This window comes from Bufo gargarizans, chromosome 3 (assembly GCF_014858855.1).
Source record: "Bufo gargarizans isolate SCDJY-AF-19 chromosome 3, ASM1485885v1, whole genome shotgun sequence".
In the NCBI taxonomy this organism is placed as follows: Eukaryota; Metazoa; Chordata; class Amphibia; order Anura; family Bufonidae; genus Bufo; species Bufo gargarizans.
The window spans coordinates 62,342,088-62,414,176 of record NC_058082.1 but is presented as its reverse complement, the minus strand read 5'-3'; the positions used below and the strand labels follow the sequence as shown (position 1 = coordinate 62,414,176).

At 45.2% G+C, this 72,089-nt stretch overlaps 1 protein-coding gene across 1 annotated transcript; it reads left to right on the top strand.

Annotated features, from left to right (window-relative positions):
• Positions 1–32,667: 32,667 nt before the first annotated feature.
• CDK4 (cyclin dependent kinase 4) lies at positions 32,668–71,522 on the top strand. The gene is made up of 8 exons (XM_044286981.1): positions 32,668–32,799; positions 36,670–36,923; positions 52,620–52,755; positions 56,746–56,913; positions 63,605–63,714; positions 64,547–64,597; positions 65,575–65,710; positions 69,327–71,522. The coding sequence occupies exons 2-8, from the start codon at positions 36,706–36,708 to the stop codon at positions 69,465–69,467; spliced, it is 960 nt and encodes a 319-aa protein (XP_044142916.1). The 5' UTR covers positions 32,668–32,799; positions 36,670–36,705; the 3' UTR covers positions 69,468–71,522.
• Positions 71,523–72,089: the final 567 nt, after the last annotated feature.

The window sequence follows — 72,089 nt, the reverse complement described above, 5'->3', positions numbered from 1 at the left end:
ATCTTTTCTGTTTACGCCGCTTTTCAATGCTGGGTCAGAGGTGTCCTTTTTTAAACCTTGGTTTGCCAAGAAAATGTTTAGGTTTGCAGATATGATTGATTATAGGACGCTGCAATTACTGTCTTTAGATGAACTTCGAAGTTCTAGATCACTTACGGAAGTCACTAGGTATCAATACTTGCAAATCCAACATTTGTTTACTACGTTGTTCCACTCAAGACAAGTATCTATCCCCACGTCTTTTGAGAAGATGTGTAAGCTCTCAGAGTCTACTAAGGGTCTTATATCCGAAATATATGTGCTTCTCTCCTCCCCGGCCTCTCTTGCATCAATCCGTCATTCGTATATGTCTAAATGGGAGTCCCTCCTGCACCGTTCCATTTCAGTAGAGGATTGGAGGATAATCTGGCAGAGGGCTGCGATGACATCTACTTGTGCCATTTATAGAGAGAACACTTATAAAATAATGATGTTCTGGTATCACACTCCACAGTTGTTACATAAGTTTAACCATGACATTTCGGATTGCTGTTGGAGATGCAACACGGAGGAGGGTTCACACATTCACATCTTCTGGGAATGCCAGATTCTAGCCCCATTCTGGACTATGGTACAGGAAATCCTGTATAGTCTGTTTGAGGTGAGGTTCCCCTTAGATCCTTATATATATCTGCTGAATATCCCACACATACCTCTGAAGAAACACCTATTAAAGTTAATGTTATACGTCTTGACTGCAGCTAGGCGTTTGTTAGCAAGATTTTGGAAAAGGACGGATTGCCCAACACGAACTGACCTCATACATAGTGTATTGGAAGTTAGACGCTTCGAGCACATGTCGGCTACACTGCTTGCCTCGGTAGATAAATTTGACCAAGTCTGGAAGCAATGGGACATGGTGTTTGATGTCTCAACTGACTGAGCTTTCACCTTACTCCCTTCATCCTAATCCTAATGTGTCTTGTCTTGTCATTCCCCATTGTACGTCTATATCTTTATTACATTACATTTTGTATAACTTTGCATAGTTAATGCGAATACAGTCGCTTTGTTACTATAATAGCCTATAGACACTTCTTATAGTACATACTCATTCATGACTATGGTATATGTATTTTTTCAGTCTTATTCAATGTAAAGGTATGTCATTTTTCTACTCAATTACCATTGATTCTTTTTCTGTACCATAAGTAATGTACTCTGAAGTCATGTTCTTTCATGTGTACGTGTTTATTTTTGGAAAAAATGTCAATAAAAAGACAATTGATAAAAAAAAAAAAAGTAGGAATTGGCCATAATAATGTAAATCAACTGTGTATAAATTATAGTGTAAGTTTAGTATAGTACTAGAGGAATGGTCAGAAATCTGGCAACTAAAATTTAATGTTGATAGGTGCAAGATAATGCACCTGGGGCAAAAAAATCCAAGAGCAGAATATACAATCCGTGATACAGTCCTAACCTCCGTATCTGAGGAAAGGGATTTAGGGGGTAATTATTTGAGAAGACTTAAAGGTAGGCAGACAATGTCATAGAGCAGCAGGAAATGCTAGCAGAATGCTTGGGTGTATAGGGAGAGGCATTACCAGTAGAAAGAGGGAGGCGCTCATGCCGCTCTACAGAGCACTAGTGAGACCTCATTTGGAGTATTGTGCGCAGTACTGGAGACCATATCTCCAGAAGGATATTGACACTTTGGAGAGAGTTCAGAGAAGAGCTACTAAACTGGTACATGGATTGCAGGATAAAACTAACCAGGAATGATTAAAGGACCTTAACATGTATAGCTTGGAAGAAAGACGAGACAGAGGGGATATGATAGAAACTTTTAAATACATAAAGGGAATCAACAAGGTAATAGAGGAGAGAATACTTAAAAGAAGAAAAACTGCTACAAGAGGACATCGTTTTAAATTAGAGGGGCAAAGGTTTAAAAGTAATATCAGGAAGTATTACTTTACTGAGAGAGTAGTGGATGCATGGAAAAGCCTTCCTGCAGAAGTTGTAGTTTAAGCATGCATGGGATAGGCATAAGGCCATCCTTCATATAAGATAGGGCCTGGGGCTATTCATAGTATTCAGTATATTGGGCAGACTAGATGGGCCAAATTGTTCTTATCTGCCGACACATTCTATGTTTCTATGTTTCTAAGTATAGTAGTTTAGACCAAATGTATTAATAGTAGAAAATGGTGATGTGAAATACACCAGTCAAAAAGGCCGCTGTGTTTGTTGATGGTCTGGTTGAAAGTATGCTTTGTTTCCTTCCCTATACAGTAATAAATGTAGATCTCATCAGGGCAGAAATGGGCAGCACGGTGGCTCAGTTATTAGCACTGGTGCTTTGCAGCACTTGGGGTCCTAGGTTCAAATCTGACCAAGGACAACATCTGCTGGTGTTTGTATGTTCTCCCCGTGTTTGCGTGGGTTTCCTCCAGGTTCTCCGGTTTCCTCCTACACTTCAAAGACATACTGATAGGGAACTTAGATTGTGAGCCCTATTGGGGTGAGCTTGATGCTAATGTCTGTGAAGCGCTGCGGAATATAGTAGTGCTATATAAGTACATAAAATAAATAAATATTCTACTAAGTAAATGCCATTCATTTGTATACTAACATATACCTAGTAAATGTTTTTCAGTTACAATTCTACCAACATCCAAACTTCCGGTGAGGTCAACCTGCCCTTCTAGTAAGAGTGAAGAGAAAACGTGGAGTAAAGAGAGCACTTCCCGATATATCCACCTCTGAAGGTGACAGAAGAGACAACCACAAAAGACAAAAATGTGATGAGATATAAATTACAAAAAGAAGACTGTATCCTACATCCAATCAGAGCTGTTCCCCATGAGAAGCTCCACATTACCCTTAGCCACAAAATCATCATTACATGGATTACCTACCCCAGTTCAGCCACCTTATACCAAAGCCACAGAGTAAATACAGCTACAACGAACTCCATCTTAAATAACTTATTCAAACATATGACAAGACGTCTACCAACATCAGACATGAATCTTCCAGATGTAATCTCACAATCAGTAAACTTACAGGTATTTTCCGGTAATAATAATTTTTTATGATATGCCTGCAGCCTGCCCCCTGAAACACAACATTCATACATACCTGCTTTATGCTGCTTTGGTCCTCCGTGCTGCCTCCGCTGGCTCCATCTTCTGGTCCCCTCGTACCATAGTTAATTATGAATCTTCCATTTCAGGAAGTAGGTTGTGGGCACTTGATAAAAATAATTATTACTGGAAAACCCAATAGCTTTCCAGGACTACTGGATGTCACTGGCACCAACACTCCAAGATCTGCAATGCCTTAGTCCCAGCAACTTAACACCAGCTATACCAAGAATTGAAAAATGCATCATCTCCTCCATGTTCCTTGTTGACCACACCACTTACAAGCCTCGGCGCTATCTAAGATCTAGATCTATGACATCATCACTGATATGTTAGACAATAAAAGTTAGCATTTTTCTGCTTATTGCCTGTGAGTTAGTTGGTGCATCTCATTTTTCCATTGACATAGCCACATGAGGGCATTTCTTAAGGGACATATGTATTTTTTTGTGACACCATTTTGGGGTACATAGAACTTCTATTAGAGGTTTGGGGATAACAATAGAAAAAACTATTTGGTCACTGTCTTTTGTACCTTTAAGGAGTATTCCCATCTGAGACAATGAGGGCATATCGCTAGGATATGCCCCCATTGTCTGATAGGTGTGGGTCCCAGAGTTGGGACTGAGAATGGAGCGGGGAAGGTGGAGGCCAGTGGACCCTGGGTTGGGGTCTGGCCACTGCCAAACACTCCCCCCATAGAAGTGAATAGGAGCGCACCGCGCTTGCGCAGCCACCGCTCCAATTCTTTTCTATGAGGCCGATGGAAATAGCCGAGCCAGCGCTCGACTATTTCTGTCAGCCCCATAGAAATTAATGGAGGGCAGCTACGCATGCGCAGTGCGCCCTCCACAACTTTCGGGGCTCCGCTCTTGGTGTCCCATCTCTGGGACCCGTACCTATCAGACAATGTGGGCATATCCTAGTGATATGCCCTCATTGTCTGAGATGGGAAAACCCCTTTAAATGTAAGATTTTCATCATGCGGCATAACTATTATGTGACTTATTCCATGGGTCAGTATGATTAAAGCAATACCAAATATGTATAAATTAGTTTTTTAACTACTGTTGGCTTTCACACAATAATAGCATGTCTCATGCCGTCGCATTCCAAGAGCCATAACTTATTCATGTCGATGTAGCTATACTTGGGCTTGTTTTTACGCAGAAAGAGATGTTGTTTTCATTGGTACCATCTTGGTGTAAATGAGATGTATTGATTACAATGTATTATCTTTTTGAGTAAGGGGAATTGTCACCGCCAGTTCTGTGAGAAGGTCTGACAGACGTTCTTCTCTACCTCTTGTATGACGTTCTTTGTTTTGGTTTCACTTTGTCATCTCCTTTCCTTCTGCCAGGTGTCACTTATTTAGACTAATCGTCTTCCTTTATATTCCCTCCCATACTGCCTCACTTTGCGGTTTATACTACTTCCTGGATGAAGTGTTCACTGCTGGAGGCTGCTGCTGTTTGCTCAGATAAGTCTTTTCCTTTATTGTGTTTCCTTGCTGGCTTGATTCTAGGTGACCCTGACTCCGTCCGTATTAAGTGCAGGGAGCCAGGGGTCGTGTCCCCTCACTATTATAGGGTGTCCAGGTGTCACACAGTCTTAGGTACGTGGGCATGCAATCGTCTACCATTGAGACCCTTGCATGTGCATAGCAGTCAGGGAGAGCTCTTAGGGTTTTAAAGGGCTCATTAGTTTGGGTTCAAGCCATTCGGTCGTTTATTTACTAGTTCCAGCTATCTGCAAATTCATCCATGACAGGAATGGAGGAAAAAGCTTTGTTTTCAAGTTGTTCACCGGCAGGTATAAATACTAGTGTTGAGCAAATCGGGATCAGACTGCTGTATCCAAACCCGATTAGTTTGAAAACGTCATTAACAATTAAGCCTCCATACTACAGTAAAATGTATGGGCTCCTGCTGTGCTCCCTCAATGTCAACATCAGGTTTGTCATTGTCACAGCCAATCACTGGCCGCAGCGGTGACCAGCTACCCTTACGCGATGACAAATGGTCACATGATGCAAGGAGAGACAACCACCACTGTGGCCAGTGATTGGCTGCAGCGATGACAAACCCGATGTTGACATTGAGTAAGCACAGCAGTGCATGGCAGGCCTGGAGGAGAAAGAATGGGGAACCAGAGCCAGGAAGCAGGTAAGTAAGCTTCCTCTTACAGGTCTGGCTGAGTGAGTGGTTCTGTATTCGCATATGTTTTTCTTCATTTGGATTTTATAAAAATGATAAAAAATAAAATAAAATGCTTTATATTGTTACAAAAAACTTTAGTAAAAACCATAGCAGGAATGGCACAAGGGAAGATCCTCCCTACTAGGTCAAAACATAGCAAATTGGCATCAGGTATTACCATACAGAGCAACTTTACTAGAGGCTGAAACCACCAAGGCTTGTAACTATTCATCTCGGTGGACTATGTTGGAGTGAAGTTGCGTGCAATGACCATACCTCCCAGCAACTTAACTCCAACCATACCAAGATTGGCAAAAATACATCATCTCCACCACGTTCCTTGTTAATCATGTGCAGTACCCCAGACCTGGAGTATTATAAAATATACCCCAGTATATTGTTGTTCATTATGTATTTTACTGTTAGCTTCTGGCCATAGTTGCCAGGCAAGGAAGGATGGCAAAGGTTGTCAGGAATAGGGGTTTACCACCATGTTCCTCCCCAATTGGTAGGAATGGGCTGCTCCGACTCCCTGAGAAAGACAGATAGGAGAGGAAGCAATTTGCAAAGCTCCTGCTCCTGTTACCTTTTCTCCAGAGAGTACTATTCCTTGAGGATACAGACAGAGTGAACTGCTCCTCAACATCTACAGACTCTGCAATAGGGTGGGGGACTACATCAAAGTCACCTGTCACCAAACAACCACTGGGCCACAGTATCACCTAATTGCTTAATTACCACCCACTAACCTGCCTCCATGTCCTTGCTGGTGCAAGAGAGGAGCTGCACTAAAAGATTGCTGCTACTGTATGCATTTCAAGTTCTATGTTACGCTTCGTAAAAAAGACTGTTACGTTTAATTCTGGCCTCATTCTTCAGTGCTATAACTTTCACTGTGACAGACCCCAAGGAGAGATGGCCTGATGTAGGACTCTGTGACACTACAACACTATATCAGGGCTACTACCACTTCTATTCTCTACAGTGGCTCCTCAGGGGGTTACTGTACAGGTCACTCACAAGCCTCAGTTATATATATATATATAACTGGATACATATTATCATCCCTGATATGTTGAATTAAGATTTTTGTTTTCCTGCTTATTACATGTGAGTTATTCAGTGCATTTCACTTTAGATTCTGTTTTGTATACAATAAAAATAAAATACTGGTACATATATTTAATTTTTTTAACACATGTAACAGAAAGACTGATTTATGAAGTCCTGCTATTTGAGATAGGTAATTTTTTCTGTTGGTGATCCACTGAATTTGACCATCTTCCTCCTCCTTTTCGAAAGCAAGAAATATGTCACCATCCTATTCAGGTCCCTTCTGCACACTGGCCCACAGTCTGGTCTACACATGAACCTGGATAGAAGTTAGACTTGAAATTTCCATTGTAAATAAGACATACCGTAATTATTGAATCAAGTGACTTCAGGCCTAAAAAGATGAAAGGTAAGCTCTATTCCAAATTACCTGGTTGAAAGGTAAGACACTGTGAAGCTGAAAACTTAAAGACTTAAAGGGGTTTTCTGACATTTTAATACTGATCCTTTGGATAGGTCATCAGTATCCGATCAGTGGTGGTCCAACACCTCAGACCTCTGACGATCAGCTGTTTGAGAAGGCAGCGGCGGTCACAGTAGGCCTTCTCCAACTTTTCTTAGGCTAGTGACAACACGTTCATTCGTCACGTGGCCTAGGCCATAGAAGTGAATGGGGCTCAGCGTGATACCAAGAACAGCCACTATACAATATACGGCGCTGTACTTGGTAAGGCCTTGTTCCCACATCAGTTATTTGATCAGTTATTTCTAAACCAGGAGTAGAGGCTACACAGAGATAAGGTGTAATGAAAAGATCTGTTCTGTGTTTTTCACCCACACCTGGTTTTGGCTCACAAAAACTGATGAGATTTACTTACCAAATTACTGACGTGTGAACAAGGCCTAAGCTTAGAGAAGGCAGTGACGCTCACAGGAGCACCGGTGCGTTCTCAAAACAGCTGATCTGTGGGGGATAGGTCATCAGTATTAAAATGTCAGAAAACCCTTTTAACTGAGTTGAGTGCCCTGACGATTGCTGGAGTCCCAAAATTCCAAAGTGATATCAGGTTTTAGAATCCTTTTAGATTTTTTCTGTGACTTTGGCCCCCTCACCAACAGTAGCAGCACCAGAGAGACATAATGATTAGGACAACAGAGGTACAACTTCTACCCTGTGCGCCAAAACTGAACTATTGCAATGTAATTGTGGCTCATGTAGCAGCTGCAACTCCAACTCCAGAGCTGTTCATTTTACAAGCCCATGTGATAATCAGTATCTTCTACTACCCCCCCCCCCCCCCCCCCCCCCCCCAGGAGTGTTGTGCTTTGTACCATATGCCACATTTTCAGTCTTTTCTGTATGTGCCAAATATTGTAAATATCACCATAAATCCTAAAATAAGAGAGAATAACTTTGATCTTTGGTATTTCTTCCATTTGAATTGTATTCATGCTAACAAAACTGCTACATGTTAATGGTCTGCACAGGAGAAGATACCAAAATGATGCCCCTGTCTCTGGTAGTCCCTTAGAGGTCGAGTTAAAAGTCAGAGCAAGAGCAACCTGCTGCTCCATACGGGGGAACAGGATCCCCATTCTCAGGATCAGTGTGAATCCCACTGAATCCCACTGAACCCCCATCAATCAGACACTTAGAGGTTATCCCATGACTAATGTAAAAAATTTAAATAATACATCCTATAGTAAATGACAATCTCTTTCTAACAAAGCTAGACCCAGCCCTGCACCTCACATGGATCCAGAGATCTCCTCATTCATTGCTCTGCTAGATTTATATCAAGCTGACAGCTCAAGGGGAGTGTCTTTTCTGCTGCAGCTAAGGGGCGTGTCCATGCTCTACCTATCACAGCTCAGGGGGCGTGTCCATGCTCTACCTATCACAGCTCAGGAGGCAGTTGAAGGATGAAACTTAGCATGTGCTGAAATCTCAGTGAGCAGGACAAAGAAAAAAGAAAAAACAAACAGCAGGTGGCGCTGTACAGATACATTTTATTGAATAACTCAGTGGCTATGCAAAAAATTTTATTACATGCAATTACAAAAGGATTCAGATCCAGCTGCCGGTTTGAAAACTGTGGAATATTTTTCATGGGACAACCCCTTTAAGTTAAAACATAGCAAAACCCCTTTGAGAAGGAAAGTGTCATGGTCTCTCCTGTGACAGTGGTCAGAAGATCTAGGAGACTGGCTGCACCTGATGTGATCTGACAGCCTCTCTGGTTTTAATTTTCTGTGTTGTTGCTGGGTTTGACCATACCTCTGGTCTCAGGTGTAGCTTAAGTGGTAATTCCTACTCCTCTATTTAGTCTGGCCTCACTCATCAGGCTATGTGGTTTATAGCTCCTTTTGGTTGTGAAGAGCTGGTGTCTGGTTCTCCTCTGAGTTCCTGCTCGTCTGCATTTTGTGGCGTTAAGTGTCTTTTCTTATTTCTTGTTCGTGGTTTTCCCCTACCTTTTGGTATTAGGCCTGAGGGAGTCTCCTGTTTCTTTAGCTGGGAAGGAACAGGTTATCTCGTGTCCTGACACTATTTCCAGGGTCCTTTAGTGTCAGATAGGGCTCTAGGTTCCAGCGTATGAACATTCCTACCATCTAGGTCTGTTCATACTGTGACACAGTGAGAGGTTTGGTCTGGTAAAACAGGTATTTTCCTCCCAGCATGTGCTGCTGGGCTGATTTACAGCCAGGTGAGGTCAAATACCGGACCGGATTTTAAATGCCGGTCCAGGTTTTGGCAGCACCTGGCTGTCCTTAAATAGGCAGCTGGGCTCAGAAGCCATGTCTCTGTATTGGGATCTGAGAGCCTTGTGTCTGGATGAAGGCTTGCTACCTGTTTGGCGTAAAAACAGGTTGGTGCTGCTATGGTCAACGACTATTTGAGGCAGAATTGCCACATGGTGTGAATTACCACCAACACCGCAAGGTGACTTTTTGTTTGAATATGAATGCTTGTTTTGTCACTTGCCTAAAGTGTGAATAAAACACTGAACTGTTTGATCCAAAGAACTTGTTGTTGCCTCTATACTGCGTCCGCTAATCCTGTCTACCAGAGTGAGTCCCCACAATACTTATAGTAGTCAGGGCTCAGCTCGGGTTAGGGACTCACTAGTCTTTTCCCTAGTTTCCAGGCCTAGTACCTTTTCCCTTCCCTCTTGTGGTCGGTGTGGAGTTTTCCTCCCACACCGCGCTGTGACAGCAAGATAATCTACAGCTACAGTATTTTGTCCTTTGAAGACCACAGAAAACATGTTGGAAATGAACTAAGAGAGGTATGCACAAAGCCTAACCCTTACTACTGAAGTAATGGCTTTTACCAGTTTGAGCTTATTGAGGCCGTATGCACCTGTTGTTTTTGCTATGTTTTTTTGTAAAGTTCATAGCTAAACTATAGAGCTTAATAGTTTTACAAAAAATCAGCAGCAAAAACCATAGAAAGAGTGGCACATTTGAAGATCTACCCTACGATATCTAAATACAACTAAATGACAATTGGCATTTAGTGATGTCCCGAACTATTCGCCGGCGAATAGTTCCCGGCGAACATAGCTTGTTCGCGTTCGCCGCTGCGGGCGAACATATGCGATGTTCGGTCCGCCCCCTATACATCATCATTGAGTAAACTTTGACCCTCTACCTCACAGTCAGCAGACACATTCCAGCCAGACACATTCCAGTCAGAAGCAGACCCTCCCTCCCAGATCCTCCCACCTCCAGGACAGCATCCATTTTAGATTAATTTGGAATCTGCTTTCAGAGAGAGGAGGGAGAGTGTAGCTGCTGCTGATTCAATAGGGAAAGCGTTAGCTAGGGCATTGTTCTGTGTCCACAGACTCATCTGGTGTAAGGACAGCATCCAGACAGCACCCCAAAAAGCCTTTTTTAGGGCTGGTACATCAGTGTGCTTTTTTTTTTTTCTTTCATATATATATATTGCAGTTGCCTGGCTGCCTGTGTGTGAAAGGCTGCAGGCTCAGTCATAGACAGCACTGTGTGCACAGTGCACACCATTCATACAGGGTGTTACAGAAAATACCTTGCAGATAAAAAAAAATTCTATTTAATATTTTTCTGTGATCTAATCACATTTGCAAGCCCGTGTGTGTCAGGCGCCCACACATACTGTATTGTGTCCACTGGCTTGTGGCTGGTTCGGCCAGCACTCATACCATTACAGGGTGTCATTCGCCCAAATACCTTTCAGAAAAAAAAATTATATTTCAAATTTAACTGTGATCTAATCACATTAGCAAGCCCGTGTGTGTCAGGCGCCCACACATTCTGTATTGTGTCCACTGGCTAGTGGCTGGTTCGGCCTGCACTCATACCGTTACAGGGTGTCATTCGCCCAAATACCTTTCAGGAAAAAAAATTCTATTTAAAATTTAACTGTGATCTAATCACATTTGCAAGCCCGTGTGTGTCAGGCACCCACACATACTGTATTGTGTCCACTGGCTAGTGGCTGGTTCGGCCTGCACTCATAGCATTACAGGGTGTCATTCAGTCAAATACCTTGCAGAAAAAAAAATTCTATTTAAAATTTAACTGTGATCTAATCACATTTGCAAGCCCGTGTGTGTCAGGCCCCCACACATACTGTATTGTGTCCACTGGCTAGTGGCTGGTTCGGCCTGCACCCATACCGTTACAGGGTGTCATTCGCCCAAATACCTTTCAGAAAAAAAAATATATTTAAAATGTAACTGTGATCTAATCACATTTGCAAGCCCATGTGTGTCAGGCCCCCACACATACTGTATTGTGTCCACTGGCTAGTGGCTGGCTAGGCCTTCACTTATACCATTACAGGGTGTCATTCGCCCAAATACCTTTCAGAAAAAAAAAATCTATTTAAAATTTAACTGTGATCTAATCACAATTGCAAGCCCGTGTGTGTCAGGCCCCCACACATACTGTATTGTGTCCACTGGCTAGTGGCTAGGCCTGTAATCATACCGTTACAGGGTGTCATTCACCCAAATACCTTTCAGGAAAAAAAAAAACTATTTTAAATTTAACTGTGATATAATCACATTTGCAAGCCTGTGTGTGTCAGCCAGGCCCACACAGACTGTACTGTGCCCACTGCCCACCACTTATATAGAGTGGCACAGTACCTTGCACGCATAGTAACACTTATCTAATAAAAAATGACAGGCAGAGGCAGGCCACGCCGCAGAGGCCGTCGTGTTCGTGGTGCTGTGATTCCCACTGGCCCTGGAATAATGCCCAGTGTTCAGAGGCCACGTACCCTGAACCCAAAAAATTCTGAGAAAATAGTTGACTGGCTTACACAGGACACCCAATCTTCAACAGCTTCCGCTAAGAACCTTGACGCACCATCCTCCTCCAGCTCAGCTTTGGTCACCACTCTCCCGCCAGCCGCCACCACAGCCACCACAGCCGCTTCACTTGATGCCTCAGAGGAGTTATTTACACATCAGTTGGATGAAATTAGTGATGCACAACCATTATTGCCAGGGGATGTAGATAACAGGGATATGTCTCAGTCAGGCAGCATTACACACATGGACGTACAGTGTGATGATGATGATGATGATGTTGTACCCGCTGCTGCTTCCTTTGCTGAGGTGTCAGATACAAGTGAAGCGGTTGATGATGACGATCTGTCCGTGGATGCCACGTGGGTGCCTGCTCGAAGAGAAGAAGAAGAGGGGGAAATTTCAGAAGGGGAGACAGAGAGAAGGAGGAGACGAGTTGGAAGCAGGGGGAGGTCATCGCAAGGAGCTAGTGGCACAGTTAGACAGCATGTATCGGCACCTGGGGTCAGCCAGACAGCACGCCAATCAATGCATGCTGTTGCCACCACCAGAATGCCGTCATTGCAAAGCTCAGCAGTGTGGCATTTTTTTTGTGTGTCTGCCTCTGACAACAGCGATGCCATTTGCAACCTGTGCCAAAAGAAACTAAGTCGTGGGAAATCCAACACCCATCTAGGTACAACTGCTTTGCGAAGGCACATGATCGCACATCACAAACGCCTATGGGATCAACACATGATGACGAGTAGAAGCAGCACACAAGCTCAAAGCCACCATCCTCCTCCTGGTCCAGCATCTTCAGCCACGTCAACCACTGCTGTCCTCCTTGCCCCCTCTCAACCACCCGCCACTCCGCCTCTCACCTTGAGCAGTTCCATCTCATCTGCCCACAGTCAGGTGTCTGTTAAGGAAATGTTTGAGCGTAAGAAGCCAATGTCACAGAGTCACCCCCTTGCCCGGCGTCTGACAGCTGGCTTGACGGAACTCTTAGCCCTCCAGCTTTTACCATACCAGCTGGTGGAGTCTGAGGCCTTCAAAAAATGTGTTGTTATTGGGACACCACAGTGGAAGGTACCCGGGCGCATTTTTGTTTTCTAATAAGGCAATCCCAAACCTCTACTCGGTGATTGAAAAGGAAGTCATGGCATCTCTGGCATACAGTGTTGGGGCAAGGGTCCATCTGACCACTGATACCTGGTCTGCAAAGCACGGTCAGGGCAGGTATATCACCTACACTGCGCATCGGGTCAACCTGCTGACGGCTGCCAAGCATGGAATGCGTGGCTCTGCAGCGGAGTTGGTGACACCGCCACGACTTGCAGACAGGCCTACTGCCACCTCCTCTACTCCTCCTACTCCATCCTCTTCCATAACCTCCTCGGCTGAGTCCTCTTCTGCTGCGGCATCTGGCTGCACATTAACTGAACCCCCCCAGCTCCCCAGGGGCTATTCCACATCCCGGATACGACAGTGTCACGCTGTCTTGGGGTTGACTTGCCTGAAAGCAGAGAGCCACACCAGACCAGCACTCCTGTCCGCCCTGAACGCACAGGTGGATCAGTGGCTGACCCCGCACCAACTGGAGATCGGCAAAGTGGTGTGTGACAATGGAAGCAATTTGTTGGCGGCATTGAATTTGGGCAAGTTGTCACATGTGCCGTGCATGGCACATGTGTTGAATCTCATCGTACAACGCTTTGTGTCTAAGTACCCAGGCTTACAGGACGTCCTCAAGCAGGCCAGGAAGGTGTGTGGCCATTTCAGGTGTTCCTACACGGCCATGGCGCACTTTGCAGACATTCAGCGCCGAAACAACATGCCAGTGAGGCGCTTGATTTGCGACAGCCCGACACGTTGGAATTCAGCACTCCTAATGTTCGACCGCCTGCTCCAACAAGAAAAAGCCGTCAACAAGTATTTGTATGACCGGGGTGCTAGGACAGCCTCTGCGGAGCTGGGAATTTTTTTGCCACGTTACTGGACGCTCATGCGCAATGCCTGTAGGCTCATGCGTCCTTTTGAGGAGGTGACAAACCTAGTCAGTCGCACCAAAGGCACCATCAGCGACCTCATCCCATTTGTTTTCTTCCTGGAGCGTGCCCTGCGAAGAGTGCTGGATCAGGCTGTAGATGAGGGGGAAGAGGAAGAGTTGTGGTCACCATCACCACCAGAAACAGCCTTGTCATCATCGCTTGCCGGACCTGCGGCAACGCTGCAAGAGGAGTATGAGGAAGAGGAGTCAGAGGAGGAATGTGGCTTTGAGGAGGAGGAAGACCAACCACAGCAGGCATCCCAGGGTGCACATTGTTGTCACCTATCTGGGACCCGTGGTCTTGTACGTGGCTGGGGGGGGAAGAACAGATCGTCAATGACATCAGTGAGGAGGAGGAACGGGAAATGAGTAGCTCGGCATCCAATCTTGTGCAAATGGGGTCTTTCATGCTGTCATGTCTGTTGAGGGACCCTCGTATAAAAAGGATGAAGGAGAACGACCTGTACTAGGTGGCCACGCTACTAGACCCCCGGTATAAGCAGAAAGTGGCGGAAATGTTACCAAATTACCGGAAGTCAGAAAGGATGCAGCAGTTCAAAACCAAACTAAAAAATATGCTTTACACAGCTTATAAGGGGGATGTCACAGCACAACGGGAATCTAACTGGGGAAGAGGTCAAAGTAATCCTCCTCCTACCACGACCACGGTAGCAAGGACAGGACGCTTTACAGATGTGTTGTTGATGGAGGACATGCAGAGCTTTTTCAGTCCTACACATCGCCACAGCCCTTCGGGATCCAGCCTTAGAGAACGACTCGACCGACAGGTGGCAGACTACCTCGCCTTAACGTCAGATATCGACACTCTGAGGAGCGATGAACCCCTTGACTACTGGGTGTGCAGGCTTGACCTGTGGCCTGAGGTATCCCAGTCTGCGATAGAACTTCTGGCCTGCCCCGCCTCAAGTGTCCTGTCAGAAAGGACCTTCAGTGCAGCAGGAGGCATTGTAACTGACAAAAGAAGTCGCCTCGGTCAAAAAAGTGTTGATTACCTCACCTTCATTAAGATGAATGAGGGATGGATCCCGAAGGGACTGACAGTAGGGGATACATTTAACTAACAAAAGGCCTGATGACATGCCTTGGCCTCAAAATGGTCCCCTACGCTGCTGTATTTAATGTCTGCATACCGGATAACTTTCGTGAATTCTCTGCCACCAACTAGGGTTCAAGCCGCAATGTTTTAGTCACCTTTCTGCCTTGAAAACATCAATTTTTCTGGTCGCTGCTACAACAGCGGCTGCAACAATAACATTGTTTTTCAGGCATGTGTACATGCCTAATTTTTCTGGCCTCTGGTGCTGCACTGTGGCTGCAAAAAAAAAAAAAAAAAGGCTCATACAAGTGTCAATTCCCCTTTCGTGATCGTTACCTTGTTGTGGTGAAGGGGCTTGAGTATCACAATGAAGCGATCATCACCTCTATGAGTGTGTTGGCAATGTTGCCACACCCCAGATGATAAGGCCATTGCTTCATTATGATCAGACCAAAAGCGACCGGGACGGCTGGATGTTTTTTCATAGAAAAAACTTAAAAAATTTTATTTATCTTTTTTTAAGTTGTATGGGTTGGTTTTTAATACATAAAATAAAAAAATCATAATAAAGTCTCTTAATAGTTTATTAGAAATAATGTAGACAATTTAAAAAATCCCCAACAATTCCAATACAAATCAAGTACAAAGCTCAGAATTAAATTATTCCAGGATGTCGCAATGGTTCGTTAATTCGACAATGGTTAATCAATTCGACACACGCCCCCAGATAGGGGACGTAACAGGGATTAAACTGATAGGAATAGTACTAGTTAAGACACCACTCATATAGGGTGTCACAGCAGTGCCCCAACTTGGGAGTAAGAGGACCGACCAAGCTGCTGTTTCCATCTCCCGGTTCCTAAAATCAATTCAGTTTGGTGTATCAGAGTTTGGTCTGTCACTGTGAAGGCAGTCGAAGATACCCGGCCTAAATTTTTTTTCACAAAAGGCAATCCCACCCTAATATGGGACGTAACAGGGATTAAACTGATGAGAATAGTACTACAGAAAATACCACTCATATCGGGTGTGACAGTAAATTGCACGGCGCAGACGCAGTGACCGTGGCGTGGATTCAAACAAAGGGGAGGGAGCCAGCAATTTTTTAACCATCTCCCCGTTCGAAAAATCTATTTAATAAATGGACCCCAGATTGGGGACGTCTTGTAACAGGGATTAAACTGATGAGAAGAGAGAACTACAGGAAATACCACTCATATCGGGTGGGACAGTAAATTGCACAGCACAGACGCAGTGACCGTGGATTCAAACATTCAAATTTAACCATCTCCCCATTCGAAAAATCAATTCAATTCACCTTTCCGGGACCCTTGGTGTTGTACGTGGCTGGGTGGAGGAAGAAACCTTCAATGACATCAACGGGACATGGCTAGCTTGGTATCCAACCTTGTGCAAATGGGAAGTTTGCGGTTGGGCAAATGGACTGTTTGCGGTGGTCTGCGGTGCATTAAAAGGGGAGTTTGGTCTGTCAATGTCTGTGAAGCGGGCGTAACCCTTACACTACCTGATCGATACAACCTCATACCTGATCGTATACACACACTGGATGTTTTAAACCACGTTGTTAAAGAAAAAATGGATTGTTAGGTGATTTATGCCCTTTATGGATTAAAATCCAACTCTGCGTCAACTATGTAATTTTCCATGGGAGTTTTGCCATGGATCCCCCTCCGGCATGCCACAGTCCAGGTGTTAGTCCCCTTGAAACAACTTTTCCATCACTATTGTGGCCAGAAAGAGTCCCTGTGGGTTTTAAAACTCACCTGCCCATTGAAGTCAATGGCGGGTCGCCCGTTCGCGAACATTTGCGAAAACTCGCTTTCGCTGTTCGCGAACGGAAAATTTTATGTTCGCGGCATCTCTATTGGCATTAACATTAATCGCCTCCGGACCGCCTAACGCAGGATCGCGGTCCGGAGGCGGCTCTCCCAGGCACAGCGACGCATATACGCGTCATCTCGCGAGACGCAAGATTTCCTGTGAACGCGCGCACACAGGCGCGCGCGTTCACAGGAACTGCAGGTAAGCGAGCTGATCTACAGCCTGCCAGCATATATCCATGCTGGGTGAGATAAATATCTCGGCAAAAGACAACTTTTCCCATTTTTTTTATACAAAGTTGGCATTTGACCAAGATATTTATCTCACCCAGCATGGGTATATGTAAAATGACACCCCAAAACACATTCCCCAACTTCTCCTGAGTACGGCGATACCAGATGTGTGACACTTTTTTGCAACCAAGGTGGGCAAAGGGGCACATATTCCAAAGTGCACCTTTAGGATTTCACAGGCCATTTTTTACACATTTTGATTTCAAACTACTTCTCACACATTAGGGCCCCTAAAATGCCAGGGCAGTATAACTACCCCACAAGTGACCCCATTTTGGAAAGAAGACACCCCAAGGTATTTCGGGCATAGTGAGTTCATGGAAGTTTTTATTTTTTGTCACAAGTTAGTGGAATATGAGACTTTGTAAGGGAAAAAAAAATCATCATTTTCCGCTAACTTGTGACAAAAAATAAAAAGTTCTATGAACTCACTATGCCCATCAGCGAATACCTTAGGGTGTCTACTTTCCGAAATCGGGTCATTTGTGGGGTTTTTCTACTGTCTGGGCATTGTAGAACCTCAGGAAACATGAAAGGTGCTCATTTTTGTACCATAGTTTGTAAACGCTCTAACTTTTACCCAAACCATTTTTTTTTTTTTACCCAAACATTTTTTTTTTTATCAAAGACATGTAGAACAATAAATTTAGAGACAAATTTATATAGATGTTGTTTTTTTTTTTTTTAATTTACAACTGAAAGTGAAAAATGTCATTTTTTTCCAGAAATTTTGTTAAATTTCGATTAATAACAAAAAAAGTAAAAATGTCAGCAGCAATGAAATACCACCAAATGAAAGCTCTATTAGTGAGAAGAAAAGGAGGTAAAATTCATTTGGGTGGTAAGTTGTATGACCGAGCAATAAACGGTGAAAGTAGTGTAGTGCAGAAGTGTAAAAGTGGTCTGGTCATTAAGAGTGTTTAAGCTAGGGGGGCTGAGGTGGTTAAAGGGCTTTACTGATACTTAAATATTGATAGCCTATACTTATGACAGGTCATCAATCTCAGATCGGTGGGAAGCCCAGCACTCAATACTCCCACCAATCAGCAGTTTTTGACAGCTTGCGGCACTGGAAACTGTACAGTAAGTGGAGCCGGAAGCAGAAGGTTTCATTATACACTGTGGCGGTGTACTGGAGTGTATGGGAGCTGAGGTATGCCAGCTCCAGAAATTACACTAAGGATGGAGTCATCTGTCCACTGTATATTTTCGGCCACCAGAGGATGCCAGGCCTTCACTGATCTGATACTGATATTTAAAAAAAAAAAAATTTAAGTGTTACAATTTACTATATGTATCTTGAGTGTGTAAGTGGCGGCTGAGAACCCCAAAGAAAAAATACTCATGGTTTTACTGCAAATTTCCTTCGTTTTGCAATGAGTTTTGTGGCAGCGTGGCTTGGGCAGCTGAACCAGTTTGAGATCATAGGGCAGATGAATTATAAGTATTCATGCCACTTTTGTGGCATAAAAATGTTGTAAATGATGGTGTGCACTGTATTTGTGGTATCACTTGCCACTTTTTTAACTTCTTGCCACCTTTCAAAAGTGTCTACAAAAGGGACTTGGAAGGCCATAGGGCCAGATTTACTATAATAAAGTTCAAAACTACATCAGCTCATAGCCGCAAACAATCGGCTGCACGCTGTCAAACTATTGAAGGGTTAACACATTTTGCAGCACAGCCTGCTGAGCCCAAGTCCAGCCACTTCCTCACGTCAAGAGACAAACTGTTCTGCAGTTTTCTCCGTCTATCAGTAACTAGAAATGTGTCCATGGGAACTGATGAAAAACATAAAAATGATAAAATGAGAAGTGCTTCCCTCTCTGCCTCGACACTGTGACAGTAGAGTCTGTCCATATGTGAGCCACTACCGAACCTTATAGAATAGAACACCAGCTCCCCAAAACATGCGCACCGATCCCACTCTGACCATGAGGAAAACGCTGAAATATTCATTAAAGAGTAACTAAACTTTTATACAACTTACTTTTAAACTCTTCTAAATAGCCCCCAAATAATTTTGTGAATAGACTTTTTTAATGAATTATGTTGTAATTAATAAAGTATCTATTTTTTTCTCCCTGGCTGTGACGCTCTCCGCTGCGATTGGGAGAAGGAGACGTCCATTGAGAAACAGGGCCGTCTCCTCCCTGTACCGATAATATTAATTTACATACCAGGCGGGAAAAGTAAAAGGGGGACACAGCAGGCGAACATAGCGGCGCACAAAGAAACTAGTAATCGATCTTACATCCCTTCACTATGCCCGACACAACCCACTACTTATTTGATAATCTCTGGACCCATGAAAGGTCCTCTTTAAGGATGTGTATCTCGAAAAAATAATAATAATGACACTGCAAAGTAAATGTCCTAATTATCATCTTCTTCATGCAGTATGCTGTACCATAATGTTCGGGTACGGCCACACGGTCAGGTTTCCTGACGCAGTTTAGGAAGATAAAATCTGAAGTTTGGTTTAGAAAAAACTGCGTCAGAAAAAGCTACAATGAATCCAAAGAAATATCTGCGTGAGATATTTATATGGATTTGCTGTAGATGTCACCCACTGCATTACAAAGTGCGAAATCCACAGAATAAATTTACAACGAAGATCGATTTTGATGCAGATTTTCTGCTCGGCGCGTGGATGCGAATTGTTTACATCTCATACGCTTTGCTGCTACTGTAAGGCTAAATGTACACCATCATGACTGCACCATAGGTCATGTACATTGTATTCTATGAACATTTCAAATTCTCATGTACAAGATGCAGATTTTTTTATGTGGATTTTTGACCCGTAGGATACCAGCGCCGTACATTTACTAAGTCTGTAATCACAGTGCTGTACAGCTACGGAGCCCGATCAGCTGCAGGGGTCTGGCAGTCACTGATAGCTGGACCCTGCTGTATGTGCCAGCATCGGTGAAAACAAAGATGGCGGCGCATTAACCCTCACACTGCTGCAGTCAGCGCTGACCGAGGCATGTGGCGGTATCCTGATGGGTCCTGTTGTGGAAATTCTATTATTCAGACATTTTATCTTAGGATGTGTGTGTGTGTTTTATAGATTGTCATCATGTCTCTCAGTGGTAATGGTAGATTATTGTATACATGTGTTTGTCAGCTGGCTGGTATACAGAGTCTGCACAGCCACATTGATTGCCCCTCCCTGTCCTTTGATATGTCATCACTTCCTGTATCCTTGTCTTGGGCCAGCCCTTTTACACCTTTTGTTTAGTCAATAAAGGACGGACTGGGCAAGGAGGAGAAGGAGATGCTCAGGAGAATTCAATTAAGATGGTAGCATTTGGGTGGTTCTCTGGCTGCAGCTAAGGGAAGATGGAGTTACCTTTTTCCTTGCACAACTTTGATGCGAGCTGAGCTGATTGCAACTATTAATATTTTACCACAACAGTCCCGTGTGTCCAGAGTGGGACAAAAAATAAAGTAAAAAAAATAAAGTTTTACACAATAAAAAATTTAAAGTTTCAAGTGAAAAAAAAATCTGAATTGGTGCTTAAAACAATGGTTTTGGAAATTTTGTTGAAAATTGCTTCTAAAATTCGAAGCCTTCTAACGTCCTACAAAAACAAAATGACATTTACAAAATGATGCCAACATAAAGTAGACATATGTAAAAAAAACATTTTTGCTAAATTTGGTATTTTTTTATAAATAAAGGTGAAATATATTGACTCAAATGTATGACTGTTATGAAGTACAATGGTTCACAGGAAAACTCAGAATGGCTTGGATAAGTGAAAGTGTTCCAAAGTTATTACCACATAAAGTGACGCATGTCAGATTTGCAAAAATCGGCCTGGTATTTAAGGTGAAAAGTGGCTCGGTACTGAAGGGGTTAAAATCAAATGTATTTATTTATTTATCTTATTTATTTAATTTTTCTGGATCTAATTTTTACCATTTACTTCAATGGAGAGAGTAAAATCCACATGCGGAAAATCCGTACCAAATCCGCATGCAAATCTGAATGGAAATCCGCACCAATTGATGCAGATTGTCCGCACAGATTTCCCTGCGAACACCTGTGGATTTCAGTGTGGCTTCTCCACGCATAAATCCTGAACTTGTGCATTTACCCTAAAACTGCCCACAATTTTAAGGTGGTAAATATGCAGCATATATGCTCTGTGAGGAGGTACCCAAAGGCTGGAAACACACATGTAGTTTTTGTGTCAGTTTCTGATCCGGTTTTTCAGGGAGTAGATCCAAAAAAGGGAAAGTTATAAAAAAAGGGAAAGTTATAAAATAAAGATGGATACTTCTTGTCTCCTTTGTATCCCCTACTTTGTTTAGCTCAAAACATTGCATCTCAAACTGCCCCAAAAACTGATTTCAACCTTAAAGGGGTTGTACGCTGTAATGATATTGATGACCTATCCTCGGGATAGGATCGGTGGGGGTCTGACTTCCCGCACATCTGCCAACCAGCTGTTTGAAGGGGTCACGGACTCACGGTGCTCATGGGAGAGCTGCATCCTCTTCAATGTTGTCTAGATTATAGCGGTGCTGCAGTGTAATTACAATTGCTGCCCCAGTCAAGTGAATGCAATGCTGTAGTTGCACTTAACTGCCGCTTTAAGGGAAATGGTGCAACTGTCATGGCTGGGGATGGGGGAAACCCTCAGCCGTGCGGTACCTGTAGATGTTTGGTTGCTGCTTGGCCAGGACCACAGGATCAGGGAGCAGGTCACCTCCTAAAGCCTTCCTAATCTGACCCTAACTCCTAGCGGCATGAGCCGACCTTAAAGGTAGGAAGACTCATGCTCTGGAACCTCGGGTCCCTCTAACCCTCCGCAGGTCCCTAGGCTAGGAGCTGGGTAGACTACCTGTTCCTCCTGGCATGGAAGAACAGGAGCCTAGAATGGCCAAGCTGTAAATAAGGGGAAACCAATACAACTTATGGCAGTGGCAGGTACGTGGAAACTACAACCTCACCTACCTGCCACAGACACACAGCCTGGAACCCATGTAAAAGTGCTGTTATCCACAACCAACACATATGACAACAGCACACACCATACATCACACAGGAAACCAGGAAACCATAAGGTGCAATAAACAAGCAACCGCATACACATAAACATCACATCAGACAAGGTAACAATTTATGACCAGAAGGGTGGCCCCCACTGGCAGTTGGTAAATAACCAGGAGGATGTCTTCAGCAAGCATGGCTAAAGCACCCTCTCTGACTACTGCCTTCCACTGAGGCTTTATAGGGCCAAGTAGCCACACCCAACAGTCAGACACACCTAGTGCACACACACACTAGGAAGGAAGTTAACCCTTCCAACACCAGGGAAGGGAAAACATCAACTTAAAGGGGAAGTGCACACAATAACCCCCGTGCACACCAGACAAGGGAAGTGCACACAAACACACGTTGCCAAGGGCAACCGCACGCATACCTGTTGTCCGCGGCAATCGCACTTGAGGCAAACAACTAAGTGCCCCCAGCTGCGGTTGACACAACACCAAACCGCGGGCAACTGCATGCGGCTCCCAAGGAGTCGTGACCAAGGGTCGTGACAGCAACCTCTTCAAACAGCTTGTCAGTGGGGTACCAGGATTTAGACCCCCAACATTTTGATATTGATGACCTATCCTGAGATTATCAATATCCTTACAGTGCGCAACCCCTTTAAAAAATGGAGACCCCATCTTGTAGAGCTGGAGAAGCTGAGCAGATTGATATATAATTTTGTAAGGAAAGAATCAATATGACTTCTATTCTTTCTATGAAACCTGTGTACTATGCTTAGGAGTCCAGTGGGTGGTCCTACTTGATTGACGGGCCGCCCTCTGGTCTCCTGAGAATAGAAAGAGAAGAGATGTAAATGAAAAAATATTAGTTCTACTGATTCTTTTCCCACAAAAACATATCAGTCTGTACAGCTCCTCCTGCTCCATGCCGCCCTCAGACTACACACTATATTCAATGTGACAGACTGCTTTAGCAGCGTATTACGTCATTGCTAAAAAAAATGGGTTTATAGCCGCCCCCGACTGCCGGATGATCTGAAGCTCAGCAAAGCTAGCGTGCCATTGGCCTAAGATTGCAGCATTGCAATGCTACATCGCAACATACTGAATGTGAACGAGGTTGTGTTGCAACCTGCAAGTTGTTGAAACCGCATGTGATGTTTCTTGCTATGCTGCCCTAGTCTAGCAGATAAATATTTAACCTCTATAAAGATATACTGCATAGAATTGTATAAACTGACCTGTGGTGTGGATTGCACTGCCTAGGGCTGTGATGTCTAATCTACGGCACTCCAGCTGTGGTAAAACTACAACTCCCAAGATGCACACTTGCTTGGCTGTTCTCAGAACTCCACAGAAAAGAATGGTGCATGTTGGGAGTTGTAATCTCACCAAAGCTGGAGTTCTGGAGGTTAGCCATCACTGGGCCCTAGGGTGAAATCTGCAGCAAATCTGCATCAACATTTCTTTAAAATATGCCCCATGTAGATAAACCTTTAGGGCTCATGCAAATGGCCATCCCATCCGCATTTTTTGAGGATCAGATGTGGACCCATTCATCTCAATGGGATAAATATAACATAAAAAAATAGAACGTCCTATTCTTGTCAGTTTTGCAGGCAAGGGTAGGACATTTGTGAAAGAGTAAAGAAAAAAAGAAAAAAGGGCGGCAGGCGGGTTAACGTGTTTTGATTGAGGTGGCTGCCACTTTGCACTAGTATTGTACTGGCCTAGTAGTAGTCTGGGTGGTGGGTGTCTCACCTCACAGCAGTAACTCTGCTATTATTTACTAGAGGATAATTGTTGGTTGTTCTCTGGGGATTCCTTCTTAGGAGCAGGAGCTCAGCAGTGTGGTTCCTCTCCCTTCTTGGGAGCAGGACCAGGCCACTCCTACCAGGAGGGAAGAAACAGGATGGTTAGCCTTGTTCCTTTCCAACCAATGCGATCGCTCCCCAGCGGGGCCCACATTGTGCTGTCGGTGTGTGTAGGAGGAGCATGCAGGCTCAGGAATTGTCCTGTGTCCTCCACCTACACAGCCCAGCAGCGTGATCACATTGTGCTGCTGCTGGGAAGCACAGGATGTGCCCAATCATCAGGGGACTAGGTGAGCATTTGTGGATTTTATTTATTCATTTATTTTTAACAGTACAGAGGGTGGGCAAAAATACTGTGAAAGCGGCATCATGTTGGCATCACTACCCTGATAGGGCACAATGTGGGCATAACTACCATGAAGGGGGTACATTGTGGGCATAATTACCTTGAAGGGGGCACTATGTGGGCATAATTACCACGAAGGGGGCACAATGTGGGCATAACATATAAAAGGGGCACAATGTGGGCATAACTACCATACCGAGGGCAAAATGTGAACATAATTGAGACACAATGTGGACATAACTACCGTGAAGGGGCACAATGTGGACATAACGACTATGAGAGAGGCAGAATGTGGGCATAACTACTGTGTTGGCTCAATTTGGGCTTAAAGGGACACTGTCACCTGGATTTCACTTACTGAGCTGTTAACATCACCACATCAGTCTCCACGATTTACATTAAAATATACTAGTATTACTGCCCTGTGTCTTGTAATTTGTCAATAAAATCGCTTTTATTAATATGCTAATTACCTCAATAAGGAGCCGAAGGGGTTGTCCCTACGGCTGTTGGAGCCCAGCCGCGCCCATTATCTTGGAGCCCAGCACCGCCCCACTGTTAATTCATTCACTGGTCATCGCCGACATAATGTGTTTGCTGCGCCAGAAATCTCGCGCATGCGCCGTGGATACTCATGTCAGCGCAGTGTCCTGGCATCGGCCTTACAGAACGAAGTGCGCATGTGCCAGCTTAGCTCGACCCGGAAATGCGCGAGATTTCAGGAGCAACAAACACATTACGTCGACGATGAGCAGTGAATGAATTAACAGTGCGACGGTGCTGGGCTCCAAGATAATGGGCGCGGCTGGGCTCCAACGGCCGGAGGGACAGCCCCTTGGGCTCCTTATTGAGGTCATTAGCATATTAATAAAAGCGATTTTATAGACAAATTACAAGACACAGGGCAGTAATACTAGTATATTATAATGTAAATCGTGGAGACTGATGAGATGTTGTTAATAGCTCAGTAAGTGAAATCCAGGTGACAATGTCCCTTTAACTACTGTGAGGGGGCACAATGTAGGCATAACTAATGTGGGGAACACAATATGGGCAAAAATACTGTGTGAGGGCACCAAGGGGGCATAACTAGTGTGACGGGCACAATTTGGGCATTACTACTGTGAGGGGCACAATGTGGGCAGAACTACTGTGTGGAGGCACTAAGGGGGCATAACTACTGTGTGGGGTCATTAGGGGGACTGGGTGGCATTAGGTGGAGTTGGGGCATGGCTTAGTGCACCGCCACTGTTGTCTTTGTGATTTTCAAAAGTTGGGAGGTATGCATTTTTAGTACCCCCAGGTCTGGGGTAGTGCAATGGGTCCATGAAAACCACTCATATAACACACCTTCCATCGGTGTTTACTGACTACTGGTAGGAGACACTCAGGAAGTCCCTGGTTCACATCACATGGCATATAGAGGGAAAGTTATGGGTGTCAGCATATGGTGATGCTAAGATTTTTTTTTTTAAGGCTTTTATTATTTTCAAATTTTAAAAGTAGTAAAACAAAATAAAAGCTATAGAAATTTGGTCTCACTGTAATTGTACTGACCTGCAGTATACGGCCGTCATGTCATTTAATGTGCCCCATGAACACCATAAAAACAAAACCCCAACAACCATAGCGGAATTACGTCAATTTTTTTTTTTTTTCAATTTCACCTCAGAATTCTTTTCCATTTTCCAGTACACAATATGGTAACTTAAATGCTGCCATTGAAAATATACAACTTGTCCCACCAAAAAGCAAGCCCTCATATAGCTATGTGAACAGAAAAGTAAAAAAGTTAAAGGGGTTTTTAAAACTTTAGAACTGGTAGAACTCTGGATAGGAATATAGAAGAACTCCAGCACAAAATGATGTTTGCCCGAAAACTGCGTTTTCATTTGGTACGCGGCTGTATTGATTGTGATGTTTTGGCCTATTTTGGCCATTGTCAAACTACAGCAAAAATAGGAGAATGAACATTACAGACATTAAATAGAAAAAGAAAAACCACAGACTTGCGTTATATGAAGCATATATAAATGCAAATACATTTCATACACCTATCAGTACATCTCAGTAATTATACGTCAAATATATGTACAAAAAGTAGTATTCCATGTATAAGTGTAATCACTACTTCTTTCTAATGGGAGTAATATTATCTCAGAAAATATATAGGCAACGTTTCTCAAGTTAAGTATCCATAGGGTATTCTCACAGTACCTCCATATTAGTGATGAGCACATTTCAAAAAGATTTGATTCTATCCGAATTTATTCACGACGAATCACATTAAAAAACAGCTATTTCCTGGCTGCAGAGAGCCTGTATACTGGTGTAGAACACTGTGCCTTGTAGTAACACGCATAGGGAGTCTGCTGTGGTAGTGAAACAATACTGAGTCAGTATAACATGTAGATGAGAGGCGTCACTCTTAGAATGACTGCACACTTAGGCTACTTTCACACTAGCGTTCGATCGGATCCGTTCTGAACGGATCCGATCATATTAATGCAGACGGAGGCTCCGTTCAGAACGGATCCGTCTGCATTAAAATGGCAAAAAAAAGCTAAGTGTGAAAATAGCCTGGGACGGATCCGTCCAGACTTTCAATGTAAAGTCAATGGGGGACGGATCCGCTTGAAGATTGAGCCATATTGCGGCATCTTCAAACGGATCCGTCCCCATTGACTTACATTGTAAGTCTGGACGGATCCGCACGCCTCCGCACGGCCAGGCGGACACCCGAACGCTGCAAGCAGCGTTCAGCTGTCCGCCTGTCCGTGCGGAGGCGAGCGGAGCGGAGGCTGAACGCCACCAGACTGATGCAGTCTGAGCGGATCCGCTCCATTCAGACTGCATCAGGGCTGGACGGCTGCGTTCGGGTCCGCTCGCGAGCCCCTTCAAACGGAGCTCACGAGCGGACACCCGAACGCTAGTGTGAAAGCAGCCTTATTTGGGCAGTTACAGGGCCAAAACTGACCAAATAACTCAAGTGATGTTAGCGTCAGGTATAATAAGCTGTGCAGAGGCCCAAGATCCTACTGTGGCGTGAAAAAGTGCACTCCTTTTACACCGTCGTCAGCTGATTCCAAATAGATGTCAACAGAACCTGTTCTTTTAAATGCGTATACAAGTAGAGCGCCCCCGACAGAGTGGAGAGGGTGTCAGCAGTAAGTTTGTGTTGACGTCACTGATTATTTTGCCCTTCATCTGATCCTTCAGAACAATAATCCCCCTAAAAACGTATCCTGTCTGTTCAGCATCCGCGTTCACACGGTCAGCATTTGGTCAGTAATCCATCAGTATTGCTAAAGCCCCCCAAAAAAACACACAAAACTGAGATGACACGTGAATAGAGAACAGCTTGAGATGTCCACAGAGTGGCCCAGTGACATAGTGTTGATTTAGCAGAATCATGCGGAGACCACAGAGTGGCAAGGTGACATAGTGTGGAGGTGGTAGCAGCATGAAGAGACCACAGAGTAGCACAATGACAGAGTGTGGAGGTGGCAACAGCAGCATGAGGAGGCCACAGACTGGCAAGGTGACATAGTGTGGAGGTGGCAGCAGCAGCATGAGGAGGCCATAGAGTGGCAAGGTGACATAATGTGGAGGTGGCAGCAGCAGCATGAGGAGATCCGAGTGGTGAGGTGGCAGCAGCATCAGGAGACCACAGGGTGACCCGGTGACAGAGTCGAGAGGTAGGTGGCAAAAACAGTACCCGTTGATGATGCTGGGAGTTAGAAGGAGCGCTTGGCATCAGATGTGTGGAACCAGGCGGGTGGCAGCATCAGAATAGTAGCTGAGGTAGGTAGCCAGAAGAAACCAGTCTTTTTTGTCAAGGTTTGGGTGAGGCAGCATGGATGATCTAATCTGATGCATCAGGCAGGCCCGTCGCTAACAGACAGGCAAAACAAGCAATTGCTTGGGGCCCGAGCTGGCCCGGGGCCCCAAGCCCCGGTGCTTGTTTTGCTTCCTTTAAGGCTGCAGCCGACTGAGCGCTCTATAGAGAGCCTCAGGTGGCTGCAGCACTCCTGGTTACCACGGCGGCCGCTGGCGAGCTGCATCTGCCCGGAGAGAGAGGACAGACTCGGGGCACTGGATGTTACCATTGGACAGCCGGCTCACTATCATTGGGCTTCCCCCCAGTAAGTGTCATCCCGCCGCCACTCTCTGCTCTGTTATTACAGTGTACATAACGCCGGGCACTGCCTGAGCTAAGCTGCAGCAGTCCGCTGTGTGCACGGGCTGAGAGCGGAGCCGGGCTCCGGTACCTGTGCTCTCCATCCCGGTCTCCGGGGAACGGCACCTTTTATAATAGGTGCTGTTGCAGCAGGTTTAACGGGCAACCCCCCCCCCCTTCTTCATCTCTGCCGGCAGCGGAGGGGTTAATATCCACTTGTCTTCCCCCAGCTCGCAAGCCCATTGGACGAGGCGCTGCTACTGGAGACATGACGTCACCTGCCCGGCGCTTCTCAATGAATTGTCTTGTATTGATGGGTTCTAGTGGGATGAGGTCTGCACTGCAGGTAGGTGGCCGGCGTGTGCAGGGGCAACAGAGCCCTGGAGGGAACGGTGATGAGGGACTGACCGGGGCACGGACAGGAGCGCTGTGTTTACAGTTACAACAGGCGTATTGTGACTTCACCTGATTGACAGGTCGCCCTGCCAGAGGGAAAATTCGCTAGCGGCTGTCAGCGGGAGGGGGGCCTCCATGTCTATTTTGCTTGGGGCCTCCAAATTCCTTCAAACTGCCCTGGCATCAGGCATTGGTGGGTGTAAATTCTAGCTGATCCACTCCTTATTCATCTTGACAAAGGTCAGTCTCTTCACATTTTGGGTGGACACATGCTCACCCAGCACTACTCCCTATCCTTTCCCTACACATCTAATGCTCTTTCCCTGAACTTCTATTCAGCAAAATAAAAGTTTTCAAGTCTTTTCTAGCACTGTCCCTAGCGCCTGCTAATGTCTCTCCCTGCACTAAGTGCACTGGAAAATGGCTGAATCCAAGATGGCTGAGGCTATTTATAGGGCTGTGACATCACAGGGCTGGCTGGCTGCTGATTGGCTGCATGCATGGCATTGTGGGTGATCCCTTGTTCCCAGAGTTCTTTGCTCCATGTCCTAACATGTACAGCAGACATTTTAGGAAAAAATGTGATACATTACCACGAAGCGTCAGGAAATTTGGATTCGGTCAACTTCAATTCTCTCAGCTATTTCCGGCGGCCCCATTGAAATAAATGGAGGGCGGCCGCGCATGCGCAGTGCGCGCTTCACTCATTTCCCCGCTGATTGTAGGTGTGGGTCCCAGAGGTGGGACCTGCACCTATCAGACAATGAGGGGCATATCCTAACGATATGCCCTCATTGTATGTTATGGTAAAACCCCTTTAATACAAGCCACTTACTAATGTATTGTGATTGTCCATATTGCTTCCTTTGCTGGCTGGATTTATTCGTTCTTCAAATTATACACTGCTTGTTTCCATGGTTACGACCACCCTGCAATCCAGCAGCGGTGGTCATGTTTGCATACTATAAAAAAAAGCACCAACTTATGTGAACTCCCACAGTCTCAGCCACCAGAGAGGCCAACATGTTTTCCTATACTGTGCAAGGATTGCAGGGAGGTCGTAACCATGGAAACAAGCAGTGTATAATGTGATGGAAAAATTGATCAAGCCAGCAAAGGAAGCAATATGGACAATCACAGTACATTAGTAAGTGCTTTGTATTAACTTTCTCTACATGATAAATGCCACTTGCTGAAGTGACACAACCCCTTTATATAGTTAACAAAAGGTAAATACAAATTATACATATAAGAGCAGCATCTAAGTCTCTATGTATATAATGGAGACGACAATAAAAGTCCAGACAAAGGAGAGAAAAGGAAAAGAAAAAAAGGGGAGAAGAAGGATAAAGAGCCCAGGATTATCCATAGTCAGAGTAAGGTCAAGTAAAACATCAGAATAGAAAAACGGTGTAATGTTTGATTCAGCTGAAGATCTTACTATCTGTATCGGATCGTAATCCCTGACGAGCAGAGAGGAGGATGAGGCAGCTCTTTAGCTCAGTGTTGTGAAGTAACTTGTCCTCTGTGTGATTAGGGCAGGTTTTGTGTGCGCTAATACGACGGCGGCCATTTTATTTCTCCTAATGATTGCTCCCCAGACAAAACGAGCCATTATTACTAATGAAAGGTATTTGGGAATATATTTATAATAAAATAATATTAAGTATTTTCATTTTCTTAATTCCTGGAGAACCTATTTAAGGGGTTAAAATAGTAAATGGCACCATAAAACTGTAACAAACCTGTTATAGTTAAATATGTTGCTGTTTTTATGTGCAGTATAAATGCCCCCCAAAAAACCCAACCTCTGTGCAGAAGGCCTTGTGGAGAACCCCCTCTCTGATGTCCTGACTGGCCACAAGACAGACTGGCTGTGAGGCAACTCCTTTAGAAGGAATGTGTCATAAGAAAATGATCTCATTTTGTTTTATAATTTTGGTGATTTTTATTTATTTTCCATGTCACTATATAAATAAAAAGAAATCTACAATCCTGCGGTTTTCGCACTGGTCTCTAGCAATAATAATATGTTGAGACTTCCTGTTCTGTACTGGTAATATTTCTGTAGCCATCTCATCATCATCCCCGTCAGGATCACAATTACAGACATCACCTAGCTATAGATAACACATGATCCACCATTCCCAGTAGATGATATCACAGCTTATCTGCTCCCTCCTCACCTCAGCACAGGTCACAGAGCGTGCCAAGAAAATATCCCATAGAAGTCAGTGGCGTCCCTTCCTGTCCATTGTGCCCATGGTGGCTCCTCTCAAAAGAACAGGACGTCCTGAGATGTTTTAGGTCTAGTGTGAAAACTGCAGGATTTTAGGGTTATTTTTTAAATATGGAGAGTGACATGGAAAAATAAAAATCACCAAAAATTTAAAGACAAATACTTAACATGAACTTGATTTAAAGGGGTTTTCTGAGATCTTGACAGGTCAATATCTGATTGGTGGGGTCCGACACCCGGGAGCCCCGCCGATCGCCGCACTCTCACAGCTCACCAAGCACTGTGCCGTACACTGTATAGCGGTCGTGCTTGGTATTCCACTCAGTCCCTTCACTTCAATGGGGCTCATCTTCTCATAGACCATGCGACCGATGACCGTGATATCACCGCTGGACTAGGGAACGCCGATCGTGCAGGAGTCGGGCCCCCACCGATCAGATACTGATTATCCAGAGGACAGGTCATCAGTAGTGTTCGGCTCGAGCATCGCTATGCTCGGCCGAATATCGCGTGTGCTTGAGCCAGTGTATTTAAATCTAATTTAACCTCTATTTCTGAAAAGTTTCCGACGGGATTCAAACTCCCAACCTTCTACATTACAGCGCAGAATGTTAACCACTACACTATACAGCTTCATGGCCAGTTACCTAAAAATAATAATAAAATAAAATGATGAGACTTCTGCTGTCTAGGAATACTTATACAGCAAGTATTCCTATACAGCAGAAGTCTCTTTTAGTATTTTTAGGTAATTGGCCATGCAGCTCTATAGTGTAGTGGATACGATTCTTGGCTGTACTGTAGAAGGTTGTGAGTTTGAGTCATGCCAGAAACTTTTCTGAAATAGAGGCTAAATTAGATTTAAACACACTGGGTGTCCCTAAGCACTGACTATGGACATAGCTATACATGGAGTCAGAGCAGGGACTCCTAAGCTGAACTAGAGTCCTGACACCCTCCCCTCTTCAGAGCAGGGGGTGCCTGGTTTAATGCTCCAGTTCTCCCATTGACTTGCATTGTAGAGCACCTGAGTGTTGGGAAGTGTTCTACACAAGCACGACCAACACTAGTAATCCGCTAATAAATCTCAAAAACCCCCTTTAACATGTCCGTAATTTTGTTCTGCATTTTGCTGACCCATTCATTTCTATAGGGCAGCACGATGTGCTTCCCGGATACGGAATTGTGGACCCGGAATTCTGTTTCCGAAAAAAATAGAACATATCCTATTCTTGTCCGCATAGGCATATTCTATTAGTGCCGGCGATGTGCAGTCCGCAAAATGTGGAACGCACATTGCCGCGTCCGTGTTCTGCAGATCCGCAAAACACGTTACGGAGGCGTGAACGGACCCTAAAGTAGATGATTCTCTGACACATTCCCTCCTTGCTGCCTGTTATACAAAATATTATAATTATATATTTATTGAAAATTCCCTGACGTAGCCATTTATTTATATTTTTTTTACAGAAACACAGAAGGACAACCACCATCATCCTTGACTGCCAGCCGCAAGTCCTGTCCCCCAGCTTTCCATCATGTCACCTCATGTATGATACTAGTGACAAGAAGTCCCTTCAGGACTCCTGGAAAGCCGGGTCACCTCCCTGACAGAGCTGTGAGGCCGCCATGTCCCCCTCGCCAGACTTTCCCCTCACAGTGCACGGTTATGGCTCCCTGCCTTTCCCTCATATATCACTGTACGGCAGGGCGCCCTCAGCCCGCGGCGGGTCACAGGGGGCGGGCCGCTGACGGGTGAGCTCCAGCCCTCGGGTGGGTGTGAGTTGGGGCAGGAAGTGATTCTGTTGTGTGGGGACTGAATGGTGAGAGCATGTGAGGTGCTGCGGACGGGGAGCCTCTATCGCCATGACTGACCACTGCTGCTGACACTGGAACAGCCGGGTAAGGCTTCCCTACAGCGGTACCGCAGCCTCTGCTCTGCGGAGAGCAGCGGTACCGCGGCCACATGGTGGCTGCTGCCCCGAGGCTAGGCAGTGGGCGCATGCTGGGAGTTGTAGTGCACTGCTAGACACTAGGTGCACACATAGTCAGTATGCGGTAATGGAACAGATGGGACTGAATCCCGAAAAGCCGCACGTCCTGCCATGTTTTATGGAAAGTCCAAGCTTTGAGCTAATGAGAAAAAAAAGTTGTGGCAGGAAGAGGAGGGGTAAGTAACATGGAGGTGGAGGAGAAGAATGCAACTTCATTATCTGCTGGGGTGAGGGGAGGGGGTCCTGTCCTGGCCACCCATGATAAGAGCCCATGTGCCAGGCACAAAAGGACTGTCGCCTGCAGCACGTGTGGGGGCGCTGTGCTGGAGGACGGAGCAGCCAGCTGGAGTGTGAATAGGGGCAGACAGGTGGTCTTCACCAGGATCACTGACAGGAGGTGTAGACCAAGGACTACCCCCATTATCAAAGCATCTTCTCACATATGGACCCCTCAGACGCCATTCCATACGTATAGGTGAGTATCCGCAGCGCCGTGCTGGACTGTTGAGGGTGAGGCCACATACGAGTAGATTTTACGCAGCAGAAATGGTGGGTTTCCGCAGCGAAATCCGCACAAATTGGTCATCGATTTCACCCTGTGCAAGTCAAAAGGGTGAAGTCCATAGCATGAATTGATGTTCCATCAATATAAAATCGGGGATGAGATTTCTTAAAACCGTAACCGCGTTGCCGGTACAGTGCAGTGTCAAAACTTGCATTGTTATATTAACACAAGGCAGATATGGTGCAAAGGCTTGTGCGGCGAATCCACAGCCTTGGGCGGCACCAGCAAATTGGATGAGGTTTTAAGTGAAAAAAAGAAAAATAACCATGGAGTAAATGGACCAGCGATACGGATTTGAAATCTGCACCATGTCGGCATATGCCGCGGTCCTCCATCCCGGATTTCACGCTTTGTAACAGAGAGAGTGAAATCCACCACCATGTGTTTTTTTTTTTTTTTTTTTTTTCTGCCGAAGCCTGGCGAAACTGTGTTACACTTCAGTGGCATTTGGCGCATGCGCAGTGAAGTCAGGTGTTCTGGCCCATGGTCCTCCTGGAAAGCCAGGACAGTGGGACAAATCCGAAATCCAAGACCGCCCACGTGACAGCCGCCGCTTTATAACCCTGATGCTGAGGGACCTCTGTACAATCCTATGCCAGGTCCCCTTTAAACACCGCCGTGCTGCCTGAGTCTCAGGTCCCGGCGCGGAGATGGCTTTTACAGTTTAGAGAGCGCATTTTTTCAGTTCTATTTTTACTGCTTATTCTTTGTCGGCCTGTGATAAGATTTATGTACTGATATTCCCCTAAGGCCTCATGCACACCGCCATATATTCAGTCCGCGTCTGAATCTGTTTGTGGATCGCATTCGACCCAATCATTTCTATACAGATGTGATCTGTGTCCCATAAAAAAACGTCCCATTCTTTTCAGTTTTGCGGACAATAAGGGCTTATGCACACGGCTGTAGCCATTTTCGCAGTCTGCTTAGAGACATATTTTTTTATTTTATTTTATTTTTTATAATTCCTCCACAAATGTCCTATCTTTGTCTACAGTCTAGAATAGGACACGTTCTATCTTTTTTGCGTGGCCGTGTAATGTACATACGGATGTGGAGCGCAAACCACGTGCTGTCCGTATTTTTTGTGGTCCCATTTGAAATGAATGGATCTGCAAAAAATGCAGATCTGATGCGGATCAAAACCACAGTCGTGTGCATGAGCCCTAATAGGCGTTTTTACAATCGCGCAGGACTTGTAGAACTAGAAAGTACAGGACGCCAATGGCCGATATGGGAAAATATGTACCAAGGTATAAAGCCTAAGGCCTCTTTCACATGAACGAGAATTCCGCATGGGTGCAATGCATTCACCTCACCGCACTGAATCCTGACCCATTCATTTCTATGGGGCTGTGTACATGAGCGATGTTTTTCACGCATCACTTGTGCGTTGTGTGAGAATCTCAGTATGTTCTATATTCTGCGTTGGCTTTTTTTACGCAATGCAGGCCGCAAAGTTTTTTTTTAACTTAGCATTCTGTATTAAAGAATGCTATTTTCCATTATAGCCATGTTATAATGGAAAATAATAAAGTGAATGGACCTCCACATCATCTCCTTAGCAACCATCCATGAAAATTGCATAGCATCCGCACTTGCTTGCAGATGCGATTTTTCACGCAGCCCCCTTCACTTCTATGGGGCCTGCGTTGCGTGAAAAATGCAGAATATAGAACATGCATAGAATATAGAACACGGATTTCGCCCTTTGCACACCAATCCGATGCTTCCCGGGTCACTGCTCATCCGCACTTCCTGGTTCATTGCACCACACAGGAAATGACTGCTCAGCCAATCACCGGCCACAGTGGTGACCCGCCTCGGCCAGTCATTGGCTGTGTAGTCACTTCCATTGTGTCCATGTGCACCAGGCAAGTGTTGGAATGGGAGCGGCATGGAGAATGGCAAGGGTGGGTATTAATAATAAAATAAATGTAGCCCATGGTGAGGCTTTGGTAAAACATTTAAGGCTACTTTCACACTTGCGTTCGGGGCTCCGCTTGTGAGTTCCGTTTGAAGGCTCTCACAAGCGTCCCCGAACTGATCCGTCCAGCCCTAATGCATTCTGAGTGGATGCGGATCCGCTCAGAATGCATCAGTATGGCTCCGTCTGTCCTCCGCTCAGCAGGCGGACACCTGAACGCTGCTTGCAGCGTTCGGGTGTCCGCCTGGCCGTGCGGAGGCAAACGGATCCGTCCAGACTTACAATGTAAGTCAATGGGGACGGATCCGTTTGAAGTTGACACAGTATGGCTCAATTTTCAAACGGATCCATCCCCCATTGACTTTCAATGTAAAGTAAAAACGGATCCGTTTGCACTATCATGAACAAAAAATTTTTTTTTTTTTTTTTTTGTTCATGGTAATGCAAACGGATCTATTCTGAACGGAGCCACCGTCTGCATTAATATGAGCGGATCCGTTCAGAACGGATCCGATCAAACGCTAGTGTGAAAGTAGCCTTAGACATACCGTAACTATTGTAGTTCGGGTGAATGACGGTTGTGTGCGCAATGTGGACCAACTAAAGGGATTGTTTTATGAAGTCAATCCTTGTTCATGTTCCTTATTTGTGCATATGGACAACATGGGGGTAGTGTTCACTGCTTGATTCGGTCGCCTAAATTATCATTGGGGGGAGATCATGCCTTATAAATGGAGATCTGCTGCTCAGAATCAATGGATACGTATGGGGACTGCAGTAGCCATTGCTCGTCACATGAGCCAGCTCCTGCCCCAACGGTCCCAGGAATCTACATCTACAGAGTTCATGATTAAAAGGGTTCTCCCAAATTAACGTATAAAAACTAATATATAGAACATGACAATCTCTTTTTAACAGACTTAGAACCAGCGCTGTACCTCACGTGGATCCAGAGATCTCCACTTTCATTGCTGTAATTCTGCTATTTTTATTTCAAAATGGCAGCTTAGAGGGTGTGCACTTTCTCAGGGAGCGTGTCCTGTCTGCTGCAGCCGGTTGCAGTTGAAGGATGGAACTGAACATGTGCTTCGGTGAGCAGGACAGAGAAATAAGAACAAGAGCAAACAGCAGGTGGCGCTATACAGATAGATTGCAGTGAATAACGCACTGGCTACATGCAAAGACAAAAGTATTCCGATCCAGGCGCTGGTTTGAACATGGTTATTGCAGTGCAATCCTCTAGTGACTTGTGTGATGAATAACCAGTGTTTTTATTGCCTTTCCAGGAGGAGATCTATAGAATAAGTCACGTGCCGAGGAATATGGCTAAAGAGCTCCGGGGGCAGTATGAACCCGTTGCAGAAATTGGCGTCGGAGCCTATGGAACCGTGTATAAGGCCCGGGACTTACAGAGTGGGAAGTTTGTAGCCCTTAAAAACGTGCGCGTTCAGACCAACGAGAATGGTCTCCCCCTGTCTACGGTCAGGGAAGTAGCGCTGCTGAAACGCCTGGAGCACTTCGACCATCCGAATATTGTCAAGTGAGTAAACCACATGAAAGGCGTTGTCACCTCTGCTCCTTTCTCAAGAAAGGTGTGCCTGCAAGGGTGTGCTGAAAGAAACCAATGAGTAATGTGGTGTTAAAAATCTAATCTCTCTTTTTTTTAATTTTTTATAGCTTTTATTATACATTCAGCAAATAACACTTATCATGTAGAGAACGTTAATACAAGCCACTTACTAATGTATTGTGATTGTCCATAGTGCCTCCTTTGCTGGCTGGATTAATTTTTCTATCCCACATACACTGCTCATTTCCATGGTTACGACCACCTGAAGTCCAGCAGCAGTGGTCGCGCTTGCAAACTATAGGAAAAAGTGCCCGCCTCTCTGGTGGCTGGGACAATAGGAGCACATATAGGCTGGTGCTTTTTCCTATAGTGTGCAAGCACGACCACTGCTGATGGATTACATGGTGGTCGTGACTGTGGAAATGAGCAGTGTATAATGCGATGGAAAAATTAATCCAGCCAGCAAAGGAAGCAATATGGACAGTCACAATACATTAGTAAGTGGCTTCTATAAACTTCCTCTACTTAAAAACTATTAGCTGAAGTGAGACAATCCCTTTAATGTTACCCACATTGTAGTTTGGATCTCTGAGAATCCTTTTGCTGAACCCAGAGTGCCAGGCTGGTTGATTCCCATGCAAATGGAGATCTACTACTGGTCAAGGAGAAACTCCTTGAGTCTTTACTAAGTCTGCAGATTTCAAAATTAGTCTGTTGTGATGTCCGTGACGTGACTTGGGTCCGCATTTCAATACATTCGTTTTTTTGGATTTTGTGTATAGAGCTGAGGACATAGGTTGCTAGATGGCTGCTAGCACATCCGCAATACCCAGTCCCCATAGCTCTGTGTGCTTTTGTGTAAAAAATAATAATAAAAAAATACGATTTGATACATATGCAAATTAACCTGCGATGAGTCCTGTCCTGTTCTGCTGGACAACTCTGTATCGGTACCTACATAAAATGATCATAGGCCACCTTTGGACACCACTTGTTATTAAGAAATAGTCCCACCCTGTATTACATTGGCCTTATATAGTCCATTGTTGGATTATAGATGCTCATTAATAGTAGGAGAACCGTAAAATCATGGATGCATTATAAAATTTAAGGGAACCTGTCACCTGGATTTTGGGTCTAGAGCTGAGGACATGGGTTGCTAGATGTCCGCTAGCACATCCGCAATACCCAGTTCCATAGCTCTGTGTGCTTTTATTGTGTAAAAAAAACGATTTGATACATATGCAAATGAACCTGAAATGAGTCCTGTCCCTGACTCATCTCACGTACACGACTAATTTTTCTACAGTCGTTTTTTTTTTTACACAATAAAAGCACACAGAGCTATGGGGATGTGCTAGCAGCCATCTAGCAACCCATGTCCTCAGCTCTAAACACAAAATCCCGGTGACAGGTTCTCCCTTTAAACTTGGCAAAAATTGTTGCAAATCAGATCGTATGCCAGATTTTGCCCGATAATTCCATGGTTTGCAGTCTGTTCATAGCAAGAGATGTGCGCCTTTTAGTAAATTTGGTGCATTTTACTCCTAAGTATGGCTTAAAGGGGTTGTCCAGGCATTAATATTGTCAGGGTAGTTCATCCATATCAGATACCCGGCACTCCCGATACTCACCTGTCCTCTGTGCGAGCGCTACTTCCTCTCCATTACATTTGGAAGTGCAGTACTTGTAATTACACTACGCCACCGCTCCACACAAGACAATGCGTAGTGTAAAGACCAAGAAGCGGCACTCGCATGGAGCGCCGCCACCTCCTCAAACAGCTTGTCAGTGAGGGTGCCAGGTGTCGGACACCCGCTGATCTGATATTGATGACCTATCCTGACCATAGGTCTTCAGTATTAATGGCTGGACAACCCAGTCCTGGTAAATCTCTCCTTTGGTTCCTATGGTAGCCTACAGATTTCTACCCTGTCTCTGCTTGGATGGCACTGAAGCTAGGCACACACATGAGATGGCTAAAAGCGGTTAGCCACCCTAAGTATCAAAAATCCAAAGTGCCCCAGACAATAGCCCAAACCATGAAGTATTTATATCCTGTGACATGTACCGGCTATATATCATTTTTCTAACCTGTTCACCATGACATGCCTCCCTGGAGGAGCTCCTCAGACCGGCTGTGTGGGGGGAGCGGCGGCAAAGTGAAAGTAAATATCCCAGCATGCATTGCAGCAAGCATGTTCAGAGGAGCGGTCACATGACATCCCCGCCCACCTGTGTTTCTATAGAGACAAGAGCCCCTCAGATAATATCAATAACTGCTGTACAGACATAGCAATAGAAAGAACGTTCCAGTCCCAGCGGTAAAGAGAAGGTATTACCCGTCCCACACAGGAATGTGATGCTAATGTATCACACATATGTTGCTGGGGGGGCCCCGTTCATAAATTTGCTGTGGGGCCCTGTATATACAGTGTACAGGGGAGTCTGACGTCTATGTATATACAGTGTACAGGGTATACGGGGGGGGGGGGGGGGGTCACACCACTTACCACATCACTTGCCACATCACTTGCCACATCACTTGCCACATCACTTGCCACATCACTTGCCACATCACTTACCACATCACTTAATGGAGGGTCACACATCTCTATATACAGAATACAGTGGGGGGGGGGGTCACACCAGTATATACAGTGTACAGTGGGGGGTGTCACATATCACTATATACAGTGTGCTGGAAGGAGAGGGCACACATTTACAGATAAGACCAGTTACTGCTGCAGATATCACTGGGGGTTAAAGCTCCTGAACTGTTGGTCTGGCCCCTCCAGCCCTGCACAGCGAGGAGAGGCAGAAAGCACCTCTGATACAAGCAGGGTGCTTTAGGACCCAGTCAGCAGCACACTCCTTCAGGCATGGACAAGGAAGCTCCTCCATGGCATCTGCAGGGATGGACAGACAGGTAGCTGTGAGAGCAGGCCAGGAGGGGGCGTGGCTTCCAATAGCAGGGAAAACCAGGCAGATCTGCTTAAAGGGAACCTGTCACCAGTTTTATGGTGTCCTAACTAAGGACAACCTAAATAAGTGACTGATTTTCTTAGCAAAATGCTGGGTCACTTTCTTTAATTGACCCAGTCAATCTGCCAACATCTGGTATTGAAAAGCTCCAGCTGATAATGATGAGTCATGAATATTCATGAGCTCCTGACTCTCCCCGCCCACCTGCTGCTGAATGACAGTTTGTTTCCATAGGAATCAGCAGCAGGTGGGCAGGGGAGTGGCTATAGCTCTGAATTAAATATACGCTGGACTCAATGACATCACGCCGGACTCGAATCAGCTCATTAGCATGCGGCATGCGGCATCTTTGTGTGTATATTATGAGGTAACTATCTGTCACACCAGTAAGTGAATACATCTAAGGTACTTTTTAGTAGTTTAATGATTGTATATAATTAGATTATAATCAAATATCCACATGACAGGTTCCCTTTAAGAAGATATATTAGTAAGTGTAATATCTCCCACCTTTCTTTACAGTTGTAATAAATGCTAACAGAGTGGCCAACCCTTTAATCATTGGCCACCTCCCCTGCTCCTCCTATTGAGCTCAGCTGAGCAGGTAGTGGATGGCGAGAGAGGAGAAGGCTGCTTCCTTCTGGCAATGGCTTGTCTTTGGAGAACAAAAGGATTGGACAATTGAATGTGCCCGATCCTCATCTCCCCAACATTGGCCACCTTTTGAGGGAGTTGTCGCAAACCTTTCCTCCTGGCCTGACCGGCAAAACAGAAGCATACTTACCTGCTCCTCGCTGTTGGGTCCTGGCTTTTCTGCTTCCCAGCCCTGGCTACCTCTCAGGTCCACGCTGTTAACCTCTACTTTGACGCTGCCACAGTGGTTACCTGCTCCCCTTGTGTCAGGTCAGTTTGTCATGTGACGCAAAGAGGGCGGGTCACCACTAGGGTTGTTGCGATACCCAAATTTTGATTTGATTTCGATACCATAAAAAAGTATTACAATACTCAATACCATTCAATACCACGCGGAAAAAAAAAACACCAAAAAAGCCGCGTGCAGTCCGCATTAAAAAAAATTGTGAATTGCGCAGTTTTAATTAATTAATTTTTTCTGTTCCGGCGTTCACCGCATAGGATTTTTCTTTTTTTTAATAGTTTGGACTTTTCGGACGTGGCGATATGTTTATTTATTGTTTATATATTTTATATGTAAAATTGGAAAAGGGGGCGATTTTATACTTAATAATTTGTTGGGGTTTTTTTTTGTTTTTGTTTTTTTACTTTTTATTTAAGAACTAATCCCCCAGGCTAGAACCTGGGATCTTTTCATCCCTTGTCCTATTCACCCTAATAGAGATCTATCAGGGTGAACAGGACCTCACACTCTCCCTGCTGCCCTGTGCATAGGTCACGCAGCAGCAGGGAGATAACCATGGCAGCCAGGGCTTTAGTAGCATCCTGGCTGCCATGGTAACCTATCAGAGCCCCAGGATTACACTGCTGGGCCTCCGATCAGAAGCTGCCACTGCCACCAATGAGGAGAAGGGGAGGGAACCCTGTGGCCACTGCCATCAACGTTTTTAGGCTACTTTCACACTCGCGTTTTAGCTTTCCGTTTGTGAGGGCTCTCACAAGCGGTCCAAAACGGATCAGTTTTGCCCTAATGCATTCTAAATGGAAAAGTATCCGCTCAGAATGCATCAGTTTGCCTCAGTTAAGTCTCCATTCCGCTCTGAAGGTGGACACCAAAACATTGCCTGCAGCGTTTTGCTGTCCACTTATCGAAACTGAGCCAACCGCCCTGACACACAATGTAAGTAAATGGGGACGGATCCGTTTTCTCTGACACAATAGAAAACTGATCCGTCCTCCATTGACTTTCAATGGAGTTCATGACGGATCCGTCTTGGCAATGTTACAGATAATAAAACTGGATCCATTCATGACGGATGCATGCTGTAGTATTATTGTAACGCATCCGTTTTTGCAGATCGATAACAGATCCGAGTTTACAAGTGTGAAAGTAGCCTTTTTACTGGGGGTGGGGGTGGGCACACTGCACCACCAATGATAATTAACCTTTAATACAGGAGGAGGGTGCCGGCAGCAGAATCGCATAGCTGGGAGCTGTGATCAGCGGCGGTTAACCGCTTAGGTGCCGCACCTGAGGGGTTAACTGCCGCTGATCGCGGCCATGCGATTCTGCTGCCGGCACCTGTATTTGTATTAGGCGTCAAATTTCATTGGTGGCGCAGTGCGCCTGCCCCTCCTACACCCCTCTCTCTTATTGGCAGCAGCGGCACAGGGGGAGGGAGAGTGACTCTTTTTCCCCTGTGCTGCTGAGGAGAACACGATGCGCGCTGCATGTGCTAGGCTGCGCAGTAGCGAAGCGTAGTATCGATGAATGTCAAATCCCGGTATTGTATCAATACTGGAACAAAAGTATTGATTGGGTATCAATATCTCGATACCCGCAACAACCCTAGTCACCACTATAGCCAGTGATTGCCTGCAGCGGCATCATGGTAAAGTTGACAACGGGGGAACTTAGAGTGGCAACCTAGGCCAGGAAGTGGAGGAGACTGGACCCAGCGACTGGGTGGAAGTAAGTATGCTTCCCTTTGCCAACCCCTTTAGGAGGAAATTCTAGGAAAAATACTAATATTCTGTCCATTATCACTTAACTCAGTTTATGTGCTGTGGGTGTTTTTGAGATCTAAAGAAGTTAAAATCCAAGGTGATCTACTTAAAGGGATTCTGTCACCAAGTTTTGGGCTATAGAGCTGCGGACATGGACGGCTAGATCGCCGCTAGCATGTCCGCAATATACCTGTCCTATAGGGCTGTGTGCTTTTATTTTCTTTAAAAAAGGATTTTAGAGATATGTAAATTAGTCTTGTAGGTGTCCAAGGGGCTGTACTAACCTTCCTGGAGCCCAGCCGTGCCCGCCTGTGAAGGAGCCCAGCACCGAATCTCCTCCTCTCATCAATGATAGATTGCCGTAATTTCGCGATGCGCAGCGCCGGTATAGTGTTCCTTCCCTGTGCCGGCATCAGCCTTTGGGGAAAGAACTGCGCATGCGCGAGATTACGGCAATCTATAGTTGATGAAAGGAGGAGAGTCGGAGGACATAGGCGGTGCTGGGCTCCTTCACAGGGTGGAGTGGCTGGGCACCAGGAAGGTTAGTGCAGCCCCTTGGACACCTACAAGACTAATTTACATATCTCTAAAATCCTTTTTAAAGAAAATAAAAGCACACAGCCCTATAGGACAGGTATATTGTGGACATGCTAGCGGCTATCTAGCCGTGCATGTCCGCATCTCTATAGCCCAAAACTTGGTGACAGAATCCCTTTAAGCTTCTATTACACAGGCAGATTTTCTGCCAGATGATTGCTGACAAGCGTTTGTAGTAATGCTCGTTAGCGATTATCTGGCAGTGTAAGGCTAGGTCTACACGACGACATTTGTCGCACCACAATAAGTCGCGGCAATGTCGCGTGTCAATTTTATAATGGCAGTCTATGGTGTGTGGATTTTTTGCGACTGTTGTGTCGCAGTCGCAACATGTTGCAGTGCGACACCATACACTGCCATTACAAAAATGGTGCAACAAAATGTTGCGCGACAAATGTCGTTGTGTAGACCTAGCCTTATACTGCTGCCGATTACCGCATGAGCGAGCAGCATGCTGAAAGATCCTGATTTGCCGGTGGTAGATCGTGCTGTGTAATCACTATCTGCTGCCTGCAAATAACTGCGCACTATCTGCATGTAATGGGAGTGGTCTCCTCCGCTAGTGAGCAGGCAATTGCTGGGAGGGAACACTTACCTCCTGACACATAGCATGATTCTGCAGGCTATTTAATACAGCCTTTAGGCCCCTTTCACACGGGCGTGACGGCTTAGGTCCGGATACGTTCAGTGAAACTCACACCATTTTGTAAGCAATTCAGTCAGTTTTGTCTGCGATTGCGTTCAGTTTTTTCCCCCACGGGTGCAATGCGTTTTGATGCGTTTTTCACGTGTGTGATAAAAAACTGCAGTTCTCCTAGAAACCGTCAGTGAAAAACTCATCGCACCCGCACTTGCTTCCGGATACAATGCGTTTTTCACTGAAGCCCCATTCACTTCCATGGGACCAGGGCTGCGTGAAAAACGCTGAATATAGAACATGCTGCGTTTTTCACGCAACGCAGAACTGATGAGTGAAAAAAAACGCTCATGTACACAGACCCATTGAAAGGACTGGGTCAGGATTCAGTGCGGGCGCTATGCGTTCACGTCACGCTTTGCCTCCGCTCAGAAAACTGGCTCGTGTAATAGGGGCCTTAGATAGAGCTGTTCAGCTGTAATGGCGGTCATTGGAGGAGGGAAGAAGAGACTGTCCACTCTGACTAGCTGTGACAGCTCCATCAGACAGATCCGGACGAGGACTCTGCTGGGGTATATTGAGGTTCAGTGCTGCATTTATGACACTACAGATATCTCAGTCTGCAAGAAAGCTTGAATGAAACCCCAGCTATGAAGAGAGGCAGATTAGACATTTTTGAGGAGTTTAGTGGTTTTCGGGATGAGACCACACGGTGCACGTGAACTCGTGGCTAAGCTACCACCAGATGCACGTCATTTACTGACATTCGCCACCACATACGGGCCTGGTTTGGCAGTGTGCATTCAGCTGTATCCTGTGGTCTCATGCACACGGGCATATTTTCTTTCCGTGTCCGTTCCTTTTTTTTCGGGGGGGGGGGGGGCGGGCTGTATGCAGAACCATTCATTTGAATGTGCATTCTGTTTCCGTATGTCCGTTCCGCAAAAATATAGAACTTATTACTGTCCGCATTATGGACAAGGATAGGACAGTTCTATTAGGGGCCAGCTGTTCCATTCCAGAAAAAAATATGGAATGCACACGGACATCATCTGTATTTTTTGCGGACCACAAAATACATGCGGTCCTATGCATAAGCCCCTTAGGCTACGTGTTCAGATGGAAGACTCGGATTCCGCGCCATTGAAAATGGTCAAAAATGAAACATTCCCCCCCCCCCAAACTGTGTTAAAAATGCATCAGGTTTTTTACAGCACTGAAAATCCTCATAACTTTTTTTTTTTTTTTTTATTGTAAAAATGGGTGCAGCTTTGTAGTGAATCTTGCAGAACTTGTCAACCTTCCTGTAACACAAGTGACTCGGTCAGCTCACATGCCACACCTGTAATGTCCCATTTTTAAGCCAATGTTTAGATTTCAGACCCACCTGTATTGAATGACCTGGTGCACGTATAATTTTATATCACCCTTACTGCTGACCTATGGGGGCAAATAGCACAATAGGGAAATATGCTTATTAAAATGGCATATGTGCCCCTTACAATAGGTGCCATTCTAGGATCCAGTGGCCTAAGAATGATGCTTGGACCTGAGGCACCTGCTTTATACTACAAACACTTAGCTGAATGAAATCTTTTGGTTGGAGAGAGGACACAGAGGGTTAAAGGCTTTTTGAGGGACAAAATGCATGAAGGCAGTTAAAATAATAAAACAAATACTTACTCTCCTTCTGTAGACCACTCCACTCCAGCACCGCCATTCTGTGATTTATTGTTTTGGTTGCAGAGGTGACGTCCCATCTACTGCCGTGGTCAATCACTCGCCTCAGCGGTGTATGGCACAAGACGGGTGGCGGAGAGGATGGGAGGGTGGTGCTGTATCGGAGTGGGCTCCGGAACTTTTAACTGCCTTCCTGCAGTCTGACCTCCACAAATTGGAGCTTGGGCAACGCCTTTAAGGCAAAAACCTAGGTTTTGCATCTGGTGTGCAAAACAAAAGCAGTAAAACAAAAAATAAAATAAAAATGAGTTTCCTACAGGCATTAAAAGGACAGGTAGATACGTGTATGTGCCCACTGCTTCTTCTTAGGATGTACTCCTTTCCTTGCATTAAAGAAACCTGAAACACAGAAGATGTTTCAAGGCACTGTAATTACACTGCTACAAGAAAGAAGGCGCGCAGTTATACACTGAAGAGGACGCAGCGCTCTCACAAGCTCCTCGGGTTGATCGAAGGGGACTCTCGCCCATCTGATATTGATGACTTGGGCTTAAGGTCCTTTTAGATGAGACAATTTAGAAGCGTTTACTCGTCAGTGGAGGAGATCGCTCTATCTACATGCAGTGATCTCCTCCACAGTATGGGGAGGAATGATGGCTAATATAATGGTTGGTCCCCATACAGACTTGTCGTTTGCGGGCAGCAAAGTCCTGTTTAGACTGCACAATCTGCTGCCGCCAATAGCGTTTCGCTTGTTCATTGGGTAATCGGCGGCCTCTTTACACCGCCAGCTGATCGCTAACGAGCTTTCCTATGAACGCTTGTTAGTGATTATCTGACCGATTCTCGGCCCTTATTCACACAGTCAATGTTTGATCAGTGATTTTCATCAGAGATTGTGAGACCCAATCCTGGTTTTAGCTCACAATAACTGATTGAAATCCCTGACGTGTGAATAAGGAGTAAGGACGGTGACACTGCACAACCCCTTTAAGCCCCTTCTCTTTGCTGAGTCTCCAGCCAAGATGGAAGACCTCGTCAGGTTAACCCCTTCGTTCTCTGCAAGGCTTCTGTAAGGCCTCTTGCATGCAGCCGTTCCGTGCAGGGGCACTATCCGTGCGGCTGCTGCGACGGATCCAGACCCATTCAACTTGATCCGTCCGCACTGTAAGAAAATAGAAGATGTGAATGGGAGCACACGGCCGGTGCCTGCGGATCCGCTGTTTGCATGAGGACTAAGCATGTTTGTGTCAGGATGATGCAGAACGTTCTGCAGACTGACAACCAGGGAGGGCGGGAGATCTCTCACTTCTAGCATTCATTTCTAGCTCTTGTGTTCCTTTAAATATGGTAACTTTGAGAAGCTTCACTGCTCTTATGCAGGTAATGGAAGCCGATGACCTTCATACGCTATATGAATATGTGGTCGGTTTGCTGGTTGAACACTCCTGACTCTGCAAAAATTACCGAGAAAAAGCTGAATTTTACATCCTGACTCATGCAGTGAGAGGGCTAAAGAGCGCGGTCTCGCATAACCTAAGACTTTCCATGCATATTTGCAGTGGACCACAATGAAGCCGAGATATGCCTGGGTGACCAAAGCTATGCGTCTTATGTTGGTTCCCACACTGTCAGCTTTGAGAAGGGCAGAATTTCGTCTCTCTGCTGTCTGGTGATTGTCACTTGCACATACAGGAGGCAGATTACAGTCTCCTTCTGTGTGAGTCTTACCATGGACATTTATATGTATCACAGTGGAAGTGATCCTGAAATTTGTGACTTCTCCTATTCTAGGCATATTTCCAACCCAGACGGGGAGAATTGCATGCCACGTTGCCGTTGTGTGGGCAGTGATGCAACTTTGTCTATGTATTGTCCGATCAAACATTTTGCAATGCTCCCCCAGGGTCGCAGTGTCACCAGGTCCCTGTTGCATCTTCGACAATCCTCAGGGTCCTGCTTTTCTTGGGTCACTTTCTCACAGTCAGGATTTTGCACTGTTAGAGAACTCTATAGAGAGAGAGAGAATAGGAAGGTGTCAATGCACGTGTGCAGCTCTTGGGACCAACAGAAATAGCCAAGTAAGGGCCTATTCACACAACCGCATGGTGTGTTGCGGACCACAGAACACTGGCAGTTTGACCTCTGCATTCACAGTGTCCTAGCACAGTCATTGCCCACATGCGTCCTGTACATTCACAGTGTACTAGCACTAGTCATTGCCCCTCGCGTGCTGTACATTCACAGTGTCCTAGCACTCGTCATTGCCCCTCGCGTCCTGTACATTCACAGTGTCCTAGCACTCGTCATTGCCCACATGCATCCTGTACATTCACAGTGTACTAGCACTAGTCATTGCCCCTCGCGTGCTGTACATTCACAGTGTCCTAGCACTCGTCATTGCCCCTCGCGTCCTGTACATTTACAGTGTCCTAGCACTCGTCATTGCCCCTCGCGCCCTGTACATTTACAGTGTCCTAGCACTCGTCATTGCCCCTCGCGTGCTGTACATTCACAGTGTCCTAGCACTCGTCATTGCCCCTCGCGTGCTGTACATTCACAGTGTCCTAGCACTCGTCATTGCCCCTCGCGCCCTGTACATTCACAGTGTCCTGGCACTCGTCATTGCCCCTCGCGTGCTGTACATTCGCAGTGTCCTAGCACTCGTCATTGCCTCTCGGGTCCTGTACATTCACAGTGTCCTAGCACTCGTCATTGTCTCTCGGGTCCTGTACATTCACAGTGTCCTAGCACTCGTCATTGCCCCTCGCGTGCTGTACATTCACAGTGTCCTAGCACTCGTCATTGCCCCTCCCGCCCTGTACATTCACAGTGTCCTAGCCCTCGGGTCCTGTACATTCACAGTGTCCTAGCACTCGTCATTGCCCCTCGCGCCCTGTACATTCACAGTGTCCTAGCACTCGTCATTGCCCCTCGCGCCCTGTACATTCACAGTGTCCTAGCACTCGTCATTGCCCCTCGCGCCCTGTACATTCACAGTGTCCTAGCACTCGCCATTGCCCCTCGCGCCCTGTACATTCACAGTGTCCTAGCACTCGTCATTGCCTCTCGCGCCCTGTACATTCACAGTGTCCTAGCACTCGTCATTGCCTCTCGCGCCCTGTACATTCACAGTGTCCTAGCACTCGTCATTGCCCCTCGCGCCCTGTACATTCACAGTGTCCTAGCACTCGTCATTGCCTCTCGCGCCCTGTACATTCACAGTGTCCTAGCACTCGTCATTGCCTCTCGCGCCCTGTACATTTACAGTGTCCTAGCACTCGTCATTGCCTCTCGGGTCCTGTACATTCACAGTGTCCTAGCACTCGTCATTGCCCCTCGCGTCCTGTACATTCACAGTGTCCTAGCACTCGTCATTGCCCCTCGGGTCCTGTACATTCACAGTGTCCTAGCACTCGTCTTTTCCCCTCGCGCCCTGTACATTCACAGTGTCCTAGCACTCGTCATTGTCTCTCGGGTCCTGTACATTCACAGTGTCCTAGCACTCGTCTTTTCCCCTCGCGCCCTGTACATTCACAGTGTCCTAGCACTCGTCATTGCCCCTCGGGTCCTGTACATTCACAGTGTCCTAGCACTCGTCTTTTCCCCTCGCGCCCTGTACATTCACAGTGTCCTAGCACTCGTCATTGTCTCTCGGGTCCTGTACATTCACAGTGTCCTAGCACTCGTCTTTTCCCCTCGCGCCCTGTACATTCACAGTGTCCTAGCACTCGTCATTGCCCCTCGGGTCCTGTACATTCACAGTGTCCTAGCACTCGTCTTTTCCCCTCGCGCCCTGTACATTCACAGTGTCCTAGCACTCGTCATTGTCTCTCGGGTCCTGTACATTCACAGTGTCCTAGCACTCGTCATTGCCCCTCGCGTGCTGTACATTCAGTGTCCTAGCACTCGTCATTGCCCCTCGCGCCCTGTACATTCACAGTGTCCTAGCACTCGTCATTGCCCCTCGCGTGCTGTACATTCACAGTGTCCTAGCACTCGTCATTGCCCCTCGGGTCCTGTACATTCACAGTGTCCTAGCACTCGTCATTGCCCCTCGGGTCCTGTACATTCACAGTGTCCTAGCACTCGTCTTTTCCCCTCGCGCCCTGTACATTCACAGTGTCCTAGCACTCGTCATTGTCTCTCGGGTCCTGTACATTCACAGTGTCCTAGCACTCGTCTTTGCCCCTCGCGCCCTGTACATTCACAGTGTCCTAGCACTCGTCATTGTCTCTCGGGTCCTGTACATTCACAGTGTCCTAGCACTCGTCTTTGCCCCTCGGGTCCTGTACATTCACAGTGTCCTAGCACTCGTCATTGCCCCTCGCGTGCTGTACATTCACAGTGTCCTAGCACTCGTCATTGCCCCTCGCGTGCTGTACATTCACAGTGTCCTAGCACTCGTCATTGCCCCTCGCGTCCTGTACATTCAGTGTCCTAGCACTCGTCATTGCCCCTCGGGTCCTGTACATTCACAGTGTCCTAGCACTCGTCATTGCCCCTCGGGTCCTGTACATTCACAGTGTCCTAGCACTCGTCATTGCCCCTCGGGTCCTGTACATTCACAGTGTCCTAGCACTCGTCATTGCCCCTCGGGTCCTGTACATTCACAGTGTCCTAGCACTCGTCATTGCCTCTCGGGTCCTGTACATTCACAGTGTCCTAGCACTCGTCATTGCCCCTCGGGTCCTGTACATTCACAGTGTCCTAGCACTCGTCATTCATAGTCTCATTGGAAGGTCATTGCCCTTTGACCTAATTTATATTAGTGCTCCGTTCCTCTGGCAGATGTACACGGCGCACAGAGCAGCGCTCCCCTGTAATTCAGGCTTCTTATGCTAATGATTGGCTTCAGTACAGTGTGTCAATGTGGTCTTTTTGAAGGTCCACACAAAGGAGAAGCCTTGCATCCAAGCGTGAAGCCACCGCTATAGAGCATTCATTCTGACTTTCTAAAAGGAAGTAACATAGTTTGCTTGTCATTATTTTTGGCACCAGTACCTGACATGTTCTCTTTTGTGTCTTTCACCCCTCATGTAGCAGGTTAAGGACAGCTGCTCTTTTTTTGCAATGTGATATGGTAATTATTATAATATTTTTTCCAGTTGCAGTTTAATTGTAGCAGCAATTTACGGTATGCAAAAGTTGATCTCAATGACTTGGTGCTGAAAGTCTCTGCTGTCGGGGAAAACCCAGGACTGACTGCTTTCCCTACAGAGACGCAGCAGTGGAGAAGAATCTCCTTAAAGGGGTTGTCCTACCATTAATATTGATGACCTATCATCAGGATAGGTCATCAATATCTGATCTGTGGGGGTCCGACACCCGGGATCCCAGCCGATCAGCTGTTTGAAGAGGAGGCAGCTCTCGATGCGAGCGCGCGTCCTGTTCATTACCAAACCTGCCAGAACCTCCATGCAGTTGATTGCAGTATGAGGCCTCGTTCACATTTCCGTGTCCGTTTGATATCTGTGGAAAATCCGTCCGTGTTTCATCCATGAAGGTATCCATGTAGAATTGGTCCGTATCTATTTTTTTGTCCTCCATGTGGCATATATATAATTTTTTTTTATTTTTTTTATTATTTTTCATTTTTATTCATTAATTTTCAGAGGATCTCCTACCAATGGTCCGTGAAGCAATGACAGAACATGGATGCCATCCATGTTGTGTCAGTGTTTTTCCACAGACCCATAGACTTATAAAGGCGTGTTTGGTCCACATCACGGACCAAAGAAGTGCATCCTACCATGATCCCGTGGCAGGATGTGTGAGCAAACACATTAAAGGTCAATGAGTACGTGTGCGGTCAATGGAGAACACGGACAGCGCACTGTGATTCACTAAGGGGGTATTTTGGTCTGGTTCAGTAAGGGTTAAAGAGCAACAAAGCCACTCGGGTAGCGGTGAGCGTATTTACCTTGTGCCTTATGTAGCTGGTGACCTGTGCATCCTATCTCATGTACTTGATAAGCAGCTTCCATATTCCGGTAATTGTGGCTTTATCTCTGAAGCACAGTCTGTCACGTTCCTTTATCTTGAGCGAATACAAAACTTAAAAAAAACAAAAACGACCAAAAAGGTAGGACAAGTCATATTGCCTTAGTGGCAGTGTATTTCATTTCTGCCTTAATTTCCTTGTAACGTCCTCGTCACTTATTGCGGGCAATTGTCACCTTGTTTGGAAGCGCCGACGGATTCTACGGGTGTTGCACGTCACCTTGTATATCGGACATGTAAAGGCGCAGGTAGCAAAGTGAGACGCCCAGGAAACACAGATTTAATCATAATAGGACCCACACATGAGACTGTACAGTGACACTAGTGCACAGGAAACCAAGATTTCAGGTGTTGCTTGAAATGCCTATTTAGTGGGCCTGTGCCCTCTGCTCCCATTCATGGTCCGGAGGTTCACAGCCTTTGCAGGTCTCGAGCCACTATTTTAAAGGCGGTGCTCAGCCTCCCTGAATATTAAACGTGAAAGTGCGTGCCAGTTGTGGCTAAATGACATAGGGGCGCATGCAGCTGCCTCGAGAGCCACTGGATGAGGAACACTGATCCAGGCCAAAAAATTTGTTCGTTTATTAAAAGAGCAGATCACATAACCTCTTTCCAACCATCGTACGGTTATGCTTTTGAAGACTTTGAAGGGGCGCACTCTCCTTATAATGCACAGTGGCTCGCTCAGAGGTTAGCAGTTGTCTTCCAGCTGTGGGTTCAAGTCCGACCAAGGTCAACATCTGCATGGAGTATGTTCTCCCCATGTTTGTGTAGGTTTCCTCACACACTCCAAAAACATGCTATTTCCAGGATATGCAATCACTGTCGGGTACGGCCAAGCCAAGCCCCGCTCACCAGCAGCAGCCAATAGCTGCACCATTTTGCCACAAAATTGGGTGGCCATTGGTTGTGGCCTGGCTGCATAACCTGTAGGATGAAAAACCCTTAGCTTCTTGTATGTATGACCGCTTAACATAAAGTTGCATTTCAGATCTTGACACTAATCAGACCAGTGTAACCTTAACAGTCAATATGATGACAGGTGTAAACCGTATCCTATGACTTACCTGAAGAACCACAGGAGGGAATTGAACAGTAATTTTGCGTTTTCTATCTTTTTCTAGGCTAATGGATGTTTGCGCTTCTGCCCGGACTGACAGAGAAACAAAAGTCACCTTAGTTTTTGAGCACGTGGACCAAGACCTAAAGACTTATTTGAATAAAGTTCCTCCTCCTGGCTTGCCTCTTGAAACCATTAAGGTAGGTCTTCTGTCCACTCTAATGTCCACCAGCATCGTAGAAGCGTTATTTTTTTTTCTTTGAAAGAAATTGCACATAGACCTGAATTTATTTTATTTACACACACACACACATCCACACTTGCCGTATTTTTTCTAAGAAGCACTGACATTTAAATTGTCTTATAAAGCAAAAAATACGGTATAAAATATTACTTTGTGCACTGACTTTAACGGCTATAGCAATGTTGAATCCTTCACAGTGAGTGTCTGTACCTACAGTGGCCCTTGGCTCAGATCAGATGGAAGGTATCCCTCTCTGACATTCATATTCTATTATCTCTTGCACTTAAAAGGGTTCTCTGAGAATTAAGACTTTCCGTAGTGCCCGCATCCTTCCTCTGTAACGGATCCAGCCCTCTGCACTGACTCGTATCCATGCTCCGGTCCCTGGACTTTTTACATCTGGTGGGTCAGCCAGTAACTGGCTTCAGCGGTGATTTGTCTCTTGTGGCTATGTCACCGCTGAAGCGATTTAGTGGCTGCGGCAGAGCATATGACCATGCACCGCTAAGTGTGAACAGTCCAAAGTCCCGAGCATGGATTTAAGGGACTCGGTGCGGAGGACTGAATCGGCAGGTATCAATCTTCTATTTACAGAGGAATTACAGAAAAAGTCTTTATTCCTGGAGAACCCCTTTTAAACAGGTATCAATTCTTATAATATAAGTATTTTGACGAGTTGCACACCCACAGAGTCTCCTCAAGAAGAACCGGTACCTCCAAGAGGCATCAAAGGCGTCTCATCCAGGCAGCCAGTAGCCCGCTTTTTTTTTTTTTTATCCTTTATCTTCCTTTATCTCATGGAGCTGTTCCTGAAAATAAAAATTCTCCATGTACCGCTGGTTACACAAAGAAGTACAATCGGATCAGTAAAGCGCACTGAGTTTTCTTCCCCTTAAAGGCCTCGCCTAAGAAAATGTTAAGACTTATTGGAAGGAAATGTGGAATAAGTGATCTGGCTGAATTGTCAATGCGGCTTTTGTGCCTTGTGTGCATCCGGAATGCTGCTTTTGTGAGACTGTATGTACTGTATGCGGACGATGAGCTTTGATTCCTAAATGAGCGTGGAGATTCCTTGGATTAGTTGACCTGGAAGTTGTGGAGAATGTTGATTGGACAAGGAGCCTCCTTCCCGTTGATTGAGTTTTCATTAGAACAATGAGTGTGAGTCATGGGCAGATGAGGCCGAGCAGCTGCAGCCGCGCTCAATGCTGTTTGTTTTACGGCTGGCTTGATATTCAGTAACCTCTTACTGCCTTTTACTGACGTCCTGCTCCGGAGAAGCCTCCAGGAAAATACTGGAGATGGTGTGTGCTGGAGTTTAACGGCGCTTGTACAAATTGCCAAGTGTTTCCCCATTTTTAGCACTTGCTTAAGACTTGCATGTTTTTTCACTTTTTTTCTCTATGCCTCGTTTAACCAGCTAATGACTAGACTTCCACATATTATTTTGTTAGTTTCAGTACAATTCCTTTAAAGGCGTCATCAGAAAATGACCATGTTTTTTATACTTTAAAAGAAAAAATCCTAACATTATGCAGTTTTTGCACTGACCTCAAGACTTAAAATATGCCAAGACCTCTCCTGTTATGTACTGAAAAAAGGGATGCAAATGAGCTCTTAACACGCTCTGCCTCTGATGCCACCAGATGTAAGGCAGCTATCCTGTAAGTCAACGTTCGACCCTTTAAATAGGCCTTGAGACATGACTTGGATAATAAATAAGCCAGCATCTCATCTGCAGACAGCTGTTTCGGGGTTATTGCCCCGGTAGCTTTGTTTTGTCCAGGTAGCTTTTCAGTAACCATCTTATTTTCATCACTGGTAGGATGACAATGACAAGTAACAACTCTGTATAGATAACAAGGGATCCACCATTCACAATAGGCGATATGACATCTTATCTGCTCCCTCCTGACCTCTGCATAGGTCATAGAGGATGCCTAGAAAACTCTCCCATAGAAGTCACTGAGGTCCCCTTCTGATCATTGTGTCTATGGCCCATGGGGCTGCTCTCTAAGGCTGGGTTCACACCTGAGCGTTTTACAGCGCGTTCCTACGCGCTGTAAAACGCACAACAGGCAAGAACCAATGATTCCCTATGGGAATGGTTCTCACCTGAGCGTTTTACAGCGCGTACGATCGCGCTGTAAAACGCCCGACGCTCAAACAAGTGCTTGAGCTTTTTTTTGGCCGTTTGTCGCGCGTTCCCGCACATAGAAATTCGGGAACGCGCGACAATGTGTGAACGCCAGTCTCTGTATGCGCGATTGTAAACGCCCGTACAATCGCGCATACAGAGCGCTTGTTTCAGAACGCTCAGGTCTGAACCCAGCGTAAGAGAAGGAAATGTTAAGATATTTTTGGTCTAGTGGCCAGTGCAAAAACTACATGATTTTAGGATAGTTTTTTTTAAAATATACTGATGTGTAAAATAAAAATAAAAAATCTAAAATGTATGTGTTTAAGACTTGGTGGTCTTTTGATAATCTGAAAAATATACATTTTTCAAGTGAAGGCTTGATTGGCATCTGCCCTGAAGAAGGCGATGTTCACAGTCTTTTTCCACACCGATCTGAGCTCGTCCCCTTTGTTTTCAATGGTGATCTGTTCTGCCCTGCATTGAGCTGTGGATTTCATCAGGTCAGAATTTAAAGATGTGTCCACAGGGGACATGTCCATTCTTGGCACTGTTTCCATATAGAAATTGTTCTTTGGTCGGGGCACGTGGATCCGAGGCATTCATATTACACATCTGTGACTGAAATCACCGGCTCGCCCTCAGATTTCTGCTGAAATGTCATACTTTTCAGAGGTCTATATAAAATAATCTGAGCATAGCCTTAAAGGGATTATCCGGTAAATTATAATCCTCAGGACAGGTAATCATTATCAGATCGGCAGGGTCCTCCTGAGATCACCCACGATCAGCTGTTGCAGGGAGCTCACAGAGCACAGCGCAGTACGTTGTATAGTGGCAGTGCTTGGTATTGCAGTTTAGCCATATTCTTTTCTATGAGGCTGAGCTGTAACTAGACCAGGTGACCGATGTACGGTGACGTCACATGGCCTAGGAAGAGGCTGTAGCGTTATTGAGTACCCGGCCTCTTCTAATAGCTGATTGGCGGGGGTCCCGGGCATCAGACCTTTGCAGATCTGGTATCAATGACCTGTCCTGAGGATAGGCCACCAGTATCTATTCTGTGATAACCCCTTTAAGTTAAAGGCTGTCCAGTAATAATGGCCATTACAACTTACCTGACTTATAACATGTCTGTGCATCTTAGGCTACTTTCACACTGGCGTTTTGGTTTCCGTTTGTGAGATCCGTTCAGGGCTCTCAGAAGCGGTCCAAAACGGATCAGTTTTTCCCTATTGGATTCTGAACGGAGGCAAACTGATGCATTCTGAGCGGATCTTTTTCCATTCGGTCTCCATTCCGCTCTGGAGGCGGACACCAAAACACTGCTTGCAGCATTTTGCTGTCCACCTGACGAAGCGAAGCCAAACAGATCTGTCCTGGCACACAGTGTAAGTCAATGGTGACGGATCCGTTTTCTCTGACAGAATCTGGCACGATAGAAAACAGATCCATCCCCCATTGACTTTCAATGGTGTTTAAGACAGATCCGTCATGGCTATAGAAGACGTAATACAACGGATCTGTTCATGACGGATGCATGCGGTTGTATCATTGTAATGGAGGTGTTTTTGCAGATCCATGACGGATCCACAAAAAACGCTAATGTGAAAGTATCCTTATATGTAGATGCAATAAAAATACACCTGATAAGAGCGGCATATTAGGACAGGTATGCTGGAGATAACGTATCTCCTGGATGGGATTAATATTCAGTGGAAGATGACCACCTAGCATGGTGTAGTTCCGTGGTCTTCCTCGGGGGTTCTCTGTATACTGGTTCTTATGTTCTCGTTTTTCCATCTGCAGAACCTAATGAGGCAGTTCCTCTCTGGCCTAGAATTCCTCCATTTGAACTGTATTGTGCACCGCGACCTGAAGCCAGAAAATATCCTGGTGACCAGCTGTGGACAGGTTAAGCTAGCCGATTTTGGCCTTGCGCGGATTTACAGCTGTCAGATGGCACTAACCCCTGTGGTAAGTAACCTTATCTAGTGTACACGGCAGCTGCGCTACCACCACTCCTGTGCACGTGGGGCCACGGTTGGGAATGGCTTTGTGGATGACTTTCTTAGGCCACTTTAACATGAGCGATACAGATTGTTTCAGGATCTGTTCAGGAAACAGATGGTTTTGTACACAAATTCAATCAGTTTATTCTGTGAAGACAAAGATTATACATGTGCACAGACCCATTGAAACGACGCATCAGATCTAGACGGAAAACTCGCTTGTGTGTAAGAGACCATAGGGCTCAGTGGAGCTAGGAAGCCACAGGTGGGCTCTGACTGGCCCACAGGGTAACAGGTGAAGCGCCATGTTGGGCCCCTTAGCAGGGTGGCCCCCTAGGCCCCCACCCCCTGCACAAGTGCCAAATGAAGCAGACTGACTAGACTGCATATAGGCAGCAGATAGCCTCTTTACCAGCCTATGTCCATGTAAAAATGTGGTAGATTATTTAGCGGATTGCCCATCTTATTATATCTGCATCTGGTGACTGAGATGACTTCTAGTATAGAGGCAGGCCAGCCAGTATCCTCTTTTCTAGAAGTTGCTGCAGGGACCCCCATAATGAATCCTATTGTAGTGTCTTGCTGTCTTCCCCTGTGTTAGCAGGGAATATTTGTATGTAGCTGTATAGTGGGCCCCCAGAGGGAATTTTACTGTGGGCCCTAGGCACCGCAGTCTGACACTGGCCACAGGCAATTTGGATGTATTTGTCAAGGTTGGGGGGATGCTTGCTATTTTGCAGTACCAGGATGTGTGCCAGAGCTAGAACCACTTAGGCTGGGTTCACACGGGCGTGTCCGGATGCGTCCCGGTGTATTGCGGCAAACCCGCGCGATTAGGTACGCAATTGCAGTCAGTTTTGACTGCGATTGCGTTCCGATGTTCAGTTTTTATCACGCGGGTGCAATGTGTTTTGCACTCGCGTGATAAAAACCGACTGTGGTACCCAGACCCGAACTTCTTCACAGAAGTTCAGGTTTGGGTTAGTTGTAGTGTAGATTGTATTATTTTCCCTTATAACATGGTTATAAGGGAAAATAATAGCATTCTGAATACAGAATGCTTAGTACAAGGTCAATTGAGGGTTAAAAAAAAATAAAAGAAATTAACTCACCTTGTCCTCTTCATCGCGCAGTTCCCGGTCTCTTCTGATGAGCTGTCGGCTAAAGGACCTTTGGTGACGTCAGATCACATGCTCCAATCACATGGTACATCACCGTGGTGATGTACCATGTGATTGGAGCATGTGATCTGACGTCACCAAAGGTCCTTTAGCCGACAGCTCATCAGAAGAGACCGGGAACTGCGCGATGAAGAGGACAAGGTGAGTTAATTTCTTTTATTTTTTTTTAACCCTCAATTGACCTTGTACTAAGCATTCTGTATTCAGAATGCTATTATTTTCCCTTATAACCATGTTATAAGGGAAAATAATACAGTGAATAGACTGTCACCTAGCAACCATGAGTGAAAATCGCACCGCATCCGCACTTGCTTGCGGATGCTTGCGATTTTCACTCAGCCCCATTCATTTCTATGGGGCCTGTCCTGCGTTACAAACGCAGAATATAGAACATGCTGCGATTTTAAAGCATTGCAGAAGTGATGCGTGAAAAAAATCGCTCATGTGCACAGCCCCATAGAAATGAATGGGTCAGGATTCAGTGCGGGTGCAATACGTTCACCTACCGCATTGCACCCGCGCGGAAATCTCGCCCGTGTGAACTCAGCCTTACTGTCCATTCTGGCTTATAAAGGGTGGTCCCGAGTGTAGGGCTCTGCTCGATTACATCCGCATACCCTAATGGGGCCTATGGACAGCTGGGATAATCCTTTATTGGGGAAAAGTTTGTTTGGAAGACCACTGCCTTAAAAAGCGTGTCAGTGTTACAGTCTGGGTATCGGTCAAAAGAAGAACAGATACCGCTGATCGCGAGTTTGTTGGCGCTCTATTGTGCAACTGCGGACATGCTGTAAGCTCCACCAGCAGTAAGGATTTTGCTGTAAAAAAAATAAATAAAATTGTGTGCAGATGCCACATGGGTCAAGGCATAGAAAAAGCCTCCCACCCCCCATGCACCCCTAATATAAACCCGGACTTCCTAATTTTCTCTCACCGGGTCCTCACATTCTAGAGACCAAAGTCCAAATGAGAGGAAAGTTCCCCCAGACACAGAACAGCAGGACTTGTGTGCTTTCTGTGCTCGCTTTCAGTGGTTTTTGTTGCTTCTGTTGTGACTACAGTAGGACGCGAGTGAGTAATTTGTAATATTTGAGGTCTTTATTGGTCATTGTGGGTGCCGTGGTTGAGCATTCCTTGTAGCCATGTGTGCATATCGTACTGAGGAAGTCGCCGAACAGGATGTAACAGCGCTGCGTCCCCTTACTTGTATGTGAGTGTGCACGTTATGTAACACCGCCAGTACGGATGTGTGTATGGCAGAGGATAGAATATCGCTTTATTATACTGCAGAGGAAAATCCTCTTTAACCCCTTAATGACCAGACTTTGGTCTATAGTTATATATTTTTTTTTCCTTCAACCTCCACTCCCAGAGCCATAAAATTAACATGTTACCTTTTATTTTAACTATTTTTTACTTCATTTTAAAGGGGTTGTGTCATCTGAGTCAGGATATGCCTCTGAGACCTGCAGCTATCTCGAAAACGGGCCTGCACATACGCGGCGTCCTCTCCATTACTGTCTATGGGAGTTTCAGAAAAAGTTGAGAGTGCGCACTCGGCTATCTTTCAACGTCCGATAGAAATCAATGGAGAGCGCACTGAGCAAGCACTTCCACCATTTCAGTCACTTCCATCGTACTGCTGAACCAACTATTGGCTATTTTTGGAATTCCCATAGAAATGAAAGTGGTTCTCCGCTCACTTCGGGGGGTGCCGTTCTGACATCCTAGAGATATGCTGCCAATGTCTCAGATGGGACCACCCCTTTCATTTTTTTTTTAATTTAACTTTTTTTTTAACTTAACTTTATTTTTTGTTTTAGTGCTCTTGCACAATAAGATCGAGTTTTAAGGAAAAAAGAAGTGGCACAATTTGGTGCATATAGGTTTAATGAAATTTGCTGCAACCATCTGGACAAGGGGGCGTGGGTCATCAGAAAAGGCGCATGGCTTCATGGGAAAGGGTGTGTGGCCTAGTATGCAACATGTAGCGTCAAAATTGTGCCACAAATTCAGGAAGCTATGGTCGGCCTAGGCCTGCACCACATTTGGCGTCCAGACAGCCGGTCTAACGAGCCCTTTACATGGGCCAACACAGCAGGCAATTATCTGAAACAATAAATTCGCTCTCGATAATTGCCTGCTCATCACAGGAGGTGATAGCTGCATTTACATGTAGCAGTCCCCTCCATTATATGGGGACCAGGGATGGGTGCGATCACTCATCTCCATACACATTCATTGTTTCTGGGCAGCAGATAGCTGTTTAGAAAGCGCCATCTGCTGCCAAAAACCATGTTTTTGGCGGTCACACCAGCAAACGCTCGTTCATGGGGTGATTGGTGGCACCTTTAGTCAGGATAGTTATCAGGAAGGAGCGTTCCTAGGAACACGCCTTTCCTGATAACTTCCCTGTGTAAAGTGACTTTAATAAGTGGAATCCATCTATAGGATTATTAAATCTGCCCGATTAATATATGTTCATTAAAAGAAATATCTCTGTGTCAGGCTGTGATCTCCATCAATGTGAATGAGGCTTTATCTGTATTTATTTCCCTTCTTATTTAGCATTCTCATTTTGAAATCCAGCAGATAGGCCAAATCCGTGTCCTCTGGGGATTGTTCCAGAATCGGCAGGATCTGCAATTCCTGTGATTCTTTACCTTTCCACCTTTTGGTGTAAAGCCCCTTTCACACGAGCGAGTTTTCCATCCGGGGGCGCTGCGTGAAGCAAACGCATAGCATCCGGACTGAATCCTGACCCATTCATTTCAATGGGTCTGTGCACGTGAGCGCTGTTTTTCACGCATCATTTTTGCGTTCAGGAAAAATCACAGCGTGTTCTATATTCTGCGTTTCTCACGCAGCCTTGGCTCCATAGAAGTGAATGAGGTTTGTGTGAAAAACGGAAGGCATCTGGATGCAATGCGTTTTTCATTGATGGTTGCTAGATTTTCAAGTGCACACTTGTGAAAAACGCCTAAAAAGGACCGATTTCATCCATGCGGAAAAAACTTAAACAAAACTGACTAAACTTGGGTGCCTGTTTTTCCTAAACAGATGGGGACACAATCCGTATCGCTCGTGTAAAAGAGGCCTGATACTATGCAGCTATATACTGTGTATACCAGGGTCTGTGTGTCTCTCCCAGGATCAGGGACTCCTCTCCCTTCTGGAGCCTCTTTCTCTCCCTGGCGGTGCCTCTTCGTCTAAATACCAGCTGCTTGTTTGCCTGTGGAAAGCTTTCTCTTCTGTGATATGCCGGTCGCACAGCACTGTACAGGCGGTTTTATAATACAATCATACGTTATTAACAAGACATTTTATACCCATTTGTGCCTATAGATCTTGATCTCTGCGAGGCCTGTGCAGAGGAAAGTGCGGTTTCCCTCTATTTCTGCCCCCTGGACAAGATAACATGTAGCAGCCTGCATTTCCACACCATTTCCTACATGCATTTATCTTCAGTACATATAGCCGCCTGTTTGGCAACTTTTTCAAACTGCACAATTTTTGGGACAAGACAAGATCCTGAATTATAAAAGCAATGTTTTTAGCCTGGGTTTCCACATAGTAGAAAACCGGATTATATAAACTGCATGCTTTTTTTTTTTTTTTACCACTATTATGGTTTTACTTGTGAAACATGTTAAATTAATGTGTTTACCTGTAAAAAAAAAAAAAAAAAAAGTGGGAAACTGCCACATTGTAAAAAAGCAGCAATCACAGTAAGGCTACTTTCACACTTACGGCCGAGGATTCCAGCAGGCAGTTCCGTCGCCAGAACTGCCTGCCTGATCTGGCAATCCTGACTCAAGCGGATGTCATTTTTGAGACTAATGCGGATCCGTCTCTCCAGTGTCATCCAGAAAAACGGATCCGGTATTTATTTATTTTTTCTGCATTTTTAAAGGTCTGCGCATGTGCAGACCGGAAAACGGGATTCATTTTGCCGGAACACGTTTCAACGGAAATTAATGCCGGATGCGGCCTTCCGGCTTGTGTTCAGGATTTTTGGCCGGATAGAAAATTGTACGGATGCATCCTGAACTGAAAACATACTGATGCATCCTGAACGGATTGCTCTCCATTCAGAATGCATTAGGATAAAACTGATTAGTTTTTTCCCGGTATTGAGCTCCTGTGACTGAGCTCAACAGCGGAAAGGAAAAATGCTAGTGTGAAAGTACCTTAATACGTACATTTTTTTATGATGCAGTATTTTTATTTTTTTACCAAAATAAATGCAACATGTGAACCCTACTGATTAAAACTATGCAAGTAGTAATTGCTGTCATAGCAGTTTATTTTTATTTAAAAAGCCAGTATCACCCCTTTAATAATCCTATGTAGTAGTAATAATGCTATTTAAAGGGAACCAGTCAGCAGCTTCCTGCTGGCCGAACAGTGACCTGCTCCCTCATAACAGACAGCTAATCTGGAATTCAGGGCGTGATAAATTCCCCCTAAAGCTCTTTGAAATAATTTAGCATGTCATTCGTTGCTGCATGAAATTGCTGACGGGTTCCCAATAACAGAAAACGTATAACTAAAAGTATAGACATAAACCAGGTATGCAGAAGAACCCAAATCTGTCCAAGCTACCATTGTAAAGTGTGTGCTTTTTTGCATGTTTGTACAGTTCGTGGATGGATTGCTGTAGGACAGTGCAGCGTTTAGAACCACACAAAGGGTTGTAGCAGGTTTACAGGGTATTTTAGGGTTGTAGCGGATCTGCTGGATTTTTATATTGATGGTCTATACTTGGGAGAGGTCATCAACATCTACTCCGCAACCTGGCTCATTTAACAACATGTGCCAGAAATCTACCCCCATCTCCATACTGAACAACATTTCAGTTGGTAAAATCGGGGCATATAAGCTCCATCCCAGGAACCTGCACGGAAACACCCACTTGTGGGTGGGTTTTGCGTTAGCCCTGCCCTTTTTCAACCTGGGACTGTGCAAATTTGCTGGGACGTCTCTGAAATTCAGGGACAGTCCAGGCAAATTCGGGACAGTTGGCAACTGTGCATCTCCTGGCTGGAAGACGTTCACTTCTTGGTCAGATCTTCCTCAAGCGAGGTTTTTACAAAGACTAGTGTGTGAAACACCAGTCTTTAGTAAATGACCCCCAGTGTCCTCTGGTGTGACTCTGCCTGATGACTGTTCTGGGGAAAGTAGCCAACACCCCTGTGAAGTAGTCTTCCTATGAGGTGCAGACTGCACATGAGGGCTCCATATACCCCTGGACCACCAGAGATAAATTTGTGGGGACATGCTGCTGATGGGTGCTTCACATATTGCTGGGGTTTCACAGGACTTCTGGAGAGGCCAAATTGAAATAAGACAAAAAACTGATTTCACATGAGACGCCAAACTCTTATGCACCTTACCTGTAGAGAAATAAATTTCGGTTGTGGTTGATACCATCCTACACGAAGTAACTGTATTACTTTTTTTTTTTTCCTGCAGGTAGTGACCCTGTGGTATCGAGCTCCTGAGGTGTTACTCCAGTCCACATATGCCACACCAGTAGACATCTGGAGTGTGGGATGCATCTTTGCAGAGATGTTCAGGCGGAAGTGAGTAGACATGGGGATAGGTAGTAGATAAAAAACAAGCATATGGACAACATATTAGGATCAACATCGATATTGTCAATTTGTTCCTCCCAAACTCTGCAATATCCAAAAAGCATTGGAGATAAACTTCTGCCACATGCTCATTCCCCCTATCCCCATTGAAAACCGTATGCATGTATAATAGAAAACCCATTCAAAGAACTATCATATTTTTCGCTCTATAAGACGCACCTAGGTTTTAGAGGAGGAAAATGCGAAAAAATAAAAAATTTCATTAGAACTCAATCCCCTGTGAATATAAAACCGGCAGTCAGCCTTTACCAGCTGTCTCCCTGCTTTCCCAGATTTTCATCAGCCCCCTAAATCACATCCCCAATGTTAATCAGACCACAGTCTCATGTGGCACCCTATAACCTTCATCAGCCCGCAGGTCAGATAAAAAAAATAATAATAATAACTTGCCTCTCCTGCTCCTGGCGGTGCCGCGACTCTGGAGATCCAGAGTTTGTTCCTGCAGTGCTGTCAGGACATAGCACAGCAGACGCCCGGCAGAAGACCAGGGAGCGGTGAGTAATACTAGCGCCAGCAGCAGTGCAGTCTCCACTCCCCACACCTCCATAATGGAGGCACTCATTAGTAATCGCTTTATAAGACACACTGACATTTTTCACTGAAAAAAAAAAAATGCATCTTCTAGAACTAAAAATAGAGTACGTTTTTTTTTTTTTCTCATCAGAAATGACTTATAGCGTCTTACTGAAAAATATTACGCTTACAAAGTCATAGAAGATGTAATAAAGGTCATTTAAAAATGCAATTTCTATTCTTCCAGGCCTCTGTTTTGTGGGAATTCAGAAGCTGACCAGCTGTGCAAAATTTTTGAGTAAGTTGTGCTGTACAAATTCCATAAAACCTTTGTCAGATTGCCAGTTATGACGGTTACTTGTGCGCCGTAAACTACGTCTTTCGTGATTAAATTGGTCTTGCACGGTGACGTGCACTATAAACAGGGCTGCCAGGGCAATGCCCATAAAGTTAACACTCGGGGAGCTATGGATTCTTCCAGTTCCTTGTCATAGGATTTAGAGGTGAGCGAATGTCATATTTTGAAATTTGTTCACACTTCGTTTGTTGGTTAAAGGTGAATTGCGTTATGGATTCTGTTACCACGGACCATAACGCAGTTCTATGACTGAATGCATAACGGAAACAAGATGGATACGTTTGCAGCCCATAGACTTCTATTATGACGGAATGAATAACGGAATGCCTCTAAAGGCATTCAGTTATGCCTCCCGTCATAGAATTGCGTTATGGTCTGTGGTAACGGAATCCGTAACGCAGTTCACCTTTAACCAACCAACGAAGTGTTAATGAATTTCATAAGCGGAAATTCGCTCATCTCTAATAGGATTATCTGGGATTAAATTCATATTGAAAGAATTCTATTTTGTTCTGGGCCAAAATGGAGATAAAGTGCAGGGGAAAACTTGCATCTGTGAATTAGTCTGTACACTGTGTGGTCCCTACAGATGGATGATTAAAGGGGTTGTTCCTCTCCCAGGCAGGAATGATCATAAAATAATATCCAGATCTCATCCTGCATGCATGTCATCACTGCAGCCAAGAAAATGACAACATGACTGCAGCGATGGGCAGTGAAATAGTGTATGTTCTTTTATGATTTTATGAGATTTCCTGCCTGGATTGCTTTTTTTGTTTTCTTTCTATAACTTTGGCAACCCCTTTTAAGTGTCCCATGAACAGGTGTGACACAGTTTGTAGAACTTTGTTTGTAAAATCTTACCTAAAGTGAAGGTTCCTCATGCAGTATCTTCTCTGCCTGTCCCTCTTCTGCAGTATGATCGGTCTCCCCTCTGAAGAAGAATGGCCAGAAGACGTCACTTTGCCACGATCAGCCTTCTCCCCAAGGAGTCAGCAGCCAGTAGAGAAGTTTATTCCTGAAATCGATGCCGCGGGGGCTCAGCTTCTGTTAGTAAGTGTTGATGTAGCACAGCAGATGATGGCTGATAATTCAGGTGCCATCTGGTTTAATACAGTTTATTTAGTCTCTTTATCAGATCGGCAGGGGTCCGATTCCCAGCACTTCTGCCGATCAGCTGCACTTCTTGGAGCTCTGGTGAGCCCATCCGGCTCACGGCAGCTTTCAAAGCACAGCACTCTACATAGTACAGTGGCTATGCTTTGTATTGCAGCTTGGCCCCATTCACTTCGAGCTGCAACTAGGCCATTTGACCGCTGTCCCGGGTGTTGGACCCTCGCCTATCTGATATAGATGACCTATCCTGAAGGAAGGTCATCAATAATAATTACCCGATAACCCCATTAAGTAAAAGTTACATTAGGGGTGTGTGTGTGAGTGAGAAGTCGGGTATTTTTTGTGTGTGAGAAGATGGGTCTTAAAATATGGAGCCCGTTGCTGTTTTAAACAGCAGACACCCAGGGCAAATGTGTGCGATCGGTGTTATTGCTGTAAAATGTGACCATGGCATCTGAGGGCAGAAAACCTGGAAAGATGCACTCCCGGGTCCTGAATGGCACCCCTGCACGGCGATCGGGGGACACTGTGATAGCATGGGTCACTCAAAGAAACCATGCTATTGCAGTTGTAGTTCCTGAGGAGCCCTGCAGGTGGCAGGGCTCCATAGGAAGATGGCATCTGCAAAGACAATTCATTGCAATGTAAGGGAGAAGTAATCTAATAATTGCTTCTTATAGTCACCTAAAGTGACATAAATAGAAGTTAAAAAAATATATATATATTTTTTTATATAAAAATTCAAATCAAAGGGGGGCTTTCCCGATGATTAAAATAAAACAATTTGCTATATGCACCTCCCTCAAAAAATCATAAAAAGTAACCATAAAGTCATACAGACTCCAATATAATATCAGCACAAACTACAGATCCTCCTCGCACAGGTCTGTAGATATAACTATAGGAAAGTTATGGGGGTCAGAATATGGCAATGACATTTATTTTTTCCAATATTAAAACACAAAAACTATATAAATGTGCTATCGTAGTCTTACAGACCCAGACAATGAATTTAAATTTTTTACATAGGGAACGTTGTAAAAACAAAACACATAAAACTGGTGGAATCCCCCCCCCCCCCCCAAGTACAACTTGTCCTGCAGAAAACAAGCCCTCTTATGGCTATGTGAATAGAAAATTAAAAACATTATGGCTCCGGGAAGGGAGGGAGTAAAAAAAAAAAATAATCCCCTGGGGCTGAAAAGGTTACTTTGGAGGAACCCTTTTCCCAGTTTTTTTTGCATGTTGATGCATCATCTCAGGAATACATACCATCGGCTATCGGTGGGATCAGTAATTTATCCCGTATCCTGCTGTTCTATGGAGATGCATGGATTTACTGAACTCTATAGAGCAGTGTATGTATATTGTCAGTACTAGGACATATTGAACCTCTAGGGTTAATTACTGAGTTGTGTACATTGAAACTGTACCTTTTCAACATGGCACAAAAATATAATGTGAACAGAGCCTTATTGGCTCAAAGATGAGGTGGCTTGGCTTGCACACCGAGCCGCTTGTTTAATGGCCATTTGTGTTTTAGATTAACATTATTTTTAGATTGGACTTAATATGTATTTTGCTCCTCTAAAGACGCCTGTGCTTTCCCAGGAATAACTAATCCAGTGTAAATCCACAGCTGAAGATTTTACCCAACCCAGGCTCTCTAGCAGAATTGGATTGTCAGCTGTTCAGCGATGTCTACTCTACACAGTTCTTATTTCCACTGTTCCATAGAACAATAAAAAAGACCTAGGAGCAGCAGGAGATCACTTAAATGGGTTGTGCAAGAATGGATGGACCTGTAACGGGAAGCTTACTTAGGGCACTTTCACACTAGCGTTTTTCTTTTCCGGCGCTGAGTTCCGTCACAGGGGCTCTATACCGGAAATGAACTGATCGGGCATATCCCCATGCATTCTGAATGGAGAGTAATCTGTTCAGGATGCATCAGGATGTCTTCAGTTCAGTCATTTTGACTGATCAGGCAAAAGAGAAAACCGTAGCATGCTACGGTTTTATCTCCGGTGGAAAAAACCTGAAGACTTGCCTGAATGCCGGATCTGGCATTTTTCCCCATAGGAATGTATTGGTGCCGGATCCGGCATTCAAAATACCGGAATGCCGGATCCGTCCTTCGCAGACCGGTAAAAATTTGAAAAAGGATACAAGACGTATCCGTCTGTCTGCATGACAAGCGGAGAGATGGATCCGTTCTTTCAATGCATTTGTGAGACCGATCCGGATGCGTCTCACAAATGCTTTCAGTCACATCCAGATCGACGGATCCGGCGGGCAGTTCTGACGACGGAACTGCTTGCCGGATCACACTGCTGCAAGTGTGAAAGTAGCCTTACCTGCTTCTCGTCCTTGCTGTAATGCTCTGCTGGGCTCAGTCACTGAAAACATTTGGTTTGATGCTGCCTGTACCCAATCACTGGCACTGACCACCGGTGACCATTTGTCATGACGTAAGGGGAGCTGGTCACCACTGCGGTCATTGATTGGCTGCAGGCGGCGTTGAAATGGATGTATTCAGCGACTGATCCTAGTGGAGCATCACAGGCTGGGAGGAGGAGGAGGAGCAGGGAGACGGCGCTGGGCAGCAGGTAAGGCTACTTTCACACTGGCGTTTTAGAATTCCGTTCAGATCTGTTCAGGGCTCTCACAAACGGTTCAAAAACAGATCAGTTCAGCCACAATCCATTCTGAATGGATAAGGATTCTTTCAGAATGCATCAATTTGGCTGCGTTGGGTCTCCGTTCCCGTTTTGAGGCGCACACCAAAACGCTGCTTGCAGCGTTTTGGTGTCCGTCTGACGATGTGGAGCCAAACGGATCCGTCCTGACTTTACAATGTAAGTCAATGGGGACAGATCCGTTTTCACTGACAGAATATGGTGCAGTTGAACACGGATCCGTCCCCCATTGACTTTCAATGTAAGTCAGGACAGATCTGTTTTGACTTAGACTTTTTTAAAGAATAATGCAAACGGATCTGTTCTGAATGGATACAAGCATTTGCATTATATGTGCGGCTCCGCACCTAACGCAGGTGTGAAAGTAGCCTAAGTAAGCTTCCCCTTACAGGTCTGGCCAGGAGGGGGGTTTGACACCTCCCTATTCTTGCACAACGCCTTTAACATTCGTACTCTCAAGCCCAGAAATTTACTTAGTTAAAATCCACATGGCATTAAATTCCGACAGCATGACTCGAGTTTCGCCATGCCTGTATATTATTTGGGTGACATTTCCCTCTGAGACAGACAAGTCGGCAGGCTTTTGTATATAGTATCATTTTATTGTATCTGTCAAAGAATAGTTAGGCTCATGTGAATCTTAGTAACTTATGCAAATCAGAGGTAATTTGCTAAGTCTGCATACACCCACTGGGTCCCTTCAGTACCTGCTTCTATCTGGAAAAATGATGAATTGCTTTTGATGTTGGATAACATTTGTTTTATTTATTTTATTTTTTATATACTGTTTTAAATCGTGTGAGGAATAATTCACAAATAGTGGAAAATGCTGACAAGGTTTTCATTGTTTCCAGGATATGTTAACCTTTAACCCCCTGAGACGCATATCTGCATCGCAGGCTCTACACCACGCCTTCTTCTCCGAGGACCTCGAGGCCTGCTCCACACCAGAACCATTCCTGCGTGCGCGAGCCACAGCAGATGAAGTGAAATGAATCGTTGGTGGATTCTAGACACATCTGCCTTTTTATTTTTAGAGTCCCAATAGAAGATCGTTGATTGTTTTTTATCATGACACTAAGCTAGCCCAGTTGTATGCAACCCATATGCCATTAAGTATTGGTCTGATGACAGATGGTTCAATGCAAAGCCTGACCGTGTATCACTATGAGGACGACTGCTTAGAAGAGATGAGTTTTCTATTTATCACTTTTTTTTACGTCATAAGCTCTTTTATGGCACTGTTGACATGTATTCACCAGATCCTTAATTTAGGCTGTGACAATGTGCCCAGTTTTGAGCCACAGATAAAAAAAAAAACACCTTTTATATCCAGTGAAGACATTTTACATAGTTGTTTTCCAGACATTTCTTAGTATTTATTCCAGGCTCTTTTTCTGCTTTTTAAACATTAGTTTTTGTAAGTGATTCAAAGACAGACTCTCACCAGCTGTGTGCGAACAGAGGGACCAGATGGGACATTGGATCTGCTGGCCGAGGTAGCCACGCCTGTCCAGCTGTTGTGCAAATCACCTGCCATCGGGACAGGCTGGAACTTCTAGTCTCACAACAGCTGACGTGTTCACATTGCCTTCTTCTTTGGCTCATGTTGTACTACTATTAAAGACTGACTTGTAATGATCACCTATTTCCATAAACTGTGCAAATCTAAAAGATGTCTGTCTGTGGGTGAGACATGCCTTAATGTAGATTTTACCTGTGAGATTTTTTTATTAGTTATGTTATATGTGTGGCGCGTCCACACTTTTACAATATTTTTTTTTTTTTTTATTATCATGCCAGATCCTTAGCATCGGTAATCGGGGTCTGACACCTGGGACCCCTGCCGATCAGCTGTTGAAAAGGCACCAGCGTTCACAATAGCACCACAGCCTTCTCCAGCTTTGCCTAGGCCATGTGATGCAGAGCGCCTCTGTCTTATCAAAACTGATGACCTATCTCCTGGAGAACCCCTTTAAAGGAGTTGTTTGAGATAATGAAAAATCTTGGACAAGCCCCTCAATGGTCTAAAATAAATAATAAAAAAAGGGTATACTTTCCTTTTTTTCCTAGGGTGTTGGTTCTGATGCTTGTTTACAAATGGCAGCGATTACGTTCCAGTATATGCCACCTGACCACTGCAGCCAATCCCTGTACGCAGGAGAATAAACACTAAGCTTTTATTTTAGACCATTTGAGGTTTTTAATTATGTCTGGTAACCCTTTTTTCAGACTTTGAAAATGTCGCTACAAAAAGTGTTTGAAGCATTGTTTTTGGGGAGGAAAGAAAGCGTGTGAAACCACCCTCATACAGATAAAAGCAGGACTTGTTCTTACCCCAACATATTGATATAAAAGCAATAATGAACAGTGAGGGCATGACAGTACGGCATATAGGTGAAGGTTGTACTCTGCTGCAGGTTGGGTGTCATCGTGGCTTCTCAAAATACAATCCCTAGGAATTAAATTGTATGTGGTCATGTGTGTATTTGGAACAGATTTGTTGGCTTCCAAAATGTGCACAGTTCTGAATTATTGCAAAATTAAGTCTGTGCAGACTGAGTTATAAATCGGGAAGATGCCATTGGCCGAATGGAACGCTATGGATATATTTAAAGGGCATCTGTCAGCAGATTTGCACCTATGACACTGGCTGACCTGTTACACGTGCACTTGGCAGCTGAAGTCATCTGTGTTGATGCCGTGTTCATGTGTCCACATTTCTGAGAAAAATTATGTTTTATTATATGCAAATAAACCTCTAGGAGCAATTGGGGCATTGCCATTAAACCTAGAATCTCCGCTCTTTGCAATGGCTGTGCCCCTTTCACTGTGAGAGGGCCGGGCAATGTAAACATCCTGCCCTGTCAAAGTGCAGAGGGCTTGGTGGTTGCAGAGAGAGCAGAGCCTCTAGGTGTGACGGCAGTGCATCAGTTATGCACATTTGGCATCTAATTTCTGGGATATGTTTTTTTTTAAGATGGGGGGGGATATAAAATCTAATGGATCAGAAGAATGGAAAATGAAATGGTAATGTGTTCTCTCACTTAGTCTTTTGTATTCTTTACTGTAACCACTTGCAAAGCTACACAAATTCAGAGGATTATTTCTCATCTGGAACATCTCCATCCTGCCAGTAAATCGATGCTGAGGACCGCTGTCATGCAGCCACAATAAAAGCTGTACATAATGTCTGTAGTTGTGCTGAGCATGAATGCCAGACCTGAATCAGCGAATCATTTGATGATATCATGTGTCTGAGGTTTCTATATGTGCATAGTAAAGAGGTGACATCACCATGAGTACTAAGCACATGACTGTATTTCCTATAAATGTGTCCATACTTTAGGATCCACTCCTGTTTTTTCTTTGAGAGGCTGCAAAAGTTTTTTTTAAATCATAAGGGCCCTTGCACATGATGCATGCCCTCCGAAACGTATGGTCCGTGAGCAGCGTTGATTGTGGGCACTGGAGTACACAACATCATAGATTACAATGATGCTGTGCACGTCAGGCTGCCCACGGGGCTATTGTCCCGCACTCATGAGGCATAACTGTATGATTTCTGTACCATTGTGTCTTACTAAACATTGTATAGCTCTAATGACACCGCTATA

What these genes read in the sequence shown, in the direction of transcription:
- CDK4 (XM_044286981.1), top strand. Translation starts at nt 36,706, where the DNA reads ATGGCTAAAGAGCTCCGGGGGCAGTATGAACCCGTTGCAGAAATTGGC. An exon ending in TGCCTCTTGAAACCATTAAG is followed by an intron (nt 52,756 to 56,745) that starts GTAGGTCTTCTG and finishes TTCCATCTGCAG; the next exon opens with AACCTAATGAGGCAGTTCCT. An exon ending in CGGGGGCTCAGCTTCTGTTA is followed by an intron (nt 65,711 to 69,326) that starts GTAAGTGTTGAT and finishes CATTGTTTCCAG; the next exon opens with GATATGTTAACCTTTAACCC.